A 72,089-nucleotide genomic window follows, 5' to 3' on the forward strand; every position below is an offset into this window, starting at 1 on the left:
GTTTAATGGTTGCGGCAGCTGATGGTTTCACTTGATGGAGCAACAACACAGGAAGCAGGACGGTTCGGATTTTGTAGCATGACCAGATGCTAAAGATGAGTCCAAAGAATCCAACAGATGTGGAAACGATGGCCAGGATACCACTTGTGTCTGGCCAATTGTCCACTGCAAAATTGACTTGTCCCGCGGTCATGGATTCTGCTAAATTTGTAAACACTTGTCCATCGTGTCGAACGGCCTTGGCGATGCGCTTCAAGCTTAGGTGCTGTTTTTGATCATTAGCCAAAAATTTGGAGAATGAATGATTAAAGATGTGGAAATTTGGTAACTTTATGTGAATGAATTCTTCGAAGATGGTGTCGCCGAATATGGTTGAATGGGAGTCTGCATGGAAAAATTGTTGGAGTAGGGCTAAGTTGACTGGGTGGAGAATTGTAACTTTGTCAGTTTGATTGTTGCATTTTCCTAATCGGGGAGGTAGATAGAGGTCGTCAGCTGTTATGGAACATTGACATGGTATTTTTATGACACAGAAGAAACATCCTTTCAAGATTTGTTGTCCATTTGCGCAATCCAGTGCTAGCATTGGCGTTTTGTATAACAGCAGGTTGGATGGTGAAAGCTCGTACATAGCTGGGGGTAGCATGCTTGTTAGGAACCGAAAATCGCATAGATCATTCACGGTTTTCTTTTGATTAAAGAAGACTCATGATAAGCAACTTGGAGAGGCTGTTGCTTTCATCGCAATATTGAAGTTGCAGTAATGGGTTGAGGTTCCTTCACACAGTGTTAACTGCTGAGAGGTGATTGTGGCATGGTGTTGGTTGTCAGCTGTGTGTAGAAAGTATGGTGGCAGATGGATGAGCTGAGTGGCATGGTTGGAGCTAGAGTTAACAGGAACTGGAAATGTGTAGACTTTATACATTGACATTGGCTGTTGAAATGGGGAGATTGGTATTTTTAAGGTCAAGTATAGTTCTGTGTGTAATCTAGTGAACAAAAATTCTCCCATGGAATAATAAAAGAGAGGATCCGTATTCGAAATATGGAATTTTGGGAATTTGGCCGAAATGATGCTTTGGACTTGATCGATGGATGATTTCAGAATATGTGGTGTCAGGAGGAATGGGGATAGCATGCCTTTCACCAAATCGTGAAGTCCTATTTTAATATGTTCTAACTCCTTTTCTAATTGAGCCGAAACGTTGGTCTGCTTAATGATGAGTTCACTTAGGATGAGAAATTCATGATCTAAAGCATCCATTGAGTTGTGTGCTAACACTGAAAGTGACACAGCATTTTGGTGATTTTGTCTAACAGCAGCAACAACATTGTTGAATCTTTTGTCCACGGCTTTGATGAATGACGAGAGGTGGTGGTCTTGTTGGGCCATGGCTTTGGCAAGCTTGACGTTGTTGTTGTTTAGTGTTTGCATGTGGCGTTGTAGAGTAGCGATATCACCTGAAGTGGCTGTTCCAAATAGTGACTTCGAAATTTTACCTACAAAGTCAAACAGTCCTCGCTTTGATCTTGATGAACATATGTATTTTCGTGAAGGAGGAAGTTCAGAGGTTGGTACCAGTTGTTGAATGTGATGGACTGTTGAATTAACACTGGCCATACACTGCATTCTTAGGAGATTCAGTGATTTTATGATGTGTCCTGCAGTTTGACATTGTGGCATGTTGCAGTATAGAGGCTGTAGGTGCAATTTCTTCGGAAGAAGGATTCGAAATGTATGCAGCCAGTACTCTTGTCCAAGGTAGATGTCACTAGTTTTTTCAAATAGTATGCCGTAGTTTATTCTTTGAATATGTTGATCTGATGGTAATGGCGCAGTTGCACAGATGTGAGGCAGAGGCAGCTGATTATGTATATATACATATATGGTGATGATCTGAGGTTCTTCTTTTGTCCAGATCCACCTAGTAGTATAATGTAGGAATAAGGAAAGGTAAAGATTGTGGACAGTGTAAAAATTATGTCAGTATCAGTAGACGTCTTTACTGAGAAGCACTAAATTAATAATTTTTGCAAATCATTAAAATTTTAACAGAATTTGGTACAATGTACACAGTGAGACGGTTAAAGGAGAAAGAGTGGGTAAGAGGTGGAATGGATTAAAAAGACTGGATCTAGTAAAAGCAGGATTTTGTTCTGCGTCTGCGTGCCCGACCGGTCTGTGTCACGGTAATATGATATTGGCGGATAAGATCTGCATTGATATGCTCTTCCGGCTCCCAGGTTTTAACGCTGCTCCCTTGCCATTTAACGAGGAAGAATTTCTTTCCATCGACAAGTTTGTATTGCATCAGTTTTTGAACATATCCTTGTCTTTCATTTTCATTTGTATTGTTATCCTCTTCTTGATTTTCATCTTCTGATTGATCATCTCCTTGTTTCTCTGTTTTGTTTTGATCTCTCCTTGGATGTTGAGGTTCAGGTGCTGCAGAAGGCTGATCATTATTATGAAGTTCCTCCATATCAGGAGTTGTAATTGCTTCGGTATTGGTTTCACCTGTTGGTTGCAACTCATCTTCTTGAGCATCATTTTCAGCACCTTGAGGGTTGCGATGTTGTGGAGGCAAGTGTGAATCATCAATGGGTATCTCTGGTGGTGGTGGATTTAGAACCTTACGATGCTCTGGCTTCTCATAGTGTTTGAGTCGATTTGCATGGATCCGAGACCTTACAACTTTGTTATCAGACCATCTACGTAATTGGTATGTGTTGTTTGGTCCCTTTGCAGTGATGTAATAGGGGCCCTCCCATGGGTTACGCAGCTGTGGTGAGAGTCCCTTGGGCACATACGTTTGGTGTAGCAGAACACTCTGGCCAACATCGAAGTCTGGTTCTCTGGTATTCTTGTCGTATTGCTCTTTTTGCTTTTGACGAGCATGTTGGATGTTTTGTTCAGCTATCTCTTGCACTACCTTGAGATGTTTCATTAGGTTTGTGACGTGAGCCTTAGCATCTTGATTCATACCATCCTTAGGTATCAGAGAAGTGTCAAATGGTAAGTACATCTCTTTGCCAAATAAAATGTGGTAGGGCGCTAGGTCTGATGATTGTGTGGATGGACTCATTCGGATTGCCATTAGAATTCCAGGTAAAATGTCATGCCAATTTGTTTGGTCTTTGTTAACGTATGTACGCAAAAACTGTGCAATGGTACTGTTCATCCTCTCACACGTGGCATTTGTTTGCGGATGATAGGAGCTGGTAAAATGTCTGGTGACTTGGAATATTTGGCACACAGCTGTTATCAGTTTGCTCATAAAGTTCTGTCCACGATCCGTGACAATTGTATATGGTGCACCATACCGACAAAATATTTCTTTAAAGAGCACTTTAGCAATTTCTGTAGATTCCTGCGTCCTGAGTGGGAAAGCTTCTGGCCACTTGCTAAATGAGTCCACAACCAAAAGAATGTATTTGTGACCTTCTGTTGTTTTGGTCAGTGGTCCAAGAATGTCCATATGAATTCTTGAGAATCGGTCCTCAATTGGCATAGGGGTGAGAGGTGCTGGTGCATGATGTGTTGGTTTCTTTGCGAGCTGGCATTATCTGCAGGATTTACCTATAAGTTATCAAAATCCAACTTTTAAAAGCAAATTTTCACTGTACCTTAGAATTCCATGGATAAGACTTGAGTCCATAGTCATATAATAGCTCTTCTCCCTCATGTATATCTCTGTTGTGAATAATAGTAAAATTTGATAGTCAACTAAAGTTATGTAACCAATTACTTTAATTTATTTAAACAAAAACATTTCATTATACACTTGTTGACAGGGTATAACATGTATAAGGACAATATGGGTGAAATATCATGATACAAATGCATTACAATTCACGACAAAATTAATTTTGATATTCGGTTCATTCTAGATCAATTTCGATTTAATTCAATTCAAAATTAGTGAACATATTTCTGTACAAGACATTCATTATAATTGGTTACTGTTTGTCAAATAATACAATCAAATTTCATGCAACATAATGCCCCTTTAGAATGGACATCAATGTTACTACACGTACTATAATTTACCGATAAAAAAATTGAGTTGATATATTGTTGACATTTTAATTGTTACCACATTGGACCAGTTTGAAATGATATCAAAATACCATAACATGGAAGACATAGCATCTTCGCTAGCCAAATGTCGGATTCATTATTCTCATCTCCCCCTGGGCAGATTTAGCCAACTTCAACATAACTAATTGCTTATATTAATAATGACTTTTCAGGGCATCCAATCAAATTGTTCATTTTATTCAGCTTATTCACAGTAACGGCGGCACAAAGTGATACTTGCTTTTATTGCACGAATCCAGAAAAATTAGTTTGAGGAAGATATATACATTTGGCAGTTTTTACCATGTATCTCAAGTTATCTATTACTTCCTGCACCTACAGGATGAGCTGAAGAGAAATTTATTTTCGGTATTTGTTGTGACATACTTTAAAGTGATGCTGTATTGCTGTTGCCATTATCAACACAACTGTGTTTTTTCAAGAACAATAAATAACTCAGAAGAACCGCTATATGGCATTATACGAATTACTCTAAATCTGCCAAGGGGGAGATGAGAATTTTAAACCAGATAGTTAACATTTAAGATATTCTTAAAATGACGAAAATAAATCTTAATAAAACATTATTTTGCTATAAAACAAGGAAATTTCAACCCCACAAAAATTTGTGCTTCAACAATATACAGAGCCTGTTTCCATATATGTTTACTCAATATGTTTACCAAGTTGAGAAATACCACAGTTATAAGAAATCTTTTCAGTGAAACTTATATAATGTACATGACAAAATAATGTTGATAATGTATTGAAAAAATATTTTTTTGTTTTCATTTTCTCCTCCTATGGGACTTAAAACTTTTGGGTTCATAAACTTAAAAATAAAAAAAATGTTGGCCTAATCATGATAATTAAATCAGTACCAGTAAGCCTATAGTACACGGTAAACAGGCAAAATTATTTTGTAAATACCTGGTTCCAAAAAGACATAGCACTTCCCCTATTAATTTCATTTTGCAGTTGATCTCTTTCTTGCTCCCATGGTTCACAACCTTCCCAATCTACCATCTTCTTCTGATGCATCAACACTATAAATGATCGAGGTAAATTAATTGCTTCCATTATTAAAAGATTCATACCAAAATATATGTTTATAATACTACAAGAACTCATTTTCTTTAGTAAAAAGTTGGATAGAGCCTTTGTTTTAATCAAAGAAATAAAAATAATATAGGCTTGTGTAAACTATTATAGAATAATTTTTTAAAGACATGTAAAAAATTTAAAAATATATACATCTATCAGAAATGCATGTTAGGCCTTACAGTACTTAAGATAGATGACAATGTTTTTATATTTTTTCTTTCTCTGTCACACAAACAAGAAGCAAGTGCATGCAAATAATTCCTGGTTATTATATATAAGCATAGTACTGCACAACACAACACTCTCATTATTATATTATGCAAACTGTTGTATACTAGTAGTTGTGATGTTTCTTCATGTATGTGATGAGGAGTAAATTTTAGTGTATTAGTTGTAATTATTATAGTGATTTTAGAATGCGTTATGAAGCAAATTAACATCTAGAGTGGTCAAGTTTTATGAGTTAGCTTTTGATAATCGGAGCCTTGCATGGGTGCTATTGTTTGCAGAATGTCCTGCCATTTTTAATTTCAAGCGTTTTTTCAACGTTGATGTAATTAACAGACTTGTCCAAGCGTTTCTCTGACTAAATTTTTAAAGAATAGATGATCTGAAAAAAAAACTAAAATTTAACACCCTCACTGAAAAATGGCAAAAAAAAGTTTTGAGATGGCAGTATTTTTCAGGGTTGGTTGGGAAAGCGGAAACAAACCTATTTTTTCTTTAGGCCCTTTAAGATTTTTATAGAGTTAGAGTGATGTAGAAATGGAATTAGTTTATCAATATATAGATTAATTGAAGCTAATGATCTGAGATAGTCATCAATTGGAGCCAGAGTAGTATAACAGAGAGGGGATTTTTATTTAGGATTCAAACAGTGCACAGGAATAAAGTATGTAATTTGACTTCCCTCTGGGATGATGTAAAAAAGTTGTAAATAGATTCATTTGTCTTTGCGAGATTCAGTGATGGAAAAATATGTTTTAAATTAATTACCATAAGAGAAATGACAGCTATCTCTGTGACAACATTATTTAGTCCATACAAATAATTAGTACAAGCTAGGTGTTCACTTTTCTAAAATCTTTGAATGTTGAATTTTCCAACTGCTGGAACCCTTGCATGACTACCACCATAAAACCAGCCAAATATGTTTAGCTATACTTGATTAAGCCACGGCCTGGCATTAAACCAATATCCATATATTTAGGTACGTAAGAAAACAAAAAAGTATTTCATGAGAATCTAGACACTTACCACAAATCTCTGTAAACAAAATATGTAGCCAGATGAGAACCCTTCTTCCAAGTTCTCACCTTCCTTCTTTGTTATAACCTTTCCTGTATACACTAACAAAAAGTCGCCTGCATTTCTGCGGACAGTTGTTCTGACTCCTCTGCCTATAATACATAATATAAGCGTACAGGAAGCTACATGGAAATTATAAAGAAATTGTTGATTTCAATTTACATGTAATTGTCATATGTACATGTATATACTATTAGATGAATTGCACTGATATCATATCAAAGAATTTGTACAAAAGAATTTTTTTGTATTTTTGCAGAACAGTAGCTCCACGTGAAATTGAGGTTGACAGACCGTAGAGCTACAGTTCCACCCATGCAAAAATTGTATATTTATTGCACACAAAAAGTTCAACATGGTTTTGGACTATTTAAACTAATTTAGGAACATCTTCTGTGAAAATTTTAATACCGAAAATGTTCTTCCACAATGAAGAATCCACAGTAGTCACTAGTCAACTGAATTTTTTATTCAATATTACATGTACTTCCTTGGAAAATGAAGTTCCTTGGTTTTAAATTTAATGTATATATATTTGTGCAGCTATCAGCGGGCCATATAGCAGAATTTATTGAAAATATGGAGTAATACCTGTTGATAACCATGAAGCACGCAAAAGTAATAGGATTCATGAAATATTTAACTCACAATAGAGGAATAATACCAACTAGATTGGTCTCCAAACAAAATTCAGAAGTTTAATTTAGGGCAATTCAAAAATGTTTCCTTACCTTTGTTCTCAAATAAACTTATATTAAATCCTGGTGGATCAATATTCTTTTCACTCCATTTCCTTGACTCTTCAATGGGATTAACTCTTTTTCAATCTTTTTTTGACATGGTTTTCAATATGCTAAAGCACATCCATTTTTTTGTTTAACTGTTTTCCACACTGCAAAGATTGAGAGATTATAGTAAATCCCGGTAGTTTATAAAACAGTTTTCTCTGTGTATAATCACAAATTTTAAACTGATGATCATAAGAGTAAACAGAAAAAAACCCTTATCATTCTGTCGAATAACAAGAAACTGTTAGATTACTTTTATAGATGAGTCTAAATAGTAGTTATGGGTGGGGGAACATAATAATGTTTATACCATTTGACTGTCCTTAAAGGCCGCGCACATTTTTACCGGGTGGTAAATCTCAGGTGAGGGTGGGGCTTAATTTCTAGAGGTGTAGAAGCCTCCGGGGCTTGCAGTCTACCAGCGGTCGTGAACGCTGCTAATCATTAAACACAAGAAGCGAATTAATACACAGGAAACAAGCATTCTGAGAGTATTGCATAAGCAATACACGTCCCCTTCCGGTTTGTGGAAATTGTGAAAACAATGCACTGTTATGCAGAATATCGAACCCGAACATTAAAAAATTCTCGAAAATATGTCAACCAGACGCTACAAAAGTGTAATCTTGATCTGTATTAGTTTGACATTTTGAAGCTGTTCAGCAAATTTCATATTATTCCTAAAACACATAAAGAAAAAAAGTATGGAAAACTGAAGTGGGACAGACAGACAGACGGACGGACTGTCGGACGCTGAGGAAAGCTATAGTCCCCTCCGGTGAAAACCTGTAGGGGACTATAATAAATATTAATAATTAATCAGTCAGAATTGGTCTTAGTTTGAATATGTTGTTGTTCTAATGATATGAAGCAATTTGTTATGGAAATGTTACGCATTGTCCGAATTACACGTGTGTAATGTACAATTTAAAAAAATCATTAAATTAATTCTGCTCTAAAAATGTAACTCAGTACATTGTGTTTAGCACTTGACATTCATGTTTAGGAAGTCAATTTTAATAAATACAAGAGGCCCAGGGGCCACATCGCTCACCTGAGCAATAATTGCCTTAATTCTGATCAAATTAGCATTACAGTATCAAAATATCTTGACAACTGAGTACAGTAGATCTTGCTAAAAAAAATTGAAAATCTGCCAATTTTTATCCACCTCTTATTTTTTAGTAAAGCCCCTTTTGTTGTTGTACCTGTAAGAAGATTTTTCTCTATTCCTATAACCCCCCCCCCCCCTCCCCATTTCGTGGCCCCACTATTCTCAAGGGAATCATGGTTTCATCAAACTTAAATCTACCTTTAATCTCATAACCTGTGCTTTCACACTAAGTACTGAGTTTTGGACCGAAAACTTTCCCAGAATATTTTTAAGGATTGTAAAACTTGATCCCCCAATTGTGGCCTCACGCTACCCCCGGGGACCATGATTTGAACAAACTTGAATCAACACTTCCTGAGGATGCTTCCATTTTAACTTGAGTTTTTCTGGCCTAATAGTTTTTAAAAGAAATTTTTTAAAAGATTTTCTCTATATATTCCTATGTAAAACTTGATCCCCCAATTGTGGCCCCACCCTACCCACGGGGACCATGATTTGAACAAACTTGAATCTACCTTACCTGATGATGCCTCCACTCAAAGTTGAGCTTTCCTGGCCTAATAGTTTTTGAGTAAATTTTTTTTAAAGATTTTCTCTTTATATTCTTATGTAAAACTTGATCCCCCAATTGTGGCCCCACCCTACCCCCGGGGACCATGATTTGAACAAACTTGAATCAACACTTCCTGAGGATGCTTCCGTTTTAATTTGAGCTTTTCTGGCAAAATAGTTTTTGAGAAGAAGATTTTTAAAGATTTTCTCTATTTATTCCTATGTAAAACTTGATCCCCCAATTGTGGCCCCACCCTACCCCCGGGGATCATGATTTGAACAAACTTGAATCTACACTACCTGATGATGCCTCCACACAAAGTTGAGCTTTTCTGGCCTAATTGTTTTTGAGAAGAACATTTTTAAAGATTTTAATCTATATATTCCTATGTAAAACTTGATCCCCCAATTGTGGCCCCACCCTACCCCCGAGGACCATGATTTGAACAAACTTGAATCTACATTACATGAGGATGCTTCCACTCAAATTTGAGCTTTTCTAGCCTAATAGTTTTTGAGAAGAAGATTTTTAAAGATTTTCTCTATATATTCCTTTGTAAAACTTGATCCCCCAATTGTGGCCCCACCCTACCCCCGGGGACCATGATTTGAACAAACTTGAATCTACATTACATGAGGATGCTTCCACTCAAATTTGAGCTTTTCTGGCCTATTAGTTTTTGAGAAGAAGATTTTTAAAGATTTTCTCTATATATTCCTATGTAAAACTTGATCCCCCAATTGCAGCCCCACCCTACCCCCGGGGACCATGATTTGAACAAACTTGAATCAACACTTCCTGAGGATGCTTTCATTTTAATTTGAGCTTTTCTGGCCTAATAGTTTTTAAAAGAAATTTTTTAAAAGATTTTCTCGAAATATTCCTACTTAAAACTTGATCCCCCAATTGTGGCCCCACCCTACCCCCGGGGACCATGATTTGAACAAACTTGAATCTACACTACCTGATGATGCCTCCACTCAAAGTTGAGCTTTTCTGGCCAAATAGTTTTTGAGAAGAAAATTTTTAAAGATTTTAATCTATATATTCCTATGTAAAACTTGATCCCCCAATTGTGGCCCCACCCTACCCCCGGGGACCATGATTTGAACAAACTTGAATCTACATTACATGAGGATGCTTCCACTCAAATTGGAGCTTTTCTGGCCTAATAGTTTATGAGAAGAAGATTTTTAAAGATTTTCTCTATATTTCCTATGTAAAACTTGATCCCCCAATTGTGGCCCCACCCTACCCCCGGGGACCATGATTTGAACAAACTTGAATTTACATTACATGAGGATGCTTCCACTCAAATTTGAGCTTTTCTGGCCTAATAGTTTTTGAGAAATGATTTTTAAAGATTTTCTCTATATATTCCTATGTAAAACTTGATCCCCCAATTGTGGCCCCACCCTACCCCCGGGGACCATGATTTGAACAAACTTGAATCAACACTTCCTGAGGATGCTTTCATTTGAATTTGAGCTTTTCTGGCCTAATAGTTTTTAAAAGAAATTTTTTAAAAGATTTTCTCGAAATATTCCTATGTAAAACTTGATCCCTCAATTGTGGCCCCACCCTACCCCCGGGGACCATGATTCGAACAAACTTGAATCTACACTTCCTGAGGATGTTTCCATTTTAATTTGAGCTTTTCTTGCCAAATAGTTTTTGAGAAGAAGATTTTTAAAGATGTTCTCTATATATTCCTATGTAAAACTTGATCCCCCAATTGTGGCCCCACCCTACCACCGGGGATCATGATATGAACAAACTTGATTCTACACTACATGAGGATGCTCCCATTTTAATTTGAATCTTTCTGGCCTGATAGTTTTTGAGAAGAAAATTTTTAAAGATGTTCTCTATATATTCCTATGTAAAACTTGATCCCCCAATTGTGGCCCCACCCTTCCCCCGGGGACCATGATTTGAACAAACTTGAATCTACACTACCTGATGATGCCTCCACACAAGTTTAAGCTTTACTGGCCTAATAGTTTTTGAGAAGAAGATTTTTGAAAAATACCAACAAATTTTCAATAATTCTCATTTATCACCCCTTTAAAAAGGGCGTGGCCCTTCATTTGAACAAACTTGAATCCCCTTCACCTACTGGTGCTTTGTGCCAAATTTGGTTGAAATCTGCCCAGTGGTTCTTGAGAAGAAGATGAAAATGTGAAAAGTTTACGACAACGACGACAGACAACGGACAAATTGTGATCAGAAAAGCTCACTTTAGCCTTTGGCTCAGGTGAGCTAATAATTGTATAAGAATTCAAACCACTATATATTAGGAATGTGGAATGTAAATTCAGCCTTTTTATGATGACAGTATTATTGGAGTTCGTTTTCCATTTAGTGACGTTTTCGTGCAAAAAGTTCTAGTTGAGTGTATTTCCAATAAATACAGCTTTAGTAGCTCATAAGATTGTTTAAATATTTTTTTTTTTTTTACATGTTTTGGAACTGCTTATGCATCTTCGTGGAATTTAGTAGGTCACATACAAATATAAATTGCATATTTTCAATTACTGACTTTTATTTTCTATAAAACAATGTTAATATTGGTAATGTTAAAAGTTCAATTTTAATTCCCCTTTTTTATACGTGACGGAAGATATCAAAGATAACGTTGTTAATTGCTAGCAAACAGAAATCAGCGGACCTGGCCAGATCAAGCTCGGACGATCACGTCCATCGAAATGGGTGCTATCGTTCAAACTTCATTGACAAGCGGCATCATTTTGAAGTTTGTACAGGTAAAAAAGGGGGCGTTTGTAAAATGTTCGGCCTTTAAACTTTAACAATGTAAAGAACAAATAGATGCTGCGATTTCATTGGGTGTTTTATTTTTAATGATGGTGTAATGTGTCTCATGAGCTCAACTTTTGTCAAGGGTTTATGCAAGAAATAACAATAAGCCTCATTATTGTGAAAATGGGTTTCTTCTTTAGCTAAAAATTATTTTTTTTCAAACATTATTTTTTAATTTACACCAAAATTGTGTATAACAAATCCTGACGGTTAGAGCATCACAACATTCAATGTTTCAATTAATGTGTCCAGTGGGAGCTTCGTCAAAAGCAGAAAAGAGAGAGAGAGAGAGAGAGAGAGAGAGAGAGAGAGAGAGAGAGAGAGAGTGTGTGTGTTTAAAAACGACGAAGGATTGGGTACATCCTCTCAACGTCAACGAGTGGAATTCATGCAGGACCCATGACAGGTACCCCTACCGAATCGATCGTTTCGGCAAAAATAGATTAAACCTCCCTTCACACAGGCAAACATAAGGATAAATAACTTCCAACGGCTCTAGCTGCAAAAGGTATTGTAAGGTGTTTCGTACCTAGTGTTTACTAGTTGGAAAGATGACATGCAGTCAACTTTCGCCATTTTGATGATCCTTAACGCATGCGCAAAAAGGTACCGGGTTCGTTCGCCCCACCTACCTGTTCGCCCAAGTCCATTCGCCATAAAGGAACGTAGCATCGGGGGGGGGGGGGGGGGGGGGGTGCAAATCAACAAAATAGGCATTAGGCATTATAACGATCAGTGAATTACGTCTTCTTCTTTTTTTGCTTGTCAATGTTGAAATAATTACGTCTTAAACATTTAAAAAAAAAAGAATACTGTGATTTCAATTAAAGTCAGTTAAAGAAAATAAAGAAGATTTTATTTTTCTATCTTTTTCATCCAACATTTATCATCGATGTTATGTTTTTAATTCCGTTAACAATGTTTACAATTGTTCAACAAAACTAAATTTTCTTTAAATAACTGACTTTAACTGAAATCAAAGTATTCTTTTTTTAAATGTTTAAGACATAATTATTTTAACAGTGGAAAATGTTAATTAATGGTTAATAATTTAAACTGAAAATTATGGAAAGCTTTTTTCTATATGTTCGCTTTGTTTTGAAAACAATTTAATCCAATGAGGATACGAGCAGCGGCTTTTTTGATTCAGAATAAAAGTTTTTATAGCCCTAATCTTATCAAAAGAATCTTATTCATTATTAATAATCAATCTTCTAAGTTTGCCATGCAGCTACACGGAGGTTAATCTGGACACTATAATATGTGTTGAATCCACTGAATGCGGTTTTTTATCTTATATAATTTGAAACTTTATTTACAAAAAATCGCTTTAAAATTATATTTTAATATTGCAAACGGGCCTTGAGCGAACACATTTCAGGGCGAACGGAAATTAGAGCGAACGGCGTCAAAGGGCGAACGCGTTTTAGGGCGAATGAACATATGGATATGGATATCTAGGTATATTGAACATTACTATAAGCTACCAGCCTAGCCGCTAGGTCTTTAAATTCAGCCAACCACTTATTAAACCGACATATTTTGTTAATTTCAAGCGAAAATATAACGTACAGTACAAGTTAAAATTCATAATAACTTATCATATGAACTAAATATAACTAAATAGGATAAATATCAAGTTTGGTACAAAGTGGTAACTGAGGTAGCAATTTCGAGTTTGATGCTTAGCATTAAAAATGTAAGCTAGGTATATCCACGTAGCGGCTTGTCTAGATTTCTGTTCAACAGCGTAGCTGCTACATGTACATGTACGTAGCCCCACGTAGCCGCTACGATCCTTACACATGTTATTATATTTATGCAAATGTTTAGACAGATAAAAATGAAAACAGCAATATTATTAAACGTAATATAAATTAAACTGTAACATTAAAGGTAAGTCATGATTTATTTAAATTGTGTTTTAAAAAATTGTACGCATTAAAACCCTAGTTAAAGCCTCAGACGAGATGATACACCACAAATAATCAATCACAAAAATTAAAATCATACACAACGATATATTTCACAAAAAATATAATGATGGATACTTATAGTCATTACATAATTAAATTTTCATAATTGACGCTAATTGTAATGCCTTCATTTTTTTCCAATTGCCAGCGGTTACAATGTGTGTTTTTTTGTTGAGTCTTTATATTTATATGTGTGTATGAAATTCGTTGGTATCTTTTCATTTAATAATCTTTTACGCCTTGCAATCGGTATGTTATATTGATTGTGCGTTTATAGCTTAAATTGATTCGTTGATATATTTTCATTTAAAAAAGGACAAATTTCTGGGATATCATATTATTTCATATATAAGTTGTATGATGTAATAATATGCAAACAGGCGCGGATCTAAAATTTACTTAAGGGAGGGGTGTTGGGGAAAATGATGTTGATATATTGTGTTTACATAGTACAAACTACTTCAAAATCAAAAATGTACAAACTATAATGGTTATAACACGTTTTCATGTCATAATAGCTAGGTTAGAAACTTTTTAATTAAAATGAAATTATTGCTTTTATTTTCCTCTACACGTCCCCAGTACTTTCTGATTTCATGTTTACATGCCATTGGATATTTTCTTTAACGCCATGCAATTAATATTTGTATGGCACATTTATTGTGCATACCTAGCTTTTCGTTTGATAACACATTAATTAATATTGCTCTGAAAATTGCACATCGTCTGTATGTAATAAATGAATACAATGATCATCCTGCAAAGACAATGGCTGTTAATATGGATGCCTATAGAAGATAATGAGCAATTTTTGTTGACGTCTTTAGTTAGTTGTATGAAATTGTATGTGATGGTTTATGTACATGTATAATATTAACGATTTTAAGTAAATACTGACTTATACTGTTGGAAATAATTTACCATTATACCAGTTTGTATCGATCATACACAGCTTCTTGCACTGTATTTGTAACTGAAGGTATGATTCAATTTAATCGAAAAAACAAGTATGGATGTAAATTTCCGTTTGTTGAATAAATTCCTTAACATATTTATAACACACACTATGCGATAAAATATTTTTTAAAAACCAAAACAAATAATACTTACCTTAATCTTTTTACGCGACATTGATCGTCCTTGATATCTGTATGTTTTCAAGCGCTTATATGATCCAGATAGAATGTAAACTTCCGTTTTAACCCGCGCATGCGTGTTACCCTTCGTGGTGTGTATACCGCCATGCTGACGGGCTGATAATTATACACACACAACATACACAAAACGGAAAAATACTTCCAACTGGTCCATGCACCAATTTTCACATATATGGTTTATGGCATGATTTTAAGCATTTCTAAGGTGAAATTCAACTGAGGACCAGATTTTTGTCCTCACTTGAATTTTGTGTTCTCAGTTGTTGCTGTGTAACTTGACGTCGGCTCTCAGTTGCCAGTGTTTACGAACGCACACACAAACACACACACACACACACACACACACACACACACACACACACACACACACACACACACACACAGCAGCAGCGATGCTATATCCCCTTTGCAAAAAAAATGCGCGAGGGGATAATTAACTTAAATGTATATGTATATGGCTCTAAAACAGTTGTATTTTATGTATTTATGTAAAGCATTTGTCTATTTTACTAAGGTTCTGTATGTATCATGTATCATGACCAGGTGCTAGATTTTAAATTACGTCACACGTACATGACGCTGTGACAAAAGACCAATTTGTTCCTTTGTAACAAGCTCATTTCTAGTTTGGCGTACATTTGATTTAACAATAACCAGAATAGAAAAAAGTAACAAAACCATTATTTTGTTGCTATTAATATTTGTATTGATCATTGTTATAACCGTAGTTGTTTTTATTGATTCCACAGTAATTAAACAGAATGAAGACAAAAACGGTTGTTTAAATTCCTTCCTTTATTATAAATGAAAAAATAAATAAAAAAGAATCAGTATGTACCATGACACACAAGTACATAGATAGATATAAGAAATACTTTGCTGAAATTAAAAGGTGAAACTTAGGCGTTTGAAAATCTCATATTTGAAAGGAAAAGATAATAAAATTCTGGAGGATGCGCAAGCAAATGGAAGTGCCTACCTACGGTTACATTTAAGCTGAGTTATTAACTATTTTAATGATTAGAGGGCGATGCCAAACACGTCAACTTCACAAAGAACAAGATACTCTGTTTTCTTAGAGATCTTTACGAATCTCCCCTGTGGCGACGTCGGACAGTCGACGACGACCAGCTGTGACGCAGTACCGGGGCCGTAAAACAAACCACAGAGACTGTTAACATCTGATTTTGTCGTGCCTACAGTAACGGTAACATCATTCAGACGGCCAGACAGATCTAAAAAGAAGTAAAATATGGACACTTACGAGGGTTGTGCTGCCATCTTGTACATTTCAGGGTAAGAATGTAAACATTTCTTGAACTGGCTTGTTTCTGCCCGAAGATGGCCAAAAAATTTGCCAAAAGATATAAAAGCAATATATATGAAGTCCTATGTGCCATTTTGTATGAAACGTATGCATGCAAGAACACAACAATACTTTTTAATCACTCTATACACTTGTCAAATTACCCTAAAGCCATTAAAAAGGTGCTTACCCAATGTACACCCACATAATATTTTTGTTCTTGAAACTTTTTTGTTTTTGTATTTTTATACATTGCGTTTTTACGTTTGATTTAAAATGCTGACTTTAATACCTTTTTAGCTAACCTGAGCTTAGCTTTTCTGATCACTTTTTGTATGACTGTCTGTAAACTTTTTTTTTCATTTTCGACCTCTCCTAAACCACAATTTCAACCAAATTTGGCACAAAGAATCATTTGTAAAGGGGATTAAAGTTTGTTAGAATGATGGGCCACGCTCTCTTTTCAGGGGAAATAATCAGGACTTATTGAAAGTTTGGGGTTATTTTTCAAAAATCTTCTCAAAAACCATTCGGCCAGAAAAGTTAAAACGTGGGCCCACAATTGTAGGTCAAAGTTTTGCATTGAAATATATAGAACAAATCTTAAAAGTAATCTTTTACTCAAAAACCATTATGCCAGAAAAGCTGAAACTTGTGTGGAAGCATCCTCTGCTAGTGTAAATTCAAGTGTGTTCAAATCATGGTCCCTGAGGTATGTTGGGGCCACAATGGGGGGGGGGGGGGTGTCAAAGTTTTGCATAGGAATATATAGAGTTAATCTTTAAAAATCTTCTACTCTAAAACCATTTTCTAAAAAAAAGCCGAAACTTGTGTGGAAGCATCCTCCGAGAGTGTAGATTTAAGTTTTTTTTTTTCAAATCATGGTCCCCCGGGTAAGGTGTGGCCACAAGGGGGTGGGGTCAAATTTTTACATAGGGTTAATTTGAGTAAATCTTTAAATATATTCTACTCTTAAACCATTTGCCAAAAAACCCCGAAACTTGTGTGGAAGCATCCTCAGATAGTGTAGATTTAATTTTGTTCAACTAATGGTCCCAGGAGTGACCAGAGCTCCAGGGACCACAGAAAGGGCTACTATTGGGGGTCAAAGTTTTACATAATAATCTTCCTCTCATAAACCGTTTGGCCAGAAAAGCTGAAACTTGTGTGGAAACATCCTTATATATTGTAGATTTAAGTTTATTCAAATCCCCGTGGGTGAAGTTGGACCACAATGGGTGGTCGTAGTTTTACATAGGAATATATAGATAATTTTAACATTTGTGAAAGTAACCTTAGGTTATGTAAATTAAAATGTTTTTTCAGAAATTTTTAATTCACCAAAACATATGTTATAATATATGGTTTTACTTATATGAACACATTTTGACATGTTGTTAATTCTTTAGAATTGTTAATACTTTGGCCCCTAAACAATTCATGGGTTTCACAAGTTTGATGTAGGTTTATATGCCATTTGATTTAGATCGTCCTGAGAACTGTAATATTCAATATGTAAATGAATAAACTGTGACAAATTAAGTAATTAACATTTAAATTCGTCAAAATCATATTTTTCAGGAGTAGAGTTGGTCCACATTAAGGGGGGGGGGGGGTCCAATTTTACAAAGGAAGACATTTAAAATTCACTAAAGCTTAAATATTATTATATATGGTTTTACTTGTATGAAAGCATTTCAACATATAATTGTTGATTCTTCAGAATTGTTGTTAAGACTTTAGCCCCTATAGACAATTCATGGGATTCACAAGTTTGAAAAAGGTTTACATACATAACTCAATATGTATAATTAGTGCTCTGTGAACCCCCTGGAAAAAAGAGATCAACGATAAACAGAATATAGAAAAGAATTTTTTTTCTAAAAGAAAAACAATTTCTAAGAAAATGTGCAACATTAGTGAAGGTAACCTTTGTAATGTAGAGTAAAATTCGTCAAAATAATATTTTTCAGGAGTAGGGTGGGTCCACATTGGGGGGTTCAATTTTACATTTTTTTAATTCATCAAAACTCAAATTTTATAATATAAATAAACTTTCACAATGTCTTAACTTTGATTTTTTAAACTTTAATTCTTTATTTTTTTCTAAATATGTGTATTAACTAATTTATTTCAATGAAACTCCTGAGCAGAATAAAATGATGAGACAAATATACATCCCCTTCCCAAGCTATCACCAAAGCCTTACATGTAGCTGACGTGAGATATTACTAATGACAGCTGAATGTTTTTGTTTCTGAATATGTAGCCAGTTTTTATTCTGTGCTAGTAGACCTTTTTAAACATTCTAAATACATCAACAATAAATGACCAGTTTGGCCTCACAATGCATTAAAAATCCCTACCATATACACTACATGAGTGTTCTGGTCCTGCTGTAGACTCAAATCCCTTGGGATACATAACATTTAACATTTTAATAGAAGGCTTTATTTCTTTCAATGCAGTCAGTTTTTATTAAGCATTAACAGAAATTAAGAAGATGATTTCTTTAAGAAATAATTGCATTAAGACTATAAGATCATTTTTGCCCCGCCCTAGAGTCACAACCCCTACTTTGGGGGGGGGTTGTATGAAATCTACAGTTTTGGTAGAGGGCTTCCTGGTGTACAATATTAGGAATTCAATTTTCCCTTGTGTGGAAGTAAAGAAAATAATTTTTAACCATGATATTCATTAACACTTTACATCCACTTAGGCCCCGCCCCAGAATCAAAACCCATACTCCAGGGGGCATAAAATTTACAGTTGTAGTAGATGACTTCCTGGTTAACATAATTATGAAGATAATTTTTCTTCCAGATGTTTGAGAGTAGAAGAAGAATTTTAAACATTATATACATTAACACTCTATGGCCATACCCCCCCCCCCCCCCCTCCTCAACCCATTGTTAAGGGGCCATGAATTTTACAATTTAGGAAGAGGAGTTCTTGTAATCATAATCATGCATTCAGTTTTTTCCCACATGTCTTCGAGAAAAAGATTTAACACATATTTACCATATAGCTATATTGACCCCACCCTATGGCCTTAACCCCTGACCCAGGGGCCATGGATTTCACATTTTAAGTAGAAGATTTCATGCACGTCATAACCATGCATTTAGTTTTTAAGGCGTCGAGCTAATGCTCGGCAGCCTTCTAGCGATCGTCTGGATTGGCAATCGTCCAAAAATTCATGCACTGCACCGCCTTTTTGATGCGCATAAAAAAATAAGTTCCTTGAAGTATTAAACGTATTACAAGATTTGTATTCCTTTTATTCAACTAAATTGTGTACAAGAAACCCAACTTTGCCTCCCTGGTTATTGACAACTCATTGCATTAGTATAAATTTGCTTAATCAAGAAATGGCGGATGAATACAATAAGATGCAATGTAAACATTCACTAAAATATTATTTAAGTTTATCGCTTACATTTTGATTGGAGACTGTGTCCGATAGAAATAAAATTTGATATGTAAATGTATTTGTTATCGGGCATGGTCTTCAAAATAATTGTAAGCGATAAACTTATCTAGAGATTTTGTTGCAATTAATAAACACGATAATGCAGTTGGTTTGGTCGAGCATTTTAGATAGCACGTGTTGTGGATTTGTTTGTAAACAACCATAGCATAGGTAATCTTGTTTCAAACGGGAATTGAAATAAATAAAAGTATGTTTATTATTATAATTAGGGACACACTGTTAATGTATTCAAATTATGAGCCTGTGAAATGTGCAAAGACTTTTTAAAGCAGAAAGAAAATAATTTGTTTTTAACTTTGAAATTTCTTCGATTTTTGTAACCATGATAAGTTATTGTATTATAAACTCATCACTACATATTTTATAACGAAATATACTGATTATTGTTTTTGAAACAGCACAAAACGTAATTCATTTCCTTTTTTATTCTAATATTATTTGATAAACGACTATATATATTAATACAGAATTTCAAATTATTGATATCATTCTATATAAAAGAAAATGTCAGCTTGACGCCTTTGTGGCCGTTCCGGCCTTTGATTACAAATATAAATGGCAATAGATAAGATGACTTTCTAAGATTAAATATATCTTTACTATCCAGCCATATTGGTCTAACCCTAGTGCCTAAACCATTGACCTAGGGGCCATAAATTTCACAATTTTGGTAGAGGGCTTCATGAACATAAACTCAATGCAATAAACTTTTTCCTCATATGTGTGGGGGTAGAGAGCTTTTGTTTGCACATTTGGTCCCGCCCTCAGGACCCTGGGGAAGGTGGAACCATGATTTTCTCAGTATAGATTCTTCTTACCATAGAGATGCTTCAAGGTTAAAATGGTAACAATTGGCCGTGTAGTTTTCAAGAAGTTAAAAATGTTTCCGTACGACGCACGAAAATCAATTGCAATAGGTCACCTGAGTAACTCAGTTGACCTAAACAATTTCTAGAGAAATGCGGGAGTTTTACATATATATAGTTCATTATTATGTAACATCGTTGCATCTTACATTTATTAGAACATTAAGAATTTTAAGATGAAAATATATCAGCCAAATAATGACTATTATAACTTTTTTTGCAGATAATAAAAAAATAATTAAGCAACAGTTTCTCTTTCTTAAATGAAGCTACCGGTTAAAAAATTTAAACATCAGTATTTTTCCTTCCTTTCCTGTATTACAATTTGATACAATGTAATGTTGTTGTTAGATACGCTTACCTGTTCCGTCACTGTCAATTCCTCTGTTAAGAATTCTTACAGATTTGATGGAATACACAGCCTGTAGATCCACCATCCACCAGGGACTTGTGTCGCCATCATGTGTGTGTGCACACATGTCTACACCAACGTTTGTTCCTCTGTTGCCATCAACTGCATACGCGGCGTTATATTCATTTTGCGTTGTTGACTGTTCGGCAGGTTTACCCAATGCCATGTTCGTCAGAACTGCCAACGATATTACAACAAATAATACATTTGTGATAATGATAAAAAAATTCTATTCACTACATTAATTGTATAAAAAATTTTGCTTTGAAAGATAGAGCTGTTATTGAAAATATACAATTTCAGCGGAAAGCCAATTGACTTGTATTCAACACTTTTCAGCATCAAGATGTTATGTCATAGTGCTTCCTATGACGTATCAACGTGTTAAAAATTCTGAAAAACGGATTTGATTTGAAGGAACAAGTACACAAGAAATATTTGTTTAATTCATATTTTCAATCATCCTAATTTTGTTAAAGCATTTTTCACACAACAAACATTTAGTTAGTTTTGAAACAGAGTTTTGTAGTAAACGAAATGTTTCTTTTTATGGCAATAAAAATAATTGAATCATTTTCGAAAAAAAAATGTGTCAGTGTTGAACATTGTATTCTGGTTCAGAATATAAAAAGTAAGGTTTGCAATCAAAACTAAACAAAATAATGAAAATATGGATACCAGATACATGTAATACACTCTTAAAACTAAGCTGCTCTCTCATCGAACGTTGTATAGCTTAAAGGCCCCCGCCTATATTTTTGCACTGTTTATTACCTGCATGTGACTCCTATTTACAATTTTGCAACAAAGTTAAGTTGGCAGGGGACATTTTAATACAATTCCCTGTATCTAGGGAATGTGTGATTTCGAAACTCTGTACATGTAACTAGAATTCCCACTGTTAAAGTTCACCACAGATACCTTTCACTTCTTGTAAGGCCAATCACTATTTTCTGTAAGATTTACTAGCAAGAATGAGTATATTTTTCACCAAAGTGGTTTCTCTGAGATTTCAACACACTTATATTTGCCTTATTTTCTTGATTTCAAGCTTATTCCCTGCAAAGGGTTGACTTCCTCATACCGTCCGCATGTTGCAACATCAGTGTAAGAAACTTACCGGTGTATAGTTTACCATGTCCCATCCATCTAATTTACGTGTTATTTTACCTCCCGTTTGTAACTTTAAATTTCATTGTGTAAAGTCAACACAACAGTCATAGCCGCAAGATTTGTGTTTTGCTCTTGATTGTCATGTTCTTTACATAAGAATATATTGGCATTATAAACATAATCCAGATTTAAACAATACTAGTAATGCTCTAATATATATTTTGAACTAGTCTGTTATGAAGATGTTTGAAAATTGCCTTTTTCGTTATTTCTCTTGATAGAATAGAATTTCTTCAGCTTCATAACTCTGCAAAAAGCCCCCTTTCCAATAAAAATAGATATAGATAACAACCGTAGATATACATGTTCATGTATCCCTTTTTACAGCGAGAAATTTCACAAGACAATTTGTTTCAATTTTCCTGTAAAGATTCTTTAAAAAGAAGGAACATCTGCCCCAGTGAAATCTCCTGTCCAGTTATCTACGTACAACTCACTGAATAAAAGCATGGGCAACGAAAAGAAAATTTCGAACTCTCAGGATGATGTATTGAGAGATATAGTTGCGGAGTTGAAACATTTAAAGGAATGTGTCGGCAAGACAGTAAAAATGATGAATTGAAAATAGTCCTAACATCGACAATAAAAGAAATTTTCAATGACCACAAAGTTGAAATGGAAGAGTTGTGGGACGAAAAAAATAAAGCAATCATCAATATCATAGATGCTCAAAAAAATGAAATTGAAAATCTAAAATCAAAAATTAATGAAATGAGAACAGAAAACGACGAGTTCAAAAAATGGCACAACCTGCAATGAGTAAGGCCAATTGGAACGAACAGTATTCGCGGAAAAACAACATTAAAGTCCATGGGGTGAAAGAACAAGAGGCCGAGAATACCAAAGCTGTTGTGCAAACTTTGATCAAAGAAAATACAATTTCAAATGCATTTGAGTCCCGGTTCCGGTGAGTATCATTTATCGAATTTGAAAATCTCTTATTTTTGCTACCTAATGGTTAAGATACTATCCGTTAATTGTCAAGGGCTTGGCGACGTTGCAAAGCGCAGGGATGTTTTTTATTATTTGAGATCATTGAAATATAATTTATATTGTTTGCAGGACACACATTTTACAAAAGATAATGAAAATGAGGTCAGAGATTTTGATTTCAAGGTTCTCGCTGAAGAAGGTGATATTGATGGGAATAATTTTTTATTACTTAAGATATCTATAGAAAGCCATGATGTATATTTTTGCAATATTTATGGTCCAATTACGGACACCCCGCAATTTTATGAAAATATACAAATGCACATTGATGATATGCAATGCCAAAATGTTATCTGGAATGGAGATTTTAATTTGGTTTTAGATTCTACTATAGATTTTTATAATTATAAGGGTATAAATAACCCGAAAGCTAGAAATAAGGTTCTAGAAATGGTTGAGACTTATGCATATATAGATTGTTTTAGACAGTTACATGAAGATTTACGTAGATATACATGGAGGAAACGATCCCCTCAAGCAAAGCAGATTATACTTTTTTTTTTATATCTGAATCATTTTTGTCTAGTTTAGAAACATGTACAATAGAATCCAGTTACAGGTCAGATCATTCGGCCATAAGCATGTCTTTTGTCTTTAATGATTTTAAGAAAGGATGAGGGCTGTGGAAATTTAATAACTCCTTACTTTATGATAATGATTATTAAGAGTGTATTAGAGATTTTATACTTCAAGTTAAGAAACAATATGCTTTACCAGTTTATAATATAAACAATTTTCATCAGTTGCCAGATGAAAGTATTCTTTTCACCATTAATGATCAGTTATTCCTTGAAACATTGTTAATGGAAATACGAGGAAAAACTATTTCCTATTCATCATATATTAAAAAGAAAAAAAAGATAAACGGGAAAAAGAATTGCTGAAAGAAATTAAAGACATTGAAAAGAATATTTCTGAAAGCAATGTAGATTAACTATAAAACAAATATCAGGAATTAGAAAAGCTTAGAAAACATAAATTACAGGGCAATTATATTAGAAGTAGAGCAAAACGGATTGAAGAGAGAAAAACCATCATGTTATTTTTGTAAACTGGATTCCAGGAATTTTATAAGTACGATTATTACAAAATGGAGTTAGATTCAGGGGAGGTAATATATGACCAGACAAAAATCCTGACTGAAACTAAAAACCTTTATACAAAATTATATGAAAACAAGTTAGATAATGTCAACTTTGGTTTAAATAATTTATTAATATATGCTGACATTCCTAAACTGTCCGAACGGAAACAGATTCTTTAGAGGGTGAAATTACTTTTAGTGAGGCTTCAAAAACACTTTCTAGTATGAAAGCTAATAAATCACCTGGATCGGATGTTTTTTCATCAGACTTTTTTAAGGTTTTTTGGAAATACATTGGTGTTTTTGTTGTTAGATCTATAAATTATGGATATAAAAATAATATATTATCAGTCACACAAAGACATGGTGTAATTACTTTTCTACCTAAAAGTGACAAAGCTAGACACTATATTAGGAACTATATATTTGGAGAAAACACAAGGTTAATATATGACATAGTGCAATATACTGAAATTTAAGAAATTCCCGGTCTTTTATTGCTTCGACTTTGAAAATGCTTTTGATACCTTATCTTGGAATTTTATACAACAAACTTTAGAATTTTGTAACTTTAGTCCCACTATTAGACAGTGGGTTAAGATTTTTTATACAAACATAACATCTGCGGTTATTCAAAGTGGCAATCTTTCTGAAATTTTTAATATTCAGAGGGGGTGAAGACAAGAAGATCCACTTATATATTCCTGATTTGTGCAGAAATATTGGAGATACAAATTAGAAAAAATGAAAAAATGAAAGGTATAGCAGTGGGTAATATAGAAAAAAAAGAGTTCACAACTTGCAGATGACACCTATATTATCCTGGATGGAAGTGAAAACCATTTCTACATTACCTAGGTTCTCGGAAATGTCCAGCTTGTGTATTAATTATTCAAAAACTCATACTCTATGGATAGGTTCCAAAAAGTATAGTAATGATATACTGATTCCAAATAGCAAGCTGAATTGGGGATCTACTAAATTCACCTTTCTTGGAATAAATTTTGATGTTGATTTGCTTAATATGCATAGTTTTAACTATGATCCAAAATTGGTTAAAATTAAGTCTAATATCCTTAAACAATTAGAGAAAAGACATTTAACTCCCATTGGCAAAATTACAGTTATTAAGACATGAGTGCTACCTTTGTTGAATTATATACTAATGTCTATCCCAGACCCATATGTCTTTTAATGTAAAGAAGTAGAAAAGCTAATCTTTTCATTTATATGGAATGGCTCAACTCACAGAATAAAGAGGGATGTTCTTGTTCAAAAATATGAGGAAGGTGGTCTTAAGATGATAAATATCAAAGCATTTATATCTTCCATTAAACTATTCTGAGTGAGACAGCTTTTTTTACAAACAGGGGGTTGAGTCAATTCATTCTTAATTTTAATCAAAAATAAATTTACATCATGTGGTATTGAATACATTAATATACTTTTGAAATCATTAAAAAACAAGTTCTGGATAGATGTATTTAAAGCATACTTTGATTCATATTGGAGGGAAATTTGTTTCAATAAACAACTATTTGATAATAATATTAGATACATCAATGATATCATTGAGGAAGATAGTACTTTTCTTAGTTTTGATAAGTTTTGTGATATGTTTACAAATGTAACAGTCAACTTTTTAGAATATGCATGTATAATCCATGCTGTAAAGACATACATCAGATAATTGGGTGAAAACTAAACTTTAAGAAAATTAGCAAACCCGCTTATTAGAGAAAACATATATAAAGTTATGAAATGTAAAAAGTCAAAGTTCTTTTATGATATTTTAAACAAGAAGGCGGAATGAATTATTAGATATAGAGGACATGAGATGGAAATTAATCCATAAACTACCTTTCATATTAACAAAAAACTGTAAACTTTAATGGTTCCAATACAGAATAATTAACAACATTTTGGCAACAAACTCTTTTTTATTCAAAATTAAAAAAGTAAACTCTAAAATGTGTACCTTTTGTCACAGAAAAGAGGAAACTATAGAACATATATTGTGGGATTATGATTGTGTTCAATCGTTTTTTAGAAAATTTTAAACATTATTTAAAAGAGAAAATCATTTAACAAGAAAACTTTCATTCTAGGCATCCTTGGTAAAAGCAAAGATAACCTTAATATCATTTTTCTTTGGTTAAAGTACTATATTTACACATCAAGTGTTGAGTGTTTCTTATGCAATGTCGTCTTTAAAGCTCTTCTATGAAACACAGAAATTTATTTCTTACAAAAATGGTGAAAATGAGATTTTTGATACTCATTGGAACATCTGAAATCCACTTACTTGAATTTTCCTTCTCTCTCTCTCTCTCTCTACCTCTCTCTCTCAAATAAAATCCTGTACTTCTGAATTATTATATTAAAAGCATCATAATCATGCATTGTATGTCTGCAGAATGTGTGAAAAAAAGAAAGAACATACTAATGTACGAAATTTTGTTAAAGATCTCGACATTTTAAGACATCTGTTTTCCTCATTAAGGTAGTCTATCCATAACTATGGCGAATTTCACAATTTTGATTGATCTATACTACATCAAATACATATTTTTAAGCTATTATAAGGCTGATATAAACCAATCTCGGGTGTATGTATGTAGTCAATTAAATGAACTTATTGCACTCAAAACTTTTTCAAAGAGTTGTCTGCCCTTTAGGAAAATATTAAAAAATCAATTTATAAAAATATGCATGGTAAACTATGAATTATTTTAGTATATTCGAAGAAAGGGAAAGCTATTGCAACATTTTACCAAGAGAAATGTAAGAAATTACTTGTACCCCAAAAAATATATTTAAAAATGCATTTTTCCCATAGACTTCAATGTTCACTTCAACATATGATCAATTTATTGATATTAATTTTTTTTTGAAGATTTCAAAGGTCAATCTTTATCATTTAATAAACTCCTTAAAATCACAATAAAATGTTTGTGATTAAACTTGCAATCTATTAGATATGAAATATGATAGTTATGGATGGACGACCTTAAAGTCAGACGACACGTTCCTCAATTTTATATAACTTTTTCAAGGAATTTGTTGATGGTTTACTACTATTTTGACAAAAAATTAGGGTACTTTACCAGGCATTTCTGCAAAATACTAGAGTATGCAATTTCCTATATAATCTTCTTGAAAATACACTTGAATTGCTGATATAAAAATAAATACATATACACCACAGCAAAATTCACTATATTGGAACTCTATATCGGCCGGGGCGGGGCTTTGAACTCACGACCTCTAGAACCTATACGCTTCTGGCATTGAGCGGCCACTGTTCTAACCACTTTAATCCAAGTAAATATTAATCATGTTTAAAATAATTATAAAATTAATATTTTTTATTGGAACTTTTTATTACGAGGAGATACAAAAAAGATGCTCGAGGAACGTGTCGTCTGACAAGGGTCATTCTGGCACTCATTAACATCTTGCATGAACTATTTAAATGAAAACAACAAGGGGATAATGTAGGAACGAAGAACTCATGTCAAGGTAACTAAATTCACAATCATGATGGCTCCATTTTTTCAAACTTGGTTCGGCATTTTAATTTTTATTACCGTATCTCTTTAAAATATACGTTTTGACCAAGTTGACCATTTACCAAGTTTATATGCACGATAATCAAGATTATCCAGGGTATACACATATATATAAACAAGACGAACACATTATACAATTTCGAAACTCTAAATGTAACTTAAATAAATAAGTGTATTCATTTGTTACTAATAATAGGCACAATATCAGTCTGGTTCCAGATAACCCTTATTTATCAAATTTGTTAACATTTCTGTTTTAAATTTCTTATGAAAGTGAAATGTCATTAAGTTTAGAAATAAAAGACAAAATCATCATGAATGAAGTTTGTATTATTTTTATTGGAATCCACATAAATATGAAACTTAAATATAAAAAAAAATCTTTTAAGGCAAACTGCTGGACAAAATCCCACAAAAATCTGAAAATATAAACAATATTCATTGGTTAATAAGATGAAAAAAAGAAATTGAATGAAATTGAAAAATTAAAGAAAATACTGAATTATTGCAAAAATCTTGGTATGAAAGATCCTGTTTATGAGTTGTCTTTCTTTATTGTACATGGTCTCAAATATCTTGGGACCATTTTTTAATTAATAAAATTCACGAAGAAAAATTAAAAAAAGGAACAAGTCTATGCTAAATATGTACATGTGTATATATAAGATGCGTAGTGCTTATGATAATATTTGAAGATGAAAAGTTATATTTTTGATGAACGCATTATATATATTTAACTATTCAAAACAAAATATTAGTAGTGAAATTGCCTTTTACTTTTTTTATATACAATAGCAATTATAAACAACAACCATACGCATATTTATACATACATTAGATGTCCATAGTGATACACATGTACGTGTGGAAATGAAAAACATGCTCCTTTTCAGAATTCTGTCCTTCCCTCAACTGGCTTGCAAATACGGGCTTCCACTGCTATTGCTACATATACCTAGCGTTATCTATTTTAATCAAAAACCATTAGTTTAATGTCTAAGTTTCAATGCAAGTAGTTTACTGCAAATGTTTTACATTTTGGAAATTGGGATCAATTCAAGAGATCGTACTTACGGTATGTATGATCGTCTGTTGCAGATGACATGACTAAAATGTATTGCCAATAGCGGTGATACAATAAATTATTTAAATTCCACGTTTTCCGTACAAAACAGCTGATAATCAATGTTAGTTTAAAGCTTTAAACAGGAAGAAAATTGACATACTTATAAGCGTTTTAGTGACTTTATTCCTATATCACCTCCCTCTTAAGAAGAGTTCAATTTAACGGTGTATAGCTATTTTGTACCACGACAAAATATTATCAATCCGGAACAAAATGGCGTTTCGAACGGATGTCAGACATGTTGTGACGATGTAGCCTTCCACCTTAACTTATACATGTGTTGGATGTTTATAATTTACTGTAGTAATTTTGGGGAAATCCAGGTCTAAGTTCTTGAAAAGGAGGTTGATGGGGTGGGGGGGGGGGGGGAGGGGTGTTGATGAAACACACTTATTTTTGATAAGTTTTTCCATTGTTCAACAAACAATAATTAAATCAAAATGAAAATAACCTAGTTTCAAACATAAAATGAAACATTTTAGAGCAGACACAACTGTAATCATTGTATGACATAATCTAAACAGCAACTGTATCTTGTTTAAGATAAATAGAACAGACATAAAGTACAGCCCAGCGAAAGGAACATGTTCATCGCAAGAAAAAGAATTTTAATGCCACCACTGTCCAGAACTACCAAGTCTGCTGTAACCATGATGTGATCGTATGAGTGCTTCACCGGCCTGAACAATGCTCGAAAATCGCCCAAAAAGGCATATGTCCATAAACTACAACTCGGGTTACATAAACAACAGCTAAGGACAGTCCTTATTGATTGAAATGGACACATCCTTACGACCTGACTAAACCTCTGCAGAACAAGACTTTGTAGCTGTAAAGTATTCTCATTTCAAAAAACCTATAAACTATAAAAGTACTTTTTTATATGATCAAATACCAGTATATTACAATGTCTGTCTGTAAGCTAGAATCTTAGAAAATCACATGGTTTTGACTTATCAAATGATTGATTAGACCTTGCAGATATCAACTTTCATTATCTTAAATAATTTGTTATATTTGCAATTATTGCATACAATATTAGACTCCAGGTAACATATATCCTCCCACCTCCAAGTTGATAAGTGTTAACTCCCTTTTTTCCATTTTCTTTGTTTAAACATTTATTGATAACTTAGTTTTTATTTGCAGCAAAGTATGAAAAAATTAAGAAACCAATCTTAAATGTAAAAACACTGCATTAGGAGATATATGCATGTGTCAAAGAAATGATCAAATACACCAAACAATATTCAATTATGTTGGATGTGAAAATATTTAAAGACAACAGACCCCATGTATAACAATTTTTAACGAACAAAATTACTTGTAAGGAAAGTTGTTTCCATGTGTGGTTTTTTTTAATCTGTGTTATGTAACTAATACTGGAATTAGCTTTTATATATTCATAAGTAAAATATTTGTATTGATGAGAATTGTAAGGTGAATGATCTGTGTTACAGTTTGTATTTTATACATTCATGCTACAAAAAGCAAGTACATGTACATGTAGTAATACTTGAGATATATAAACAATGTATATTTTACTTAGATTTAAAAATATTAATGTAGGTAAAGTAGTGAAATGTAGAAAGGTAAACCGTGTGAAAAGAACAATATTCATCATGAATGAAGTGTGTTGCATAATTTATTAAATGTGTACATCATATATTTGCACATGAGTTGACAGACTGCTCTATTGTTATTGACCAACAAGCTTTTCATATCTCCCTCTGGGTCATCTCTTAAATACTGATAGGCTTATGACATTCAAATCTGATCAGTTGGTACATCATGGGTAGAAATGAGAAGTTCAATTTGGACGTTATGGATTATCAAATAAATGTTGTCAAATCCTGTTCTAATGTAAAACATTAGATTATACAACTAACAAAGAAAAGGTTTATCCCAACTCGAAAGTGGGTCACTTTGACATTTTATGGACATACATATTCAAATCAAATCTGGGTCATACCTCTATAGTCAATTACTATCTTGTAGTGTATAGGTTTTTTTTTTTGCTAAAGATGGACACTTTAGTCTTTTCAAAAATATTTTATGATGTACATATTCATTGTAGTTCAAAACAAATTGAGACAAGTGTATCTTGTTCATGTAACAGTGATTTTTTTTTTAATTTATGTACATGCAGTTATTTTGTAAATTGCATTCATATTTTTTAAAAAGTAAGATATTTTTTGCATTTTTAAAGGGAGATTAGATTTGATAGGCATTTAATCGAGAAGAAAACAAGTACAAATGTTTTTTTTTATGGGAGGTTTTTTTCTTGTGCAATTTTATCATTCTTTAAATAAAAGTCTCTGATAAGGGAATTGCCTATGGATGTTTCTCCATTATTGTATCTTGGCTGTATTTTATTTATTATTGAAAACAATTTCAGTTTTTTGAACAAAATAAATTTGGAACTGTTTGAAATTGTGTTGTTTTTACATAAAGTAGAAACCTTGCTGAGCTTTTGTGAAAGCAAAAAAATACAAATGTTTCAGTAAGTTTCAGTTGCGGAAACCCTTTGTAAACAATATGTATTCCAATCGTATATGGAGTTTGAAACTATGCAGAAACTTCACGTTTCAATAAGTTTCCGTCGCGGAAACCATTTGGATTCGTGGACAACCTAAGTTTCTGCACTGCCGAAACGTAGTGAAACTTGAAGTTTCCGTGCTGAAACCTGTCGGATACTTAAAGTAACTTGAAGTTTCTGCAGAGTTTCCAAAAGGTTTCGGCAGCGCTGAAACCAGATTTTTCATCCAGTGGTAAATATATAATTTACAATATATTTACATGTATTGTAAAGCTATTTTTTCATGCAATGTATGACTTTGAAATTGAACATCGTAGGAAAACTTTACACTTCAATGCAGATGGTTTATCCCGAATTCCAGTTAAACGCAAATGTACCAGAGAAAAATGCCCCGATTGTGATTCTCCGGAACACTTAGCAAATAATCATGGTTTGAACTTACAGGTTGTGGCTGAAGAAGGAAAATTTCCGCATGAAGAAACTAAGCATTCTGAGCAGGGAATCTATCCTGTGCAAGCCATTGACAATACTTCTGATGTTTCAAATTTGGTAGAATCCTTGGGCCATGATCAGATAAAAGAATGGCAAAATGAAGATAGCAATGTTGGCAAATTTAAAACACTCAAATCAACAACTGATCATAAACCAAACAGACAACAATTGGGGTCATTCTCCTATGAAATTAGAATTTTATGTCAGATGTGGGAAGATTTAAAATTCAAACCCGATGGGATACTTTACTAAACAAGTGAAAAAGATCCGCAGGGAAACATCTTAAATCAAATTGTAGTGCCTAAAATTATTAGAGAAAATACTTTAGAATCCTTCCACAATTCCAGAATATCAGGTCATTTAGGCAGAGACAAAACAAATGAATCTATTAAGAGAAAATTCTATTGGCCTGGAATGTCCAACGATGTAAAATCTTTGTGCACGTCGAAAACCAGGTCCGGAGTATGGGAAATCTCCATTTCAATCTTCTCTTCTTCAAACTACAAAACCTTTAGATAAAATTGCAATAGATATTTTAAGGTGGTTTACCTAAAACTAACAATGGAAATGAATATATCATTGTTGTTGGTGATTATTTTTCAAAGTGGAAAAAAGCTTATGCTGGTCAGAATAACTCCTGAAAATCCCCTGAAATTGTGTCCTTCAATGTATGTCAAATGGTTAGAAATTGCAATGAATAATGCTGTTGAATTTGCTCATGATAATTTGTGCATTGCAGCTCAGAGACAATAACAATATTATGATAAAGGGTTAAAACCAAGAGAATATGAGCCTGGTGATTGGGTTTCGAGAGGGTATTTGCCTGCGGTTTCCAATAAATTAGGTCAAGGTTGGACAGGGCCATATTTGGTAATAAAAAGAATTTCAGATGTTACATACGAAATAGAGTTAAATTCTAAAAGAAATCCCATAGTTGTCCATGTGGATCATCCGGATCATCTGAAACCATTCCAAGGGAGACAACATCCTATTAATTGACTGGAAAAGGTAGAGAGCTTCCAGGCTGATGAAGAAAATCTGAGCGAAACTTCCTCTTCACAAATTTCTGATGATTCTCAGGTGCAACCTGTACATAATGCTCCTGTGAAAACAAGAACTGGAAGAATATTTAAGCCAAGATAGATCTACTCTCCATAGTTTGCTGATAAAAAAACAAATTCTTTATATCAATATCTTGTATCCAGAAATATTCATTAGATTAATGGTTAATTTTTGTTTGTTAGAAGGGGATTCGAAAATATATATAAAAAGCTGGTCTGTTGAGCGCTCTTTTCCAAACCCTGTAATTACAAGTACACTTAGACAATGAATAATGATTTATATATATTGTACGTACTTAATTGTCATAAATAATTTTAGAAATATCTATGGAGGAGTTTATTTTGGACCTGCTCGTCAATCGTGACAAAGACACTCTGGGGCACGGAGCAAGGAGAAAGTTGTGAGATTGAGGAACAATTAAATTAGATTTAGTTATCTACAGAGGAAATGAAATATATGGTCATTATAGTTTTGTTTTTTTTTTTAATAATGATTGTTAATCACTGGCCGTATACTGATATCATTGTTGGATTTTATATTTTGGTTGTAGCGAAAGAAAAATGTTTGTTTTATTTTTATATTAGTTTCTGCTAAGATTATGTAACGTTGACCTTAAAATAATTGATGATATTCTCAAGCAGGGGGAATGTAGCAGGAATTGGTTAAATTAACGTTCCATATATTCCCTATTTGCCCCTATTGTTGTTTATAATAATATTTGGAAGTTTCTAGTTTATATACTTACTTCCGTTGATACTATAAATGACTGCCGTCATGAGAAAAGGGCCCTTATCTTTTGACGTCACAATGCTCGGAAAGGACGTCAAAGTAGCGTCATTGTAAACGCGTTTTTTTATTTTCTGTTTCTATTTTTTTCTGCGTCTGTGTTGTGTGTTTTAATAACTGTCCTTCCACAAATTCATATAAAAATTAAATTTGTTGTTATGACTATTTTGGAAGGACAGATAGATTTAACGGAAAAGATTCATTAGAAATTGTATCATTATCTTTATATTTTTAACTTTTCACTACATGAACGAATATGCAATATTTAAAGAATTAGATAACTTGTTTACTGAATTTTAACAGTTCATTGTCAATTTCTCTTTTATTCATTCAAATGTCAAATGTTCAAACACATGACAGCAATTCCTCTGGACATTGTGTTGTTTATTTGGTAAATAGTTTTTTTTTTACAACATGTAAGAAGGTGTAAATTGAGTAATCCCTAGCATGTCCACTTAATGGACCATCCATTGTATTGTGTGTAAATAGTTTACTTATCAGTCTTTGATATCCGGTCTAGTCCGAAATAGGCTTAATCAATTACGTAATCAAGTTTCATTTTTATTGTACTTTTTTCTTTTTGCAAATGACCCACGGCTATGTACAGCTGCGCTGAGTTATGTCAATGAAACGGATAAACTGTACGGGTCACGTGATTTATCACTAATAGGTTTTTTTCTTAAAATGGTAAATTTTCACACTTTTGATATTTCCGATCATCTAATACTGAATTTTGATTGGTCAATGACCTGCAATCCAAGCGCATGGGGACGTCGCTGGAAATTTGGCCTAACTCGGTCACTTCCATGCGACGCTCCATTCAATAAACTTGTATTCATATTCTATCATCATTTTTCTTATTTGGATTGCAGGTATGTTGCTCTCTATTTTATTTTCTATTGTTTCAAAGTTCATAAAAGTTTGATTTTAAGAAATTAATAATTTGCTTAAACGTTTATTTTTTAATTTTGGTATTTAAATAAGTTATGATTTTAAGGGAATAAGTTTCTAAATTTGAGCTTTGTCGTTTATGAAATTATTTATTATTAACCTATCGGCTAGGAGACAGAATAATTGCTTTTTCATCCGTCTAAGTTTTGCCGTTAACACATGTATTTTTTTAGTAAATAGTTTTATTTTTGATAGTCGTAGAATAGACAAGTAAATGAAGTACTTTTGTTTGTTGCATTGATGCGTGGTAAATTAGAATTTGAATTTAGCGCCATTTCTAAGTTAAAGAGACTCTTTAGTAAAAGGAGGTAATTTAAAGTTAGTTCGGGAAACAAAATACGGGAATCATGTTTAGATCAAATTGTAAGTTCTCAGTAAATATTGACAGTTAAATTAGATAAAATTATACCATAAAGGCTTTCAAATCATTCATCGTTTAAGATCTTTGTAATCGCTTTTGGTTCTAATTCACATACGCGTTGTCAAGTTTTAGTTCGAATTTCCTCGACGTTAAGTCTTTGTTTATATTCTTTATATTGTTTACATTGGATTTTATTATTTTTCATATTGTTAATTATTAATACAGAGGTTATATTTTTATTACATCTTGTTTATACCTCTGTTACGGTCACCAGAGTTTTAAACTATTATACGTAAATGAACTTAAACTTTTGTAACTGGTGACTGTTGTTTATAGCACTTCCATGCGACGCTCCATTCAATAAACTTGTATTCATATTTTATCATCATTTTTCTTATTTGGATTGCAGCCACGACAGATTGTGTTCAACATATAACAACGTCAGTAGAGCTGACACCAATTAGAAATTACATCAGCGAGTTAAATTTAGTTCATCACAGCAAGCGAGTGTTCAAATTAAAGTTAAATTTCCCCAAATTTATAGTGAATTCAGATCACGTTATTAAGGACAAAAAGCAAGACGTGACAATTGGTGGGAATCCAAAGGATCCTTTATGTCAAGGTACTTTTTGCGTTCTAAAGGAAGTGATAGTTTAGACATCTTACCATCATTTGTATTGAATATGCCTCATACCGGAACTCCGTCAAATAGCAATCAGGAGGACACATCATCACCCCCAAGCATAAGACAAGTGGACCAGGAGGACGAAATGCAAGGACTCCGAGAAAGAATAAGGAACATGGAGAGAGAGCAACAAGTTCAGCAACATGTACATGTTCAGCCATTGACAACACCGCCCCCCATGTCCTACAACACGCCACCATCAACCACTCCGGACCGGTTAAATGTGCGACTCGAGAAGTTCGATGGGAAGACCTCCGCGGTACAATGGTGGGTTAAATTTATGGCTCTTGTTAACCTTCAAGGACTGACGGAGCAGAAAGCCATCCTATACCTCCCCTTTTTCTTCCTTGGAACTGCGGAAACATGGTTCAACGCACTAGATACCACGGTGAAATCATCATTAACAGCCATACACACAGCCTTCATTAACCGATTCAAACCTGTGTCACATCATGCGTTCGATCTTTTGAAATTCATACAAGGAGAAAACGAATCTGTGGAAGAGTTCATCCAACGTGTATCGGAAAAAGCAACAGATTTGAAAGTTGATTCACAAAAATTAATGGGAAGACTCATGGGCGGATTCAAGCAAAACATCCGGAAAGATCTTATTCGCCACAACCCAACAACAATGGAGGACCTCCGTACTCAGGCTCTGTTAGCAGTGCTTGCACAGAGTCTGGAACCGGACACCAATGCCATCCAGAGTGCCACCAACGCATCGCTGTGCACGGCAGTAAATTCCCCTGAAGATAGGATACAGAATATGGAAACAACCAATATGAACATGGTGAATATGGTGAACAGTCAAAGTTTCCATAACAACAGACCTAGGCCCAATCAGAGACAATACCGTCAAAACCCTAGGTACCAGCAGCCGCAGCCACCTCAGTATCAGGCACAGTTTCCACCTACGCAATATCAGCCGATGACCCAGTATCACCAACCCGCCCCGTTTCAAGCGATGCAGTTGAATCAGCCACAGCAGCCGGCCCAGTACCAGCAGATGCTCCGACCCATACCCAATGGTCAGCAGCAGACGCGGCAGTCCTCGGGCAAATGTCAAAGATGTGGTGAGTCTTGTGATTCTTTTTACAATTGTAGAGCCAGAAACCAAATTTGTTTAAATAGTAACAGACCAAACCACTTATGGATGTGCTGTCGTAGGTTAACTAATGATTTGAAAACGGGTAAAGTCACTCAGACTGATATTCAAAATTGGTTAAAGCAAACAAATTCAGCATAGGAAATCGCGCCTGTCTTTAGATCGTCTAAAGATGGGCACAATGACAAATGTCCTGAAATCAATCTGGTTGCCCACATGTCAAAAAATACAATTCTGGTTAATGTTTTGGGTCAAAAGACTAGTGCTCTTGTAGATTCTGGTGCTGCAGTAACTATCATTAGCAAACAATTCTTTGAGAAAACTGCATTCAATGGCTCAAAATTGCAAACGCCAAATTTCCCAAATGTAGTAGGTGCTAGTGGTAGAAGATTAGAAGTTCTTGGCAAATTAGACTTAGAATTTACAATCAGTGGTGCTCAATACTCATTCTGTGTGCATGTTGTAGATGGTTTACATCACTCATTCATATTAGGTGTAGATTTTTTATGTGCTACTAACACTACACTAACCTTTTCTGGTACTAACACAATGCACATACCAGATGACAATGGTTCCCCAAATGTATGCACAATCAGTACTAACGCAGGTTTGGGAAGATTATCAAAGCCCATCATGGTTCCCCAGAGATCAGAAATGAATGTTGAAATCAAAATTTCAAGACAAAAACACAATGTTGAAGTTCTACTTGAACCCCATGAAAATCTATTCTCAAAAGGGTTAAATGCTGCAAAATGTTTGGTGAAAATCAAATGTAGTCTATATTATACATATAAATGTAACTAGCATGCCATATATGTATTACGTATGTTGTGAGAAGAGATTCCCAGAGAATTTGCTAATGAAACTTAATGTAATTAAATAAGTAAAATAGAGTAAGAAATTAATTTCCTCTTATCTGCGAATTAGTTTAAGAATGACCTACTTTCCACTATTTCAGGTATGATTTGATAGCTCGACCTTAAGTTATTCGTCATGAGAATTTACGACAAAGTACTTTCATAAGCTGAACGTTAAAATTTCTTCATAGCACTATATACCTACCACAAAACTGAGTACGTTACATTTCATCTAGATTAAATACGGTTTTGTTGTATGCAAACAAGTAAGCCTTTTAAAAGTCTAATGAAGTTGGCAAGCGGTATATGAATTTTGGACAAAATTGAATATTTAACACATATAATCATGACAATAATAAAATCAAGCGCACAATTTCTGTTATGCCGTCATTATATCTTACGGTCCTTTTCGTCATCTTTAGAATAAAGTGTTCCGCTACAGTCCTCGATGTCGGCGGAATTATCGAAGGATCCGGATGAACGGAGCATTCAGAGTCGTCTTCAGCGACGTTAACATTGTCGTCATTCTTCAATGGAATCATGGACTCTGTACTCTCACACACCAGTATCTTGTCCACCATAGCGTCCATCTTTTTCCTGTTTGTTGAAGTCAAAAGTTCTCTTTACAGTTCTGAGTTAATTGACAACCAATCCTCATCCTCGCTTATCGGTTCATTGTCAATGGAGTGTTGGGGAGAATCCGGAGGCATTATATCCTCATAAAGTAAATCATCAAAAACAGCTCTATTTGCATTTTCCAATTGTTCGCTTGACATTTTCTTCTTTTAGCAGTGTTTCACCTCATTGTCTGAAATATTGGGAAAAACAAATAATACAATGAACGTTTGATTAGGTGAGCAATGTGGCCGATGGGCCTCTTGTTTAATAAATCTTACATCGAATTCCTGATTAATATCGACTTTGTTAATAAGGTAATATTACATTGGATAATCACTAGTGAGTTTTGGTTAACAGATTTATTGCTTTTGATCAGCTGAAGTGGATCATGCCAGGGTGTCTAGTTTCAACACATTGAATAAGACATTGTAAAAAAAGTATTAATCACGGTGTTTTCTAGTTGTAAACTTAATTTTTAAAAATTGAAGCTATACTAATAATTTTGTCATTTTTAGACGCGTAGCCGCATTGAGTTTGCGTGGTACAATGTACATGTATGAAGAAGTTTTTATGATGTTCAAGGGTTTAGCCTGTTTAACACTTCCTCGTTGACGGCGCTATTTGTATCAGAGACGGTCTCTCCAACAAGGTCTGAATCTGGAGGTCTTCCACACAGATTTAACTGCAGATCCAATAAACACACATAAAGAATTGATTTAAGATATATTAGCTAAAAGTGAAGAAATGGACAAGTTAAAATATTCCATTGTTACGCATTTCACCACAACAGAAACACCTTCTTGGTTAATCTTGTTAATCATGTCATCTCCCCACAATGTTAGTTCTACTTATCCTGTTTGGTCTGTTATGGTGATTACTCTTCTCCAAGAATTATTGCCGAACAGGATAACCAGCAACTGATTTGGCACGCGGTATTGCAATTTAATGTATGTAATGCTCAGATGGCCCAACTGAATCAAATGTCTGGGCTAAACGCAGGTAAATAACAGTTGACAAAATGGTCTTAGTTAAAACCTTCTTTTACGATCTAAAAATAACACAGTTTTATTCAACAGAAATGCTGGGAAATATTTTGTCATAAGTGCTACTGATTTGAATTTTCTCTATTTATACAGATTAACCAGGATATCCTTGAACAGAGCATAAATATCCATCATCATTGGCACATTTCGCTAGAATACAGGACATACATACATTTTAATATATCAGCAATTTATAAGATCTCTATATTCATAAATGAATTTCTTGGAAATGAGAAAGCAATATACACATGCATCAAGGTTTAATACAATTGGAATTATGTTATGCTTTTAAATTTTCATTCCATTTCAATGTTCAATGAACAATTTGGGCATGTTCAAATCAAAATGCAAACTCCATTAAAATGGTAGATGGACCCTTGAAACCATTTAAAAGATAACAAATTTGACATGTTCACAAAAAACTCCTAATTCAAACAGCAGTGTGAGCATTAAACACCAGACACATAAGAATAATTACTTGAGGAGTAGATTATCAATGTCCTCCATCACTACCTCTGCTTCATTATCAACATTGCCCTTATCAAGTAGCTCATCTTCAGCTCTGTCCTCACCAACTACTGCCACAACATCCTCAACTACTTCAACATCCATGACATCTTCCCTAAAATTAAAAACAAAATATTTACATTTAGTGTCTATTTCCACTAATGTTCGCATGGGAATTCTACGACAGTCACTATCTAGTCCTTAATTAAAAATATTTCTCTATACAAAAGTCCTGGCACTTTATTTCCTTCAGCGGAAGTGTACCATATAACATGTTAATATAGCTGTTCCATGTACGTTTCATATCCCTGATTGAGAACATATATAATTACTTTAGGTCTTACGCAAGGAAATAGCCAATCAAACTGAACTTAGTCAATAGTAGTTCCATATATATAGAGACAATTTCTTTTCTTTCTTCCTTTTTTGGCACCTTATTTTAGGCCTATAGTATTGATTTTGGACTCAGTGGCTAGGAGAATTATTACTTTAGGGGAATTGTCACACTAATTACAGTGGAACTATTTTTTTAGATGCGCATGATGCAACTTCCTGGATGTTGCTGAGCCTGTTTGTCAACATGTGGAACCCACGTGTATTTGGGGGTAGGTATGTTTACTCTCAATTATCTCTCTTAGAAACCGCTTAAGGCGTTATTTTTCTGATCTAAAAATTTTCTTGAAGCATTTAACTAAAATTTCTCTTTCATGAATTATATGCTGAGAGTATAGTTAATTAATTAACTGAATTAAAGCTATATAGTAACATATAGTGAAATTAATTCCTTGTGTGAGACCTAAAGAGAAACATGTAACTTTTATTTAATCTGCATTTTTTCGAATTTCAGGAGTTGGCTCCCTTGTTAAAGATCAACAATGGCGGATAAACAATGCGGGATGCTGTCTTGTCACCAACGGTGAAATTTGGCACCTGTGTACCCGTATTTCAACCAATCGTCTCAGTCCTCTTTGTTGTGTACACCAGACAGGTAAGAAAATCAAGATAATTGTTTGCAATCATTTTAATAAGATAAACAATGAAAAATGTAACATATTTACATGAACTGAGCACCCCATAAAAGGACATTTCACATTTTATACACTCATCATTCACACATTACCATACATTCAGTGCACATTATTTAAACAGAGCAATCATTGAATGTAATACAAATTTCATATGATAGGTATAATATAACAAACATTTCATTTCAAACATGCTAACTACACACCCCCCCCCCCACTTAACTACTTCCTGTTTAACTTTGGATCTGTTAGTGACTTACTATAAGTGTCTTTAGACTTTTTATCATAGAGCTGATATCTTTTAGATCTGTAAAATTTTCTTTGGTATTTATATTTTAAGAGTTTTTGTTTCATTTTAAAGTAATTTTGCCTATTTTGCTGTTGTTTTAGATGATGGACCACTCTACTTCCTTTTACAACAGGTGCCCCTACAGATTCACAAAGTTCCAATGTTGAATTTCCATGACCCCGATTGAGTGAGTGAACAACAATGTATTCTACTTTCAAAATTTCTACTACTTGTAATACATTTTGGATTTGATTTTAAATATGCCCTATTAACAGATTCAGATTTTTGTGTACAAGTGTGATATTTAATTCTATCAAGATTATTAGGTCCCAAAGTCAGATTTATACAGTCTTTTAACAAGCACATGTCTTCTTCTGTCATGCTTAATTCAAAGTCACGAGGCAACACTGAAGAGTTCCACTTGTTGTTTTTCAGTCCGCGACAGGAGAAGGAATGAAGTTGGCAGGACTTTCCGCACTGTCCTTGGTAGCAGCTGATGATGGAACGGACAGCGGTTGACATGGCCCGTTTCATCAAAGGTAAGTCACCGGAGTAGTGTTTGTAGCAGTTTTCGTACTCGGTCCTGCATCTAAGCTTCAGGTCCAGGGCAAATCTCCTCTGCATGGATTCTCTCATAGCTTTTGTTCTTCCAGGAAACATGTGACTGCTGAATGGAGCTTTAGCAGTCTGTTTTCTCTGAGAGTCAAAGAAGTGGCGCAGGTCTTTGAGGTTTTCAATCATATGCCCTTGCTTTTCAGATGCACCGGAAGCAGCAGCACTATCTCCATCACTGGTGAAATGGGAAATGATGAGTGGACGGTCATCACTTTGCAGCTCACTGATGCATTCCGCAGCCCATCTCTTTTCGTCTCCAATGGTGGTCTCTGGAGGAATGGTTGCAGTGCAGCCTTCATGTCCGGGGCAGGTAACTTCCTTTCCCTTGGCTCTAAGATAGGTGCCTTTCTTGCACAGTTTATTGCCACAAAACACTGCCACAACATTCTTCTTCTTGGTAACATTTTCACTTAAAGTGTATGTCACTTGTGTGGCAGCTTGGAATGGTGTTTTCCCTATCGCACTGAAGGTGGCATTGTTATACCGGGCATCTCCCTCCGCTCCTCTAGGTGTATAGGCAAGTCCACATTTCTCGTTAAGCTCTTGAATGTCCTGCCTTATTTTCTTCATGCTGTTTTTGTTCACGTCAGTGATGATTTTGCCTACTTTGTTGCAGGTCTGATGAATGTTGGTGGCTGATGCTGGTTCGATGTTTGCACCAAGAAGCATACCACGCATACCCTCTGTTGTAAGGCTGGTACCCAAGTGGCCGACAGCCATGGCAAAATTAAGCTGTGCGGCTCTCCGTCCCCTTCCTGATCGACTGACTTCCTCGTACAGCTTTTCACGGTGACTGATGTAATGGCACTTCTTACATCGAATGGAAAGGATCCATGCCAGGCCTCTCTTTTCCTCCCCATGCTGGTTCCAGTCCAGTGAACCGTCACAGTCCGGGAATTTCTGTGAGTGCTCTTTAAATGCATGGTTCCATAGTTTAGCAGTTTTTTCTTGATGGAGAACTTTGTAAAGTCTGGAATTAGGGTTCGGTGACTCTGCATCCGTGTAGGAGTCTACCAGCTGCACTTCACTCGGCCCGGGTTGCAAAGTCTTCATTTGACTGCCTCTACGCTCAGCATCGCTTATTGTGAATATTCCATCCTTCTGCTGCTGTACGACGTCCTGAAACTCTTCTTTACTCAGCCTTCTTATAGGACATAGACACTGTACTGGACTGGTGGTCCCTGTACTTTTCTGGCCCTTGTTGTGAGGTATGTTTCCTTTTTTGTACTGATGTTGATGCAGCCACTTTGGTCCTTTCTTTGGCATGATTTATATTGAACTGTACACTTGCAGACTTTTTCTAATAATATGATGTTGTGTGTGGTGCAAATTTTTAAGTATTGTAAACTTTCATACTGTTTATTTATTTTAGAGCTGCCATGTCTTCTAAGAGGAACCCCCATCTTTGATGACTGATGGAAAAGCCTCATCACCCTCCATTGCTTAAGAACCTCTTATCTTAATCACTAGCCATTAATCAGTGACCACCGTTATCAAAGCTCCAAGGTACATTATTGAAGACTCTTCTGGCACCATTTTTTCCAGTCTCTGTCTTTGTCTTAGAATTAAAATTAACAACTTTTTGCTAATTAATTCTAATATTTAAGTCATTTTCCTGTTTCTTAGCTAATTAATGTCTATTAATTAGAGATGAATTTTTTTTAAAGCACATACACATAAACTCTAACATTTCAGGTTTCATTTCATTCCAAGCTCTTTTCTCAATATCTCACTAATTAATTTTTATTGAGTTTTAAAAAGATGAACTGTAGATGAATTTTAACAGAAATTTACTCCAGAATTCAGCAAGCTGTTAAGAAGAGTTATCTCCTATTTTTTGATCCCTTAGGGTCAAAAGTAGATTTTCATACACTAGCATAATGGTGATAGATACCTACTAGACATTTTCTGCAAATTTAATTAAATTTCATAAACTTTTAGTTGTCTTAAAGGTCTTGCGCAAGGAAATAGCCAATCAAACTGAACTTAGTAGTTCCATATATATAGAGACAATTTCTTTTCTTTCTTCCTTTTTTGGCACCTTATTTTAGGCCTATAGTATTGATTTAGGACTCAGTGGCTAGGAGAATTATTACTTTAGGGGAATTGTCACACTAATTTCAGTGGAACTATTTTTTTAGATGCGCATGATGCAACTTCCTGGATGGTGCTGAGCCTGTTTGTCAACATGTGGAACCCACGTGTATTTGGGGGTAGGTATGTTTACTCTCAATTATCTCTCTTAGAAACCGCTTAAGGCGTTATTTTTCTGATCTAAAATTTTTCTTGAAGCATTTAACTAGAATTTCTCTTTCATGAATCATATGCTGAGAGTATAGTTAATTAATTAACTGAATTAAAGCTATATAGTAACATATAGTGAAATTAATTCCTTGTGTGAGACCTTTACAGCGACGACACACGTATCTTCCTTGCAAAAAAATATTAGTAGCTAACGCGCAGTATTCAATTTATCTGCACCGCATTGGTGTGTCATAGGACAGACTACTTCCAAAAATAAGAATTCAGTGCTTAAATAAATACAATTTTAATGCAATAGTTTTCACTTGATGTCATATTTTTCATCTTAAATCCATTTAAAACTAATTTGAACAACTATCACATATATTTGTATTTTAACAATGTTGCTCTCCGTCACAAATCTGAAATAAAACTATACTTAGCCTCAAGTTTTTGCTTTTAACACGTTCTCCTTGATATTCAATAATCATAAGATACCTTTGTGCTTAAACTATGTTTATCCACTGAAATGAAAACTGTAATGAAACATCCCCTCTGTCGCTTAAGGTTTCAATACATAAAAAGAGAAGAATATATATGGGGATTTTGCATCCCATCAGCCATTATCTAGTCGGCATGATAATGTTGGGAAATAGTACAAATGTATGAGTGAGCGAAAAATGAAAATTCCTCTAGTTCATGAAATGAGTGAATAATAAATTAATTCCAATGAATATATCTTCGATGTATTCCCATTTATTGATTTAAACTGTATTTCTCTCACAGGTATGTATATTTTCATTAAAAATCATAATAAAGAGATTAAAGCAATAAGTTGGGATAAAATATGTAGGCAAAACCACAATAATCAACTGAATATTCCCTTTTTAAAAAGTTACCATAACATATATATAAACTCCTGTAAAAATCACCTTCAAAGTTGCTTGGACTGATATTATTTCACCATCTGACAACATTTCCCAACAAAGGTGTTGTTTAGCTAGTGTATGTGAATTATGTTTAAATTGGCAGTACATTTCAGTGCAACAAAACAATGAAATCCACAAGATGTCAGTTCAGTTCAAATTTTTAAACTGCATTTTGTCATGAAACTGGTCACAATATTCACTCCTATGAAATCAATGCATGAGCTAAGATTGAAACAAGTTTTATGTGTTAATAAAACTTTTGTTGTATTATCTGAAAATGTAACTAACTTGTCTATACATTGGTCGTTGGTTAGCCCCCCTCCTTCTTCTAGTAGTAGCTAAATTATTGTCAAAAAAATCACATCCCAACCCATTAACCCTACCCCTATCAATTATCTCTAGCAAAATTTCTAATTTTTCCCGCCTCCACTCAGCATCCATGATGATCTGTAAAACATCCTCTCTGAGACCTAGACTCCCCATTGGTAGTGAAATGATGCTGAACAAGTCCGATAAAGAGAGAGAATCCCTTACCTTCCTTATTGCCTCGCTGCAGGTTGCACTACAGTATTAAATTCTCCTATATATGCTTACCAAAATTACCTACCTTTACATGGTCATCACTGATTCAAAATGAACTTCTCAGAAAAATACCTGTTCACATCTTGTAGTACTAGTCTTACTTTAATAGTAATTTAGGATCAGTTAATGCAATATTCATTTTCATTTCTCTCATCATACAGCTGATATCTAACCTTTCTATAATATTTTCGTTTACTTATAAACAACTTAGATTGTTGTCTTTATCTAAATAGGCGTGTCTTTTTTCTTGCTGTTTCAGGAGGTGCACAACCTTCCCACCGTTAACAACAGGTGCCCCTACAGCTTCACACAGTTTAAAGGTAGAATTCCCATATCCTTCATTAAAGCTCTGAACAACTCTATGGATTTTAGGTTCAAAGTTTCTACTATTTGTTATACATTTTGAATTTGACCTTAAGTATGCCCTGTTAACAGATTCACATTTTTGCGAGGACGTATGAAATCTTATCCTGCACAAATATTTTGGCCCAAGAGTTAAATTAACACAGTCTCTTAATAAATGTTCATCATTGTCATTCATGTTCAATTTGAAGATTTTGGTAACACTGATGATTTCCAGAGGCTCTTTTTCAAACCCTTACAAGCAAATTAATGTTTATGGCAAGGTCGGCCACATTCCCCGCGGTAGCAGATGAGAATAGAGTCTACGTCATAGGACATTGCGCGCGTCAACTTCCCGATATCACCACCAAAGTGATCGTATGCATTTTCGTATTCACTTCTGCAACGCATTTTTAAATCCTGTGCAAATCGTTTTTGTACAGATTCACGGTCAGTCTTAGTTCTGCCAGGAAACATCGAGGCCCTTAACGGTGCTTTGCTAGTCTGTTTCCTTAGCGATTCAAAGAAATGTCTCAAGTCCTTCAGGTTCTCTTCAGGTTTTCCTTGCATTTGTATTTCAGAAGCCCCTGTTGCGGCGGCGCTGTCTCCATCCGTTGTGAGTTGTGAAACAGTAAGAGGATGGGGGTCCCGCTGGATTTCACGGATGCACTCTCCCGTCCACCTTTTTTTAGTTTCCGATGTACGTATCTGCAGCTACGTTTGCGGTACAGTCTGGGTGGTCTGGACAGGTAACATTCGCCCCTCTCCTTCGCAGGACCTATCCTTTTTTACACAGTTTGTTTCCACAAAACACTGCAAAGACTCTTTTTACTGGTTACCTTTTCACACATAGTGCAAGTCACTTGAGTTGCTGCCTGAAAAGGAGTTTTACCGACGGCGCTGAATGTTGAATTGTTGTATCTTGCGTCCCCCTCCGCTCGTATAGTTGAGGTTGAAGGAAATCCGCAATTTGTAGTGTTTTCTTGAATTTTTTTACGAATACCTCTCATACTATATTGATTTGTTTCCGTATTTTTCCCCGACTTTGTTCGCCGTTTCCTGCATACTACTGGCTGACCCTGGGTGGATATTGCCTGAGCGGATCATTCCGCGCATCCCCTCGGTCGTCAGACAGGTGGCCATACGACCTACCGACATGGCTAAGATGAGGTGTGCCGCTTTCCTCCCTGGACCTGGGGACTTTACCTCCTCATATAGCTTACATGGAGGACTCTGGTACCCGCAGTGGAGAGATGTTATCCATACCAGACCTCGTTTTTGGTCGCGAGAGTAGTTCCAATCTAGACTTCCCTCACAGGTTGGTTTCAGGGATCGATGATCCTTAAATGAATCGTTCCATTACTCGAAAGTCTATTTATTGTGTAAAAGTCTATAAGTTTCACTTTCTGGGCTTCCTGCAGCTTCACTGTCACCGTATAAATAAATGGCCCTGGGCTCTCTCCCCCGGGGTCTCAGAATCATCATGTTGCTGTCCCTGCCCGCTGCGTCATTATTAGTCATTAACTAGCCATTGTTAGTAATTGTAACCAATTCATCATATAGCTCACTACTGAGCCTAACTGTCTGTGGTTTCTTCGATTCGGGATAATTGCTCCCTTGAGATTTCTTTTCCTTGTTGTGTGGCACACTCCCTTTTCTGAGTTCAAAATTGGACAGCCATTTAAGGTTTTTTTACCCATTTTACATATACTGTGAACAGCTATATCGATAATTACAGTATGGTTCTAAGACATATTAGTTGTCTTCAAGGTATCACACCGGTAATCGCCCTATGAAAATGAACTTAGTCAATTGTAGTTCCATACATTTATATGGAATTTTTTTTTCTTTTACCCGAATATTGCTAATCCCATATTTGATTTTCATAAAATGGATATCTATGATTAGGGAAATTTCTGTACTTTGTAAATTTGGTGTTACTTTTAACAGTAACTATTTCTTAAAGGGGTGTGTTCCCGTTTTGCACACATCTGTTAATTAGGTATAGAACAATAGGTGTGATTTGTGTTGTGATAGCAATTATAGTCTGCTTTCAATCAAAGAATTTACCTGGATTTTTACCTGGATTTTATCAGTGCCCTACAATGAATAGGGAAAAAGAATATAGATAGTTTGTTGTATTTTATGTCATTGCCTTCAAGCTTAAGAATGATATGATCTGGCTGGAATGTTTTAATGAAAGGTACATCGTGACGTAACATGCCATCAATAGTACGACCCCCTGTTTCTTTGTACTTTATTGCATGTGAGTTAATACACAGATCATCAACATACCCTAAATCTTCATCGTCAATAAAAAAAAATGATGGAAACGACGAACAACAGTGTCCGAGAATCAAAACTTTGGTTGAAATAATTGTAAGCGTATACGATAAAAACTAAAATAAAATTGCTTGTAATAGATACAAACTAAATCTTATAGTATATACAACGCTTACCATTTGAATTTTAATAGGAATGGTCCGAAGGAACAGAATCAGTATTCAAAGGTGTTACCCGTGCGGCGTCCTTAAAGAAAGTGAATTAGCGCGCCTTTCTAAACACGGAGAGTCGCTAGAATTCCCGCGTTTAATTCCATTGGTCAAATGATGACACCAACATTACGTGAGCAAATAGTGCACTCTCTACTTGATAATACACATTAAAAAGTGCGATAACTCATAGGGCGAGACATTGTAAAAATTAATATGTATAAAGCAATTTAAGTAAACTTGAAATTAAAATTCCTTAATATAAAAAATCATAATATGATCTTATACGTTTTACGCTAAAATTATAGGTTTCATTGTCCTTTTAAGAAAGATGTGTTTGAGATTAAGGATACTCTTTCAAAACGTACATCGACATTTAAGCCATTAATGCTGACGTCTTCACCAGTGCTGGTTAGTTTGTTCATGTTGGGTTCCCACATTTTTAGATATATTGTTCCTCTTTGGTCTGAAATGGTCGATACGTTTTTTGGAAATCTTAGTTTCCAAAATGTTTGTAATTTAAAATCATTTGATATCTGAATATTTACAAAGATTACAGATTTTAATAAATTATTTTCGGTATATTGGAACAACAGTTTTTCACTAGTACACAATGCTTTGTAGTGGTGGTTTAATAATTAATTTAATAATTGTCGGGGGAGGGGGTTGTTTATATTTTTGTCAAAAGTATTTTTGATAAATTTAATTACAGCCGATGTTGTCAACTATTTTCAATTTAACAATACACACAAAGTCACTATATTTCAATCCTGAAGAATAGTTCATACCATTATTTGTCTTGGTTTTCCTGGTTACATTCATTCATACCAAGATATTTTTTGGAGGACCTATCTAAATATTATTTATAATACTGTATAACAGAATCCATTTCACCATACTACTAAATAAAAATGTTATAAAATACTGAGATTCTGATTGTTCACTAGCCTAAATACATAACTAGCCTAACATCTGTCAGTACAATATATGCATTTTTAGCTATAAATAAGCATAAAAGTAATAAAGTCTCTCGATTCAGGTATACGCATGTACATTTTACATGTACAAAACAAAATAATGATTTCAATAGCAACAAACACTCACTTCCTATGCATCAAATATGACACTTTTTTTAAAATTGTGTCCCACTTTCTACGGTGTAACACACCGTTATTGGCCTTGCTTTTATTTATGGCTTCTCTACATTCATACATTCCTGGACATTTTTTTCCAGAAAACTTTTGAAGTAGAGCTGAATTTCTCGGATCTCTTCTTCCGTCCACTTAAGTCTTTCTGCTGTGAATTGCCAAGGTAAAATAAATATTCTTTAAATTTCCAATTATAAAGTCTCCAACTTCAGGTTCAAAGTTAGTTAATTACAAACAAGAGGCCCAAAGGCCACATTGCTCACCTGTGTAACATTGCGAATAACTCTAATCATCAAGCACTAGCATTTACAGTCGAGTCTTGTTAAGTCTAACATATGAACATTGAATCTATGTGCAGTGTCAGTCTATTTGTTTCAGCTGCAAGGTGTCACGTGACCGATTCATGTGACGTCTAAAAACAGAATTGTTTACTGTAACCATTTCCGGAAAACGTCGAGCGCATGATCGAGTTAAGAAAGTAATGGCAAACGTCAACAAATGTCAATCGAAAAGTTCAACTTCTGACCAGCCAAGAGTGAAAGGGAAATTTGTTTAAAAAAAGGTACAACAAGCAGATCAAACCGTTTAAAATATTTAAATAAAGTTAATTATGACCTGAGTAAAACCAGAGAAACAGAGCACTCGTATTCATGCGAAGTAGACGATTGCTATAATACACAAACATCTGATCATGATGTTTACTACAATGCGGACATTGCGCTCGTGGAGACAGTGGCAGAAGACAGTGACATTTCATGGAGGGACGGGAGGAGGATAGTTGAACTGAAGCATATAGCTGACCAGATGTTTTGCGTCAAGTGTTCTCAACCTCTTCATCTGTCTCATATCGTAGAGGAAAAGATTAGTGGCCTAGGAAGCTTCCTACATATTCAGTGCCCCAGTGTCTTTACATTAACACCGTAACCATCGGCAAAAGAAACGAGAAGGGTGTATTTGACATGAATAATAAAGCCACTGTATGTAAGTTTGATAATTTACAATCACAGCTATCTGTAAAACCATGCAACCCACGAAGTCAGACACTGCTAAATTTATAAATGAAAATCCGATTTATTGAAATGTTTACAATACATATTACAATTTCAGTTAATGAGTTATCACTCAGTCATGAACAGATGAATGTAAAAAAGATGAAAAACAATCATGAATTGTACCACTGTGTAATGACACCCCTTCATTCTCATAGCAGACACATATACAATCTGGAGCAATACATGTAAATGACAAAAACTGCAGAACCATTTTTGTTGGCATCCAAGCAAGATTCATTTGGTCTGAGAAAGTGAAAGATTATGATTTTTTTTTTACATCAAACACAGCAAAGATTCATGTATATTAAGTATTAATATTTATTGGTATATATAACATTTATATATGAATGAATGTGTGCAATCCATTTGACTTGTTTGAAAGATACATACATTACTGTTGGGTATCTTGCATCTTATTAGTTGCCATGCACACATATTTGCTGGCAAGGGGTCAGGCCACTGATATTAATATTTGTTGTTTAATCTAAACCTCCGTAATAAACTAAGGTTAATTTAAAGCTGACATGAATTCATAAAAGCATTCGGTCGCCATATTAGTTTCAATCGCTCCTCTACTGCCACTGGGGTATATATACCGGTTGAGAAAGTTACGGTCGATTGCTTTCTGATCGAGCCATTCAGGTTGCACGGACTTCTAAATGCATGAACTACACATGGTAGTAAAATGTTGTAATAAAGATTATAAAAAATAACAATCAATGAAATACAAAATATATAGATTGTTTGAAAGGATTTCCGAGGTATCCGTATTATTTTGCACAAACAGTGTTGCATTACTTCGCATGCACATCGAACACGTGTGTTGTTAGTAGTATAAGGCCCCTAGATAGGGGGGTCAACTGAGGTCAAATCCAAAATGGCGTCTAATATTATTTAGGTCAAATCCAAAATGGCGTCTGAATAAAGGTAAACAAAGGCAGTATAGACAGAACAAGTCAAATTTTATTGAATTCAAAGCAAAATAAATGAACAAATGAACATATATACATTGTTAAAGGAGAAAAATGTTAATAAAGAACAATTTTTTTCACTCGGAAACGAATTTTTTTCACTCGGAACACGTTTATTTGCTGATTTCACATGATGTTTCTCCGCCTTTGAGGGCTTGATCCGTGAAGAAGATCGAGAAATAATCATTTTCGTTGAACTTCGCGGCCATGGACCATTTTTCAGTGGCTTGTTCCTTCGGTCCTCCGTTCAGATAGATGTTTGGTCCCAGGAGTTTGTTGAGTTCTTTGATGTTGAGTGGTTTTTTCAGCTGAATTTCCCCGCTGATATTGTGGGTTCTTCCGTTTCTGACGAAGCAGAATTTTTTGCAATGTTCGGTGAAGAGTGCCTTGAGACTTTTGAATTTTTCTTCCGTGGCGATTTTGGGTTCGACATAGATGCTCCATGCTTCTCTTTCTTGTCCTGTGGCTGCTGCTTTCACCCATGCTTCAGCTTCGTTGAAAGTTTCTGTCATATCCTTGATGTGGGGGAGAATTTGGTCCAGTATTTCTCCGAATATTTTGACGTTTTCTGTGTTGTCTAGCTTGAGTGCGTCGACTTCTGCTTCCATGAGGGCCAATTTTTCTTTAGCTTTTTGGATTTGTTCATCAGCTTTCTGTTGAATTTCTCTGATGAAAGTTGCGGCTTCTGAGGTATCGTATAAGGGAGTGGCTTTCTGTACTTCTTCTTTCATTTTCTGGTTGATATTTTCCATTTCTTTGACATGTTGTTTGTATTCTTGGAGCTCTTTTTCTTTTTCTGTCATTTTTTTATCCAGGACTTTTTCTTTATCTTGGATTCTTTTAGCATCGTTGTCCATCCAAGTGAACAAATCGGCTTCCATGCGAGTTATCATGTCATTCTTTTGTTGGTGTTCTTTTTCTTTTTCAGCCAGTTTTTTCTCCATTTCCATGGATTTTTGTACGTAATCGGTGTATGGAGATTCGATTTCGATTTCCATGCGTTTCATTATTTCTCTGTTTTCTTGGAGATTGTACTTCAATTCCTGCAGTTCTTTTTCTTTTTCAGCCAGTTTTTTCTCCATTTTCTTGGATTTTTGTACGTAATCGATGTCGAGCCAAGTTTCCATTTCGCTTTCCATGCGTTTCATTATTTCTCTGTTTTCTTGGAGATTGTCCTTCAATTCCTGCAGTTCGTTTTCTTTTTCGGTCAGTTTTTCTTCCAGTGCAGTATTTTTCATATCTGTTCTCTCTATCTCGTTTTCTAGTATCCAATTGAAGGTTTGTAGTTTTTTGTACTCTTCCGCGGAGAAGAATAGGGGAGGAGCTTTTTCTAGTTTGTGGATTTTTTCTTGCAGTTTTTCGACTTCTTCTTCCAGTTTGTCTATTTCTTTATCCTGTTCGTCATTTTCTTTTTCTTGCTCTTCAATTTCTTTTTCTTGCTCTGCGACTTCTTCTTTCAAATCCTGAATTTTCTTAGTGGCTTTTTGATTTTCTTTGATGGCCTTTTGTAGTTCTTCTTTGGTGATCTGCAGTTCTTTTTCCACGTCTCTTTTCTGTTGTAGTTCTGCTTCAGCCTCTTCCTTTATTTTTTCTGCTAGAATGACGTCCAATTTCAGCCTGTTGAACTCGTTTTCTGGGTAATAGTAATCCTTGAGCAGGTCTTGTATTTTGTCGTAGAGAGATTTTGTGCCTGTTCCGGGTCCAAAGGTTCCTGTCACTAAGTGAGGGTTCTTATCCAGTCTTCTTTTTTCTTGGATGACGATCATTTTGTAGAACTCCTTGTCTTCCTGCTTTTCTCTTTTCAGTATGTCTAAGTAAGTTTCTCCGCCTTCATTTCTGGGAGGCTTTAGAAGAAATGCTGGTTTTTCTTCTTTTTCCTCGGAGGCTGAGAATCCAAACTTCTTGGCTGGCTCAATCTCAGTCATTTCTTCTTCTTTTGGTTCTTCTTTGATTTTCTTTTCCTCTGCCATGTTGCTGAATTTCTCTCTGATTTTTTCCACGATAAGGTTCTGAAGGCTTTCCATTCAATGGTGCGAGGAACTGAAGAGAAATGCTGTGTTATATACCCTCCGTGTACGTGACTTGAGTCAATGCAGCTGCTGGGTAAACAACACCTGTGTGACCTCGCTAGCTCTGTGTACGTGTCTGAAGTCAATGTAGCTGCGACGTAAACAACAGCTGTGTGACCTAGACAGCTGTGTGACCTAGTTTATGGTAAAAAAATACTCTGACGTAGCTGTCTAGCGACCTTGATCGTAAACAACAGCTGTGTGACCTAGACAGCTGTGTGACCTAGTTTATGGTAAAAAATACTCTGACGTAGCTGTCTAGCGACCTTGATATGAGTTCGTAAACATGTTTTGATGAATATAGCTATAGCATTATTAAATACTTTTTTCATTTGGATCCTTCCCTTGAAAGCGAGAGAGATGAATGTAGACGAAAGCATTTTGTTGAATAAATCTCGTTTGTTGAGATATAAAAGAAAGCGATTGATCGATGAAAATTTAAAACTTTTAAAGAAAAAAAAAGCGGTCAGAAAAGCTGTTAAGAAAAAAGTGGTTTCTGACTTTTACAACGTTAGATTAGACAGGGGGCGACAATCTCGCAAATTTAAAGTGAAACAAAATGTATATACGGTCAGCTTTCGACCTTTCCCCCAGAAATCAGATAGCGGTTTTGTGAAACGTTTATTGAGCGACATGTTGAAAGAAGTGAAAGAGCGCATGCAATGTAATCCTAACGATTATTTGAGATTGAATTTGCGCCATCCGTCTTTAGATTCTGAGATTTGGTATGAATTTACTCAATCAAAGAATTTGAACGAAGCTACTATTTTGAATAAAGTTCAGGCAGTGCAGCAATCGAAAAAAGATTTTACTATTACGGACGGATCTGCTGAATTTGAATTGTTTCACGTCAAATATCCTCAGGGAAGCGGAGGTCAAAAAGTCAGACATCTACATGCTAATAAAGAGAAGTTTAAGAAAGGAAAAAGATCTGTATTGAAAATTAAAAATGTAGGTGATCATCTCTGTCTCCCTCGAGCTATCGCTGTAGCTCGGTTACACAGTCAGCGCCCCTCGGATCTTTTGGAATTGCCCCGTTGGAAAAAACAGTGGGATCGTATTAAAAGGAATGATATTCTTTCCCCCCAGCAGAAAAAAGAAGCTTTAGAGTTGATGAAAAAAGCTCATTGTGATGCTAATTTGCCCTGCGGTCCCGAGGAATGGAACAAGTTACAAGAAGTATTGCTTCCTGAATATCGATTGAAAATATTTCAATTTAAAACGGTCTCTTCTCGACTGAAATTAGAGGCTATTTACAAAGGAAAAGGAAATGGAAAATGTTTGAATGTTTTGTTGGATGATGAACACTACGATACTATTTTGTCTATGCCTGGATTGACCGAAAACAAATATTACTGCGATTATTGCGATGTAGGTTATAGTCACATTGAAGATCATAGAGTCAAATGTCCTTACCTTTGTTCTTTTTGTTTGGGGGACACCCCATGTATTTCCGATGGGAGTAGCATTGTTTGTTCTGATTGTAAGGGGTATTTTAAAAGCAAGATTTGTTATCAGAGACATTTAGAGTCATACAGTGTAAACTGTGAAACTACTGTATGCAGTTTAATGGATCGATGTTCTCACTGTCAAAAATGGATGAGTAAAAAGTTACTCCCTTATCACAAATGTGGGGACGGAAAATGGTGTAAGATTTGTAGAGAAATGGTCGAGAAAGATCACCAATGTTTTGTTCAAGTCAAACCTACTCTGAAAGAGAGAGGGAAAAAAATTCAAATGTACATTTATTTTGATTTTGAATGTACTCAAGAAAATGGAACTCACGTCCCTAATTTATGTGTAGCTCATCGTGTGTGTCAGCATTGTGATCATTTAAAGGTAGATCAGACCTGTTCTCACTGTGAACATTTAGGCCCTCGACGCCATTTGTTTCGTGGTTCTGATACTTTGAAACAATTCATGGAATGGCTTTTTCAGGCCCAGCCTCACGCTACTCAAAAAAGTCAATCTCAGCTTTTGCACGAAGGGGCCATTGTCATAGCTCACAATTTCAAGGGATACGATGGGCAATTTATTTTGAATTATTTGGTACATACCGCTTGCATAACTCCCTCGGTGATCATGAACGGAACTAAGATTTTATCTATGGAAGTTCTTGGTTTGAAATTTATAGATTCTTATAATTATTTGCCTTTTGCTTTATCAAAAATGCCTTCGGCTTTTGGATTTGAGGAAATGAAGAAAGGATATTTTCCCCATTTTTTTAATACGGAGCAAAATCAGAATTATGTGGGTCCCTATCCCCCCGCTTCTTATTACAATCCTGACGACATGACTTGTTCTGGACGAAAAGCGTTTTATGATAGGTATCGGCAACAAGAAGGGAAATTGTTTGATTTTCAAAAAGAATTCTTAGATTACTGTATCTCTGACGTAGACATTTTACAACGATGTTGCGCTCAATTTAGAAAGACCATACAGAGGTTGGTACAAGTCAATCCTTTTCAAGAAGCCATTACTTTTGCCAGTACTGCTAATTTAGCCTATCGAAGGGGATTCATGCCGGAAGACAGTATTGCCATCATACCGAATTTGGGATACGACCCAGCCCGACAATTTTCAATGAAAGCTTGTCGATGGTTAGCTTGGATGAGTCGAGACGGGCGGGTGATTTATCATGCTAAAAATGGTGGAGAAATAAATTTAGGGCCCTATACCGTAGACGGTTACGATCCAGAATCGAATACCGTGTACGAATTTCATGGATGTTACTGGCACGGCTGCCCTCAATGTCATTCTGATTTAGAGAATGAAAATCATCCTCATCGAGTCGATTGTACTTACGGGACGTTGTACGAACAGACTTTAATTAGAGAACATCATTTGAGAGAACAGGGGTATAAAGTAGTTTCTATTTGGGAACACGATTTTGATTTGGAAATGAAAAATAATTTTGAATTGCAAGAGTTTGTGGGCAATTTAAATTTTCAAGATCCTTTGAATCCTAGGGAAGCTTTGTATGGGGGGCGCACCAATGCCACGCGTTTATTTTGTACCGAGGGAGACATGAGATATGTAGACGTTTGTTCTTTATATCCTTTTGTTTTGAAACATAGACCTTTTCCCATGGGTCATCCAGAAATCATCACGGAGAATTTTGAGGAGATTTCTAATTATTTCGGGTTGATTCAATGTCAGGTTTTACCCCCTCGGGGTCTCTATCATCCCGTTTTACCCTATCGTACCGGAGGAAAATTATTGTTTCCCTTATGTCGTACTTGTGCCCAAAAACTTTGTCAAGATTCTCAGTATCGCTGTCAGCATACAGATTCTGAACGCTGTATCACGGGAACTTGGGTGACTAGCGAACTTCAAAAAGCCTTAGAATGCGGATACCAGTTAAAGAAAATTTACGAAGTGTGGCATTTTCCAGAAAAAAGTCAGGATCTCTTTCGCAGTTACATTGACACGTTTTTGAAAATCAAACAGGAAGCTTCTGGATATCCCCCCGATTGCGAGACCGAGGAACAACGGGTAGCTTACATCCGCGACATATTTGATCGAGAGAAATTGATGTTGAACCCTATAGAAATCGAGAAAAATCCCGTGAAACGAACTATTGCCAAGTTATTTTTGAATTGTTTGTGGGGAAAATTTGCTCAGCGCCTTCAATGACCTAAAATCGAATATTTGAACGAAGAAGAACAATTGACGAGAATGTTACAGGACAGCACTCTTGAAATCAAAGGAGTTGAGTTATTAAACAACTTAGAACAACCCGAACGCGATCTGATTTTGATTAATTATCTGGAAAAACAAGATTTCATCGAAGACTGCCCCTTTGGAAACGTGGTGTTAGCTGCTTTTACTACTGCTCATGCTCGTTTACATTTATACGACACCTTAGAAAAATTAGGAGATCGGGTTCTTTATTTCGATACCGACAGTATTATTTATCAACACGTAGAAGGCTTGTATAATCCTACTATAGTCAATAGTTTAGGAGGATGGACCGACGAATTGGAGGGAGGTCATATTACCAAATTCATGTCTGGTGGCCCTAAGAATTATGCGTTTGAAACAGATACTGGAAAAAGCGTGCAAAAAGTCAAAGGCCTTACTTTGAATCATCGAGCTTCTCAAATCGTAACCATGAAGGCTTTAGAGAAAATGATTTTTAAAGAATTGGATGAAGTGACGGTCACTTATCCTCATAAAATCCAGAGAACCAAGAGACATGAATTATTGACCAAACATTTTACTAAGAAATATCAAATTGTATATGATAAACGGCAGATCATTGATGATTTTAAGACTCTTCCTTTTGGTTATTAAACTTGTTTGTTCAAATAAAATATATGAAAAAATATCACCTCTTGTTTTTTCTTAGGACCAGAGTCCTCTTTATATGATAAAATAATAAACAATGAATTTCAAATGCAAAAAAACTTTTTAATTGGAAACTCAGCAAACAAACATACAACATATTTACATGATTTTTGAAAGACTTTAGTAATGAGAAAAAAACATATTTACCATTAATGATATAAAGAATCCAAAATAATTTTTAGTCACATATATACACAGATTGATTTTTTTCACACGGATTTCACATATTCTTGATTTTTTCCATCACTCTGCAGACTTGGAGCAATTTCAGGAGTTCGGCGTTGTTTCCTAGCATTTTCATTTTCAGGTAAGACTGGTATAGTAATTGTCTTTTAGCATGTCGTAGTTTTTTCCTACTTCTTTCTTGATCGGCTACTTCCTCTTCTCTTTTTCTTTTCTCTCCTCCCAAATGGTTGACCATATTGCTGTAGGTTTCGCAGTTCAGCCATAATCCAGTCAATTCTTCTTTGGCTTTCCCGTAATCCGTACAAATTTTGTAAACCCCGCTTACTTTGTCTGCTTTGGCTCCCTCGATTTCCTCACGCTCCTCTTGACTCATGTTCTCTACCATTTTGTCCGTGTCTTTTTCTTCTCCCATAAGCTGCATCTCGACCCACTCACCGTCATCTCCATAAGTGAGATCATTTAATAGCTCTTGGAAATCGGATGCGACCACTTCTAAGGGGGTTTTATCAGTTCCCTCCTCCATTTTCTCCACCACGAAAATTTCTGTCTCCGCCTCTTTTCCTTCTTCTTCTATTTCCTCCTCATCTGTTTCTTCTTCTTCTTCTCTCTCTTTTTCTTTCTCTCTTTCTTCTCCTTCTTTCTTTTCTTCCTCCTCCTCCTCCTCCTCCTCTTCTTCCTTCTCTCCTTCTTTCTCTTTTTCTTTCAATTCTAAATAAAGTCTCTCTGGTTCCATCTTCTCTACTTCCATCGGTTCAAATATTGTGGGAGGATATTCGATCTTTGGTACCAGGTATCCAACACCGCCGTCCGCTAAGGGCAACGCGATCACAGCTCTTATCTCTTCCATTTTATTGTTGCGTTTTACTTTACTGTGGCACTTCCCCATCCAAATTGTGACGAATAATGATTTGAGCTGTCTTTTTATATGCTATCAATAACGAAAGTAGTTTGTTTCTCGGTACCGGACTACGTGACGTGTCACAGCCAGGTGTTTCATTCACTAGCTGAACTAGGGTGACCTCTCTTGCCAAGTCTGATCGTAACTCTTACAGCATTGACCTTTGTGCGTTTTAGGCTTTTTATAGTTTTCTTTGAACCATCGTCTCACGTAACGATCTGTTTGTTTTGGTGTCCAGTGTTTAGGAAATAATTGTTTTAATACTTTACGGCCTCTTCTATGACGATGATGTAAAAAATAGACACAATATTCCCCGCACACTTTACTTGTAAAATCTTGATAACGCCTTCCATTATATATCATGTGATGACTGTTTCTTTCAATAAATTCTTCAATTTCCTTATACAAGGGGGGAAATCCATAAGAATCGAAATATTCTATCGTATCTCCGTCTAAATATAAACACACCCAATGAGCTCCCGGTTGATCTTGAGGATCTGTGTTTATGACCATGGCTTTTTCTTTAAAATTTAAATGTTTAGGAATTATATCTAGGGCATAGACACCTGCAAAAGAAGATCCTAAATCTGCCTTTAAGACTTTTTTCAATTGATAGGTATCCATTAAAAGTCAGTGCTGACTTCTCTTTGTTTGTTGATTTCTAGCACGTTATCAAATTCAGCGTAGACTAAACAATTCAGAGTTTCTGCCGTGTTTTCTGCAAATTGAATTTCGATTCTCAAATTTCCTGTTTCAATGAGATGAAACTTGTCTAGCTGTGCCTCCTGATCTTTGGTGAAATCTATACACCACAAGGTGTAGCCGTCTTTATACTCGTCGAAAGTAATTCCTGGGGCCCAATCGGCACCGAATTTTCCCAGTCCTTGATACAGACTCAAGTAGGATCTGAGATACAAGTCGTTCTCGAAATCCGGCTCATAGGGTCGGGTACTGATGGTTTCTCCGTTAATGGTGACATCTAATCTTTTGACTTTGGCGTTTTTGAAATTGAACGGGTTTTTGTTGGATGTGCCATTGAAAGCGTCATTAGCTACCAGGCCCAAAACGATTCGTTTTGGCATTTGCCCTTGAAACAGATGATCGCTGATTTTGGATTGGGTTCCTGTAGGAATGGTGAACGTTTTAACGTCTACCCGTCTTAGGGGATACTTGGCCGTTTCTACGTTCAACCTCTGGTTGACAGTATTTAACACGGCTGCAGTAGGTCTGACTTTTCTGACCCACAGTAACACGTTCAGAAGTTTTATTTTTCCTGAACTCCCTGCATAAGTCATCATGTGAAAATCAGATTTCGTTCGGTTAAATCTCAAACGAATATCTACTCCGTTGGGAATGAATTTGTCCTGTTGAAAGAGATCTAGATACAGACGATCGATTAAAGTAATCTTTTTGCTGTTCTCGATGACATTGCGACGCTTTCTCAACCCGTCGTTTTCAGAATCTGCTGGGTAGGACAGTGCTATATTTGCAGGAGTTATGGTGATTTTGTCATTAACGGCAGTATATTCCCTTTTACCTAGAGCTGCAGCCGCTACATTACAATCATCCATATGTCCTGCCGTGTCTTTTTCCCACAGACTGCAAGCAAACATTTGAGAGTCTAAGGTTTCGGGTCTGTAAGAAAGTAATTTCTCTAAATAGGCTTTGTAAGGATAGGTATCTGTTCCTGGGGTAACGATTTTACCATTCAGAGTGAGATCGATTTCTGAGAACAAGGAATGTATGATGTTATTCACGGGAGTGGAAGCGGAATTAGCTCCCGTTAAAGCAGCGCCATCGGATTTGGTGAATTTACAAACTATTTGTAAATAAGTCTGTGAGAGATCTATGTATTCGTCTCCCTGTCCCTGAATATCGAATTCAATGGGAGCTGTATCGGAATCGAGGGTACTGGAAATGGGATAATATTCCATCCATTTCGATTCTTCCAAGGCTATGTTGGTGGGGGGAACCTGGAACAATTCTAAATTGTCCATCCCACACATGCATGACTCTCTGTGCATCATTTTTGAAGGGTAAAAAGTGTGTGTGCGTGACTTTTGAATTAAGCTACTCGACTGTCTAGGGTGAGGGGTCTGACTCTCTTTTTATAGGGAATTGGTCAGTCAAAAATATCCATGAGTCTTGCTTTTTTACCTGTTCCCACTTTTATTGTTCTTTTTCTTTTTTTAGTAGGTCCCCCCTTCGCTAGAATTGGTAATGTTTTCCCTAAATTTTGTTCTGCTTTTTGAATACCTTCTATGGCTCGGGCAACACTCGCTTCTTTTATATTTTTTCCTTTAAGGACATCTATGCCTGTTTTAGCAGCAGTCTGTATCGCTTGTTTAGTTCCTTCTTTAATGATTTTTTTAGCGCCTCTTTGAATTCCTCTTTTTATTCCTTTTTTAATTCCTCTTTTCATTAGGGCTTGAGTCCCCTTTTTAAATAATTTAGGGAGTTGTTTCATTCCTCCTTTGACTAGGTCACTGACTACTCCTTCGCCTCTTTGTTTTCTTCTTCTTCTTCTTCTTGTCCCACTACCCCATTGAATTGGCATTAGGAGATTAACTTTTCGTTCAATAGCTTAGGCTAGCTTATTTTTTATCATTGGTATCACTTTACTACTAAGCACTGAACCAATGATAGGAGATCCCATAAGGGGAAGCTTTTGTCTTAGAAGACTATCGGCTAAAGGAACAGCAATATTTTTAAGTCTGTTACTACTCCTGACTCTTAAATTATGTAAAATGGTATCTTTACTGGTGTTCAAACCTTGAGTTAGGGCATCTCTGACTCCTACCCCACGCATAAAGGCATTTTTACTGACGTTAAAACCTTGTTTTAGGGCATCAGTCACGAAACCTCGTCCCGTTTGTTTGTTTTTTTTCTTTCTTATCAAACCTCCTACAAAATCTCCGAGGAGAGGTGCTAAGGCACTGGCCGCTACGGACCCTCCTAATTTAAGGAGAGTACCTAAGCCTCCGTGACCTTTTTGGCGTAATAATCCGCTATAAACATCCATCAAAACTGAAAAATATACTTAGTGATTTCTCTTTTTATATCATTTTGAATTAGGGTCTGTTTCTATATCTGTATCTTCTTGCTACTATTCTTCTTCTTCCTCTCCCTCGTTGAGGGAGTAATCTAGAAGAAATTTTAGAAAGTGCCATTCCTGCTACCGTGGGGGCAAGAGCACTCATTAGAGCTGGTATAAATTGTACAAATCCTCCTTTCTGACCCCTTCTTCTTCGTCTATGTCTATAGGCCATGTTGATTGATAATGAGGTCAAATTGTAAATAACTCTCTATTTATATACTCTCAGTATCGTCTTATACATTCAATACACCAACTAAATATCAAAATTGTCGATATCGTTAGAGTAACAATCAGAATCCACAGCTCCATGTTTAATAGGCTTTTTTAAAATGAAGTTTTACCACCGTTCTTCCACTTAAAAAAGGAAATACGGTTCCTAAAGGAGTTCTGATCTGAATTTCAATCGTGTCAAAATGTTTCTTACTCAATTTCAAATATTCTACTCTTCTGGGTTCCCACACATTTTGGTAATTATCCCAATTGGGTGGGTGAGTTGCGTAGATGGGGACTACTCTCATCAATTTTAATTGATTAGAACCTACGATCTGGGGTTCTACGACGTCACAGTAGATGAATAATTGTTTCAGGTTTACTGATAAGTCAAGGCTGTAACGAGGATGATAAGCCACGTTGATCCATTTGGTATGACCAAACCCTATCGCTTCATCTTTTTTTCCCTGAGCTTGATTGTACATTGTAGCTAAAGCAATAAATTTGCCAACGTCATGGTTACTTTCAAGAAAAAGAGCAGCATCATCAAATCCCAATTTATAAGCTAAGGAGATAGGAAAACGAATGGCAAAAAGGCATTCTTCACGTAATTTCCTTCCATTTATATGATACTCTAATCGGTCAAAAGTCTTGTCGTGAAACAACTGCAGATTATTGTTAGATAGTATTCTCTCTTCTATTTTTTCTGTTTGTTTAGCTAATTGTTTTCTTGCCTCGTCTGCACTTAAACTTAATATCTGTTCTTTTGTCAATCTTTGTTGTGGAACACCGCCACCACACTGTATCCACAGTTTTCTAAACGTTCGTAGAAGAGCCAGATTGATTTCATTAATCAGTTCGTCAACATTAGCATACTCTCCACTTTTAAAAAAAAGTCTATGAATGGTCATTTTCGTATCCTCGGGTGGGATTTTTTTATTTTCTTCTCTTTTCTTAAAATTATTATTATAAAAAGAGTCCTTCCAGTCGGTCATAGGCAAGATATTTCTCAGATTTACAGCCGTTAATTGTTCATCTCTAAATCGCCCAGTTTTGCCTTGGTCTGGATTCTCTATCAAGTTTTCATATTTGTTTTCAAAGATTACATCTACATAAGATTCCTTTTCTGAAATGTTTTCAACATTACCGGAATACTGAACTTCAGTAAGACCCACTTCCCATTCACCACTCGTTAAATCTATGGTTTGAGGTAATAACGTTTTAAATTCGGCCACAGTATTTTCTGGAAATGTTTTATAGGACCCATCACTGGGTTAAGTCATGAAAAAACCTTCTCCTGCATCCATGATCAATTCAAAATGAATAAAAAAATAAAATTACAAGTTTATTTATATATGAACAAATTTTAATTCAAACATACAACACAAATTCAGAAAAAAGTTTTTTAAACATGAGAAAGTTTTTTTTAAATTCATTTCGTCTCCATGTCTTCATTTTTCTCTTCCATGACCCTCTCCATTTTCTGAGCGGCTTTTTCATCAATCTCGGGAAAATTCTTTTCTTCTTCTTTTTGGACTGCGGGTTCAAAGGGAGGAAGATGTTCAAGGGGAAAAGGTTTTCTCATATACAGGTACTCGATGGGGTCACAGCAATCCACATAAGAGTATCCAGATCTTCTAAATTTTTTCAATTCCATTAAAGTTTTGCCCAGTCGGTTTCCCCATTTCGATTCGTACATGGTCCACATTGGCTCCTGACGGTAAAAGGCTGCTTTTATTTTGTACTTGTACTGGTTATACTGGGTTTTACCAAAGACCAGAAAGTGTTTAGGCAATACGACTCTCTTGTACAAATAAGGCTGATCATGGGCTTCCATTAAATCATGCTGCTTTAAAAAATCTTTGTAACAGGCGGTCTTGGAAGGTAGCCATTCTCCCTTGTGAGAAGCCTTCTTGTCTGTTCTTGAGTGGAAGGCACATTCAATTTTCCAACGATATTGATATCTTCGAGTCATTTTGGTCAGAATGCCGATAACAGTTCAGAGTGTTCTTTATATGGGTTTTTTCAAGGTTAAATGACGTCAATAAGGGACCCCAGGTGTCAGGTGTTGTTATTGTTATGGTAGATCATGTTTAGACTTGGGAGGGCTGGGACTGGGCATAATGTACCCCATGACCGAGCTAAGAATAACCATCCAGAAATCTCGATTCGTATCGTGTAAGGCTAACATTGCAATAGAGGCAATAATTAAAGTAATACAAATCAATAATTGAGCAAAAAAGATAATTTCAGCTCTAGGTATTTTTCCACAGCATAGTTTCCAATGTTCTATTTTGGAAGAATGAGATCCGATTGGGGTATCCATGAATCAAAACTGGAAGGATATCCCTTCCAACTCACTTTGACAAGAGAAATGGATTTTTTTCCGACCCGTCCCTTTTTATATCCTAAAATTTCATCCACTTCATAGACTTCGTCTTTTTTAGTCACTTTCTGTAATTCAGATTCGTAAAAAGTGCCTTCTAATTCTTCTCCGTTAAAATCTTTTACCTTATATCTATAAGGTACAGATTCCTGGATTAAACGAGATACTTTAAATATCTCTCGAGTCCAATTCGGTAAATAACCTTTTTCAAAGGTACGTTTAGCTTTACTGATTCTCACTCGATCTCCGTCTTTAAACTTAGGTTTTTTAAGACTTATTTTCTTATCATACAATGTTTTCCACACTTCTAACACATTGGAGGAATTGACCTCAGCAGGAGCTCTCTTGATACTTCGATGGTAACTGTGATTATAAGCATATACTAAATCGGGTAAAATATCCACATAACGTCGAGTTTTTTGACGAGTGAAATACCGCCACATTCTTCCTTTGAGAGTACGTTGAAATCGTTCTACGATACTGGCTTTAGTTTCTGCATTTCGGGTAGTAAAAAAATGAATGGATTTAAAAGCACTTAATAATTCCTTGTTGGTAAATTCCCGTCCTTGATCTGATTGAATGCGAAGAGGTTGTCTGCCGTCTTGTTTAATAATTTCCTTTAATCCCCGAATCATTTCTTTCCCCGATTTCTGTTTTATGGGTACTACCCAGGCATATTTAGATAACACATCAATAGCACACAGTAAAAAAGTATAGCCGTCATTGTCTTTTTTTAATTGAGAGACATCCGCTAAATCTAATTGCCATTGTTCGTCGATACCGGTCACTCTCGTTTGTCCTCTTATGAATTTTCTTTTTATGGGTTTATGCAGAGTATAAGCTTCTTGTTCTTTGAGCCATTTTCTAATTTCAGATAAAGAAATAGAATAGCCTTTGCTCCGTAATTGGCGATATAATGACTGTACTCCGCCATACCCTGTTTTAGGATCATAATAAATATCTTCTAACACAGAGTCTATATTCTTTTCTTTTTTCTCTTCTTTTTTTATTTTCTTAAGACGTCCCATGAGAGATTTTTTACTTTGGACGAGCGAGGGGTGGGTTGTATTGGAGATAACTCTTGACTTATACTCCTTTTTCTAGCTCTTTGCAATCTTTCTAGGGGAGATTCATGAGGAGTATAACTAGAAGCATCTTGAAATCCAGTATCATCATCCTCGTCCTCATCATATTCTTTTAGGGGAGCAAGGGCTCTAGGGGTACTGATTTTTCCAGGTCTTTCCATAGCTTTTATAACGTTAGGATTTACCAGATAATCTCTAGGGACTTTGGTTTCTTTCAAAGCTTGAGCAAATTCATCAGAACCTGGCAGTGCAGGTAACCTAGTACTAGATTTAGTTTTCATTGTATTGGTAACTAAATCTACAATATTAGAACCAGGAATGGGTTCTCCCCGATAACTAATTTCTCCATCGTCGTTCCATTTTATGACATTAGATTTTTTAAGGTGATCTAAAAGAAGGCCTGCTTTTCTTTGCATTTTATTAGAAACACTTCTGATTACTTGCTGATCCATTTCCCTGGTTTTAGGAATAGCATCATCAGGGGCAGCAGCTCCATCAGCAGGGGCACCATCAGCGGGGGCAGCAGGGGCAGCAGCAGCAGCAGCAGCAGGGGTACGGGTAGCAGCAGCGGCAGCAGCGACAGAAGCAAGAGGATTTTGTTGAATACGAGCTTGAGCTAAATAATTTTGATACCGATATAATTGTTGCCCATACAAAGCTGCTTTTTCTTCAGGGGTCAAATCTGTTCTCGATTCAATCTGATCTAATTGTTGTCCTAACCCAATAGCAGCAGAAAATTCGGGAGGTTTAGGTAATTTACCTTTTAATTCCAATAACATACTCTCGGGAACCAATACCATTTTACGACTCATTTTGGTACAATTTGTAAAATTTTCCTTAAAACTAAATTAAGAAGAGACCCTCCTTTTTGTTTCAACAACAATTGTCTTCTTTTTTTAGTACTCTGAGGTTTAACTAGTTTTCTCAAGATGTGCTTCTTAGTAGAGAGTTCTTGCTTCTGAGAAGGGGACAAAGGAATGTTACCTTTTAATAGGTTATAAACAACCTCACAAATTTTATGAATGCAATCACCACTGCAATTTTTTAAGGCTTCATTTCTTAATTTCCCTGAGGTTTCAGGAGACACTAAGACTTGAAACATAGGCATGTGAGGTCTCAACCGGCATTCACAAGACGTATTCTTCTTTTTCTTCTTCATATCTGAAGCCATGATGAAAAACTGATAAAAATCTCTTTTTTAAACGTCTTTTATAGGGAATTTTTTTATCTATTGAAAAAGGTACTGATAGACAGAAGATGAGCAGTAGCCATATGACGATCGTAATTTTCTTTCAATCGGAATCCAACCCCATCGTGAGGGCAAAAATATTTTAAACCTTTCAACCCTTGATTCACAGGATGAGGATCATAAACTTTCTCCCATGGTTTTTTTAACCCCGCAAAAGGATCTTTTGCTTTCTTCTTCAATTTCAGAGAGGGTCTGCGCTTAGGGGTAGAGGCAGCAGGCACTTCAGGAGATACAGGTCCCGTTAAAGGGGAGAAAGGAAGAATGTGATCAAATAATGAGGGGGCCGGGGAAGATCTTGTGGGGGTAGACGTCAATATATTGTCACTGGTTCTAGCAGCTCCTATGGGTCCTGTCATAGCCCTATCCATTATCTGAACGGCTTTATCGTCCATGTAGGGGAGAGTAGCATCTAAATCTTCATCTTGATAAGATACATTAGGGGTTACAAGACTTGCAGGGCTTCCAGGGGTGGGGTTCTGATAAGGCAATCTAACCATCAATTGCATCTTACCCCCAGGAGTTCTAGTTATCTTATCCATGTTAGGGGGTTGAGGTGGGGCTTGGCCTGTTTGACCTTGTCGATGTAAATCTACTTGCTCCTGAATCCAATCAGGTAAGTCTTTTCTCAGAGGAGCGGTTTTTACAAAATCTTTTATATTTAATTTCTGTGTTATTTTCTTCTTTGATTTACTCTTTGCTTTACTCTTTCTAGGTTTAGCAATTCTCTCTTTACTCAGATTCCATTTCAACCAGTGACGAATGATCACCCCGCCTAAAAATCCAGCACCTCCTCGTTTCAAAATCGCTTTTAATCTATTATCATCATTGACATGTTTATCAGCAATGACGCTCAAATCTTCTCGATGTTTATCGATAAAACGTTGAGTTTGCTTATCGATAGGAATAGTCCCTTTCAGCAAATTCTTAGCCCCAATCAAAAACCATTTCAATAAAGTCTTACGACTTAACTCGATGATCTCTTGTCTCTTTTCTGGATCTTTTTCTCCCTGCAAAAGTTTCAGGAGTCTCAAAATTTTCTTTTGTCCTGCCATGATGTTCCAAGTCAAAATGATATAAATCGTACGTGACCTTTTATTTATATTTCTCTTGGCATATACACCACTAAATTCTCAAACATTTGACTTCTCAATCTCAATTCATCGGGAGTCTGTGGACTCAAATCTACTAACAGATATCCGTGAGGGATGCGAGTAGCATCTAAATAAGCCGACATTAAATTAGGCATATCTATTTGTCGACTCAAAACCGTGATTTGAGATTTGTCTCCGGGATTTTTAAACAACACCATGTAATGAGTATTCAAACTAATCGTCCGGTGTTGAACGGCTCGATCAAATACATTTTGAGTAATGTAAATCACACTGGTGTTACGGTGATGAGCTTTGCGAGTAAACCAATCGACAATAGATTCGATGGCTTTCCCTCCCATCATATCATCAAAAATTAATAGGTGACGAAGACTAAAATCACTCACTAATTCCTCGTCGTTTTCTGGTATATCGCGAATAAACTTAACTTGATCTTTTAAACTTTCATAGGCCGGTTGCCATTCTCGATAACACCAAACTATTCTGTCTGGGGGAGGGGAGATCCAATGTTTATTTAATATTAAGTTTTTTACAAATTCTGTTTTCCCCGATTTTGAAGGACCCGCTACCACCATAGTAAATTCGTGTTTCAATTGAAAAGGAGAGAGTGAATCGTAAGAATACATGATTGGGTATGAGGGAAATGTGACTGGTGTTTCATGTTTTATTTCATATTTTGTTTCTATTGTACTGTACTAGATAGCATCTTTTCGAAAAATATGGGTGGCCCTGAAAAGGGCCGTTTGGGGCTAGATGGAATTAGCCTGCCTGGAAAACTGCTGGATGGTGCTGCTGGGCTGCCTCTTCTAAAACTCTCCCCGGTATCTGCACATGGGGCAAGGGTTAATGGATTGGTAGACCCCTACCACGCATATGCAACACACCCGCATCGTCCCACAGTTCTGGCAGCGAATCTGGAGATGCTCCCGCTCCCCGTAGCAGATCACACACTCCCCAGTCAGTTCTTTCTCTGCCTTGACCGCCCAGCTCGGAATGATCGAGAGGTGGCTGCGGTCATCGATGGGGTGGCGCCCGTGCTGGTACAACTCCAGAAATATATCTGGAGACGGGGTCCTGGATACCGGAACAGCAAGAAGAGGCGGAGACGGGGTCCTGGGAGGCTCAGGCGGAGACGGGGTCCTGGGAGGCTCAGGTGGAGTCTGGGTCCTGGGAGGCTGCACCGAAGGTCCCGGGAAGGTTCTCACCATGGGTGGCTCAATGTTCGGGATAAAATCCCGGAACAGATTCCTGGCCCGAACAAAGGCGGACTGCTGGGAAGGAGTAAGTCCACGGGGCCTCGTATCCGCCAAAGGGTTGCTGGGACGGGGTCTTCCTCGGCCAACAGGATACGGCCCTCCTCTTCCACGTCCGATAGCTCGGGGGGGCGATGGCGCTCTCCTCCGGAATGGGGTCCTAGGCTGCGGAGCGGGCTGGAGGGGCGGATTCGCCGGGGAAAAGGGCCCCGCTGGTCTTACTGGCTGATTGTCAGGACAGGACACTGGCAAAGCAAACTGGTGATCTTGGCGGGCCACAAAGTAAGACCGGTCGCAGTGGAGCCGGTTCGGAGAAAATGGCGGCGGGGAGGGAGGTATCCTTTTCGTAGGCGTATCCGTAGGAGAATAGGGCTCCGACGGATCTGGACTGGCTGGCGACTCAATCACGGCTGCCTGTCTCGCCGCTGGCTGACTCACCGGAACAGGAATAATGGCGGGCCCTGCTGCTCCAAAGTTGGGTGGCGGCGGTCTGGCTGGGGGCACAATAGCTGCCGGTCTAGTAGTATCCGGCATCCTCCGCTGGACGTTCTCAGGCAGCTCACTCACCATGATGGGGTTAGGTCGAAAAAACTCTCCATCCGAGGGGTCCTGGGGATTCGCCTCATCCTCGAAAAGGTGTAGCGGCCTAAAACACACCCGTTCGTACTGCTGCCGGACCGGGTTCCACTGGTAATCCCAGAGTTCTATCACCTGCCTGGTGAATAACCGCGGGTAGCTATGGCTCACATGTACTGTTGTGGTAGATTCCATCTTTAAGCGTGATTGCTGCAAATACTAGGTAACTAGTGAAGTGCGGGGATAGAAAACGCCGCTATTTACGATAAGAAGGCGGAGCTTAACAAAAGGGGCGGAGTTTCAACCCAACTAAATGACAGTTGTCTAGGAAATCAGAGTTCACAATAGTTCAAGTACCTTGAAATCGACAGTTTCAGCACGCGCTGTGGCTATGACGTCATATCATTGGTTTTAACTCTTTTGCACTCAAGATACACCATAGAAAAAATTTTTTTTTTTTGGTAAATCAATTTTTATTAACATAATAACTCAAATAAAAAACACATTTTAACTCAGAACACAAAACATATTAAATCAACTTATACAATTTTTTAATCAAATGTCCAGGCACACTAAAAAGTTCGTAACCGTTGTAAGGAGTACGCCAAAACCAGGTATACAATTCATAGCGTTTTCTTAAAAGCGGATCAAGGAGATGGCTCATCTCTTCAATACGCCGTTCAAATCGAATCCGGTCTGCTGCAGCGGTCATCCATTCGCTCGTCCGATCCTCGTTAGGAACTTCGTAAATTTTCAATTCAGGATCAAATCTTACTTTTTTTATTGGGTTTCTTGGCTTTCTTGTTTTAACACATCCACGTCGGGGACAATGGCTTCTTCGTCCATGGGCTGAGCGTCCTCGCTGTCGTCCTCTACAATCAAACATTGAGGCATGTCAAGATTTCTCTTTAGTTTCATGTAGGCAAACTCTAAAGCCGCAATTTTCATTTGATCGATCTGCCGAATTATGTGAGAACATTCTCGTCCTTTTCGGGTAAACATTCTCTTCATACAATTCCATTCCTGATATTCTTTAAGAGTCACCCCGGTTAATTTCAGCAGCAACCCTGGTTTGGCTCCCTCGGCTGTCCAATAAATCGTCGGCAATCTTCCGGGATTCGCGTTTTCCGCAATCATTATCAGTACTTTCTGAAGCCATCTCAGGTTGTCGATTTGTTTGCTCATCTCCACGATCTGTTTCAATCTCTGTCGTTTCTCCCCGGTCGCCAACGCGTTCCATTTCGTCACCAACAAATACCCTTCAAAGGAAAAGCAAGCAATATCCATATTTGCTCTAGTATCATACTCTTTTTGAAATGATAAAAAACCCTCTATTATATACCCTCAGACAAACATGTTTACGAACTTTTTCTCAAGGCCACTACACACCTGCAGGTGTTTACGTCAAACTCACTTGTTTTTTTAGGTCAAACAGCTGCAGAAATTTTAACAATAACAACTTCAGTCACGTAAACAACGAGGGTATATAAGACAGACCTTTTTATTAAATAAAATCATTCTATAAAAAATCATGAACTATGATCCATCTCTCTTGACCCAGTCGCAGGATCCCATAGCCTTAGAAATGGCTGCATATGATCAAGAGGATCCCTCATACATGAGCAAGGAAGACTTCGGAATTATAACTACCACTCAAGAAGGAATTCTGAATACCATGCAAGTCATGAGCAATGAAATTGCTAATCATACCGACGTCATCTTGAAAAAACTTCAAAAAGGAATTCTGGATATCCTCGAAGTCATGACCAGTGAAATTAGTACTCATACCGATCTCATCTTGAAAAAAATTCAAGAAATACAGCAAAAAAAAGGAGGAATGACTACCGTTTATAAATGCTATACCTGCGGAGAGGAAGGACACTTTTCACCCGAATGCCCTCACAAAGAAGAATACCAAAAGAAAAAAAAAAACTAACAGCGCCGAAGAAATCAAACCAAAATTTACCTGCTTCACTTGCGGAGAACAAGGACATTATTCTACC

The 72,089-nt window shown here is 35.9% G+C and overlaps 1 protein-coding gene and 2 long non-coding RNA genes across 3 annotated transcripts; all 3 read right to left on the reverse strand.

Annotated features, from left to right (window-relative positions):
- Positions 1-5,827: 5,827 nt before the first annotated feature.
- On the reverse strand, positions 5,828-7,378 carry LOC136273979 (uncharacterized). Its single transcript, XR_010712222.1, has 3 exons — positions 7,225-7,378; positions 6,443-6,585; positions 5,828-6,097 (listed from the first exon to the last, which is right to left on the reverse strand). It is a non-coding gene; the product is annotated as an uncharacterized lncRNA (long non-coding RNA).
- Positions 7,379-28,119: 20,741 nt separating this feature from the next.
- Positions 28,120-28,788, reverse strand: LOC136273980 (uncharacterized). The gene is made up of 2 exons (XR_010712223.1): positions 28,634-28,788; positions 28,120-28,219 (listed from the first exon to the last, which is right to left on the reverse strand). It is a non-coding gene; the product is annotated as an uncharacterized lncRNA (long non-coding RNA).
- Positions 28,789-51,477: 22,689 nt separating this feature from the next.
- LOC105329597 (myosin-6) lies at positions 51,478-53,634 on the reverse strand. Its single transcript, XM_066075162.1, has one exon. It carries the CDS (start codon positions 53,586-53,588, stop codon positions 51,732-51,734), a length of 1,857 nt encoding a protein of 618 aa, XP_065931234.1. The 5' UTR covers positions 53,589-53,634; the 3' UTR covers positions 51,478-51,731.
- Between the last annotated feature and the right edge of the window lie 18,455 nt (positions 53,635-72,089).

This window comes from Magallana gigas, chromosome 1, assembly GCF_963853765.1.
Source record: "Magallana gigas chromosome 1, xbMagGiga1.1, whole genome shotgun sequence".
In the NCBI taxonomy this organism is placed as follows: domain Eukaryota; kingdom Metazoa; phylum Mollusca; class Bivalvia; order Ostreida; family Ostreidae; genus Magallana; species Magallana gigas.

Coding starts and splice junctions, on each gene's coding strand:
- LOC105329597 (XM_066075162.1), bottom strand. CDS start 53,588: ATGGCAGAGGAAAAGAAAATCAAAGAAGAACCAAAAGAAGAAGAAATG.